The sequence below is a fragment of the Rutidosis leptorrhynchoides genome, chromosome 3 (assembly GCF_046630445.1).
Source record: "Rutidosis leptorrhynchoides isolate AG116_Rl617_1_P2 chromosome 3, CSIRO_AGI_Rlap_v1, whole genome shotgun sequence".
NCBI classification, from domain to species: domain Eukaryota; kingdom Viridiplantae; phylum Streptophyta; class Magnoliopsida; order Asterales; family Asteraceae; genus Rutidosis; species Rutidosis leptorrhynchoides.
In genome coordinates, this window is record NC_092335.1 from 24,794,317 (window position 1) to 24,866,405 (window position 72,089).

The following is a 72,089-nucleotide window of genomic DNA, read 5'->3' on the forward strand; positions in this document are numbered from 1 at the left end:
TATATATATATATATATATATTAACACATATACTCGTAATCGAATAAGTTTATATATATATTTTAGTTATTATATATTTCTATATATATACTTTTATATATATATATATATATATATATTCTATATAATAGTAATTTATTTGATAAAATAATATTAATAATGATAATGAATAAAGAGTTGTATTATTTTGTCATAATAATAATAATAATAATAATAATAATAATAATAATAATAATAATAATAATAATAATAATAATAATAATAATAATAATAATAATAATATTAGTAGTAAAAAATAATAATAATAATAGTAAGTAGTTTTTAATGAAAATGATAATAACAATAGTTCTTAATAATAAAAATACTTATTTTACAATAATATGATAATGAAATTAATAATTTTTGATAATAAAACTTGATACTAGTAATAAAAATGTTAATAATAATAATAATGATATAGTTTTAATGATAGCAAAAATGATAATTTTTGTAAAAATGATAATAACGATAGTAATAATAATAATTTCAATAAAGATGATAATTTTTGATAAAAATGATAAGATAAAATGATACTTTTAGTTATAACCGTGTTTTTAATATTAATGTTAATAATAACTTTAATATTAGTAATAATAAAATAATAATACTACTAATAATAATAATATGAGATAATACTAAAAACTTTAAATAATAATACTTGTAATAATAATGATAGTAACAATACTAATACTTAATATTAATAATAATAATTTATAGTATGATAGTAATAATAATACTTACTTAATAATAATAATAATATTCATTTTTGTAATTATAATCATAATAATAATAATAATAATAATAATAATAATAATAATAATAATAATAGTTATATTAATGATAATTGTAATCATAATATTAGTGATAACAATACTTAACATAATAATAACAATAATTAATAATCATAATAAAAATAAGATGATAATAATAATAATGAAATAATAATAATAATAATAAAAGTATACCTCACAAGAATAGGTTTTTTAAAAAAAACTGCCATGACCGAGACTCGAACCCGTGACCTCTCGTTCAAACCAAACACTCTATGCCATCCCTCTGTCTTTGTTATTCTGTAATTATACTACGTAATAAAGTACTTAACATATATCCATCTGTTTTCTTTCCCTCTTCTTCTTCTACAACTAGTCAACTAGGGATTCTTAATTCATCAAAACAACGATTTATATACCACAAAATAATAACAATCAATATAAAATGTTTGTAATATTAGAAAACAAAAAAAAAATAAAAAAAAAATTTGAAACAGGCTTGCTGCCGTCGCTGTGTGAAGAAAGAAAAAAAAAATTTATTTCAATTTTGAGCACGTATTTGACAAAGATTATAACACGAAATAAGTTTCAAATCACTCCTAGAATCTTTTGTAATCATCAATTGAACCGAAAACATCAATAGGAACTCGAATTTCACGAAGAACACTGAGTTGACTTTTTAAAAGTTAAACTTTGACCTCGAAATGCATACTTGATTTTGAGAATTAAGAACTGAAACTTTGCAGATAGTTTTCTCAAAGGATTACTAACACAACTGCATTTTTAGATTTTGAAATTGGAATCGAATTCGATTTTTGGCTAAAAAGTGGAAGAACAGCGATATATCGAGTTGTTTCTTCATTTTTCTTTTTAATTACAATACAGAAGATGTTATAATTGATAATGATGGTGATAAATCAATTGGTTTCGATTTACATAAGTGAAAGAATCGATTGAAAACAAATTTAAGGCCAGTAGGATATTAAAATAATCGGATATAAATAAATAAATAAATTGGATCATGATTTAATAAAAAATTCAAAAGCAGATATGGAAATCACAAATAAAATAAAAATTGATTTATTAATAACTGATTGGAACATATTTTTTGACTTTTAATTTATTTTTAATTAATATTAATAATAGAAATTTTACAATACTCCTAATAATAATAAAAGTAATAACAATAATGATAATAGAAATAATAATAATGATTTATAAAAATGATAATAATAATTTTATTAATAATAATAATAATAATATTAATAACAAAGGTTAATGATAATTATCAATAATAATAATAATAATAATAATAACAATATTATTAATAATAAGTTGTATTAATTTAACAATAATAATAATACTAATAATAATGATATTAGTAATGATAATACTTTCGATAATACTAATAATAATGTTAATGATATATATTATGTTAATGATATTACTAATCATATTAATCATAATAAATGATAAATAATAATAATTTTGATAATAATAATACTATTAATAATAATATGGTTTGACAATACTGATAATGATAATTGTAAATGATAATCATAATATTGTTAAATATTATATTAATAATAATAGTATTAATTAATACTAATGTATTATTATTTACAAATAATTATTCGTGAATCGTCAGAATTTGTCGAGGTTAAATGAAATTATGAACACAGTTCAAAATTTTTGAGATTCAGTTTAACTGACTTTGATTATCGTGTTAGAATCTCATAAGGATTAAGTTTAAATTTAGTCAAAAAATTTCGGGTTGTCATAGTACCTACCCGTTAAAAGAAATTTCGTCCCGAAATTTAGTTGTTGCCATCAATCGGCGTTGTTTGTAAACAGGTGATGATATTTTCATTTTATTTGGTCTTTACGTTCCCAGGTATACTCGGGGCCATGCGTGAATTCCAACATATAGAATATTGTTCTGTTTCATGCGTTTAAATCATACGAACCATAATTTCTACAGGTTCTTCTATGAAGTGCATTTTATCATTAATGCAGAGGTTATCTAAAGGATTAACAAGAGTGTCATTTGACTAGGTTATCCTCAGAAGAGGTGATGGTGCTATACAAGCATTTCAATACACATGAAATGTGTTATGAATAATAGTGAGCTTATTTAAACCTTGAGCATTTATGCCACAATATTAGGGTAGACAAAACAGAGAGGAGTTCATGAAAATCATAGTCATGAAATTTGATAGAGATCGTCCTTGTTTACAACAAGAATATTTTAATGATGAATATGAGTTGAAAAATAGAGTTTTATCACCTTAGAGTATTATGGATAAAATAATTCGATTACCCGAAGAGTATGAGTGAAGTTATCGTAAAAGATTGAAATGAGGAAATTAAATGTTCGCCTTAACTTTTGACGTTGTCACTATTGATTTCCAGAATTCAAGGAATTAAAGGAAATCTTCGTAATTTGTATAAGATTTGATTTGTCAAATTACCAGAATATTCGGAAAAGATCGAATCATCAAGAAAATATTTACTTGATATGTTTAGAGGTTAAATAGAATGTAAGAGTCGTGTAACATGGCAAATGATGATTATAAAGTCTATGAATCATCATCTTCCATTAAAAATTTAGCATGACTTACTGTAATATAATCACGTTGGCCTGACGTCATTATATTATACTAACTCATGCTTCAATTCCCAACACTTCTTAAAACATTTATAATTTAAACTAGAATTTTACAGAATATAGAAACTAAAACAGTTTCCTTTATAATGTAATAAAGATATCGCAAAGAGATAATTAATTGCGGACAAGAATCGTTATGAAGATATCTTCAGAACTATAGAGGATATTTATAACGAAGGATACGATGATATCTTAGAATTTCTAATATCGAAGGATGATAAAGAAGATTTGTTCGTAAAGGTTTAGAGTCAGGAGCAAGGTATTCGTTAATGACTTCAGCAGATACTAAATCATTTTGATTCTTTGAAGGCAGGTTTAGTCTTTGTGATTTATCCACAGCCTCCTTCATAGTTTACTCAATCCGTTTTTCAGTTCCAAATCTGAGCTTATACCATTCTTTATCATCAAACTTTTGGCCCTTAAGACCTTCTACAATTTTGTTGTTTCCTCTGCATTTAATGCAGCCATATTTGAATCATCGGTTATCAATGGTTTCAAGAAATTTTTTCTTAGATGATTAAACGCTGATTGTAATCGTCAACGGATTTAATGGTTGACGAATAGGCGTTGTTGATTTCAAAAGTAATGAATGATAATTTAGGTGGTTTGATGTAATAATTCATCATAGAATACGAAAGAATATAATTCATGAATGTAATGATCTTTAGGAAGATAACATCTTCTAAAGCTTTACTTGAATTTTGATACGTTAAAATCAGAATATGTAGTTGAATTTGTATGAAGATGTTGTTCTTTAGTGAACGGATACATATATCCTGTGGATGTATAGTTACTGACTATTGAATCAGAATTGAAGAATGTACAATGTAACATATTAATGTGAGATATAAATATTTCTCGGGTATTACCTACCCGTTAAAATATTTTCACAATTAACAGTTTATACAAAAAGGATTTTTAATTACAATCTTTATGAAGATATACGTTCATATATGTATTCTTCAGATATAATATAGATTTATTGAATTAATATAATATTAAACTCATTTGATTTACGTTTGGAACGAGAATAAATAATCTTCAAAACGTGAGAGATTACATAATCATCGCAGAATATTTCTTTAATGAAGTTATGAATCAATACTTCATCGTTCATTGTTATTGATATACCTCGGTATATGATGTTGGTGCTTGTGGAATTCACAAGACACGAATAATGTTTTTCTAAAAAGTTTCGAGTATATCGAAAATAGAAGTGTAAAATCAAACATGTATTTGAATAATACACTTAGTTTACTATGAAATGGAGTTTATTGTGTTGAAGCAGTGTTTAACGATTATTAAGTCATTAACGAAGGATGTACATCATAGCATATTAGTGATATGAATTAACCAAGTAGTACATAGTAGTTAAGATTCACACGTAATAGCTTAGTACGAAAAGATTTCTTATTGTTCCAAACCATATATATATATATATATATATATATATATATATATATATATATATATATATATATATATATATATATATATATATATATATATATATATATATATATATATATATATATATATATATATATATATAAAGTATACATATATAATTCTTCAGGAAGAATGAGTCAATACATCTTAACTCATTATTACAATATACTCATTAGTGATTGTGGTTTTGATATCTACAGTGATTGCGGAGTTGGCGGAGCATATGATGCTGCTGGTGCTTTCAGTGTTTGCGGTACTGGTGTTGTTGGCGTTACTGGTACTGGTGGTGCTTGTTATGCTGCTGGTGCTGCTGATGCTCTTAGATTTTGCACCATATTCTCCAGAGCCACTACTTGAGCGCGAAGCTCGTTGACTTCTTCCATTATTCCGGGATGATTGGCGGTTCGAACAAGTGGATGAATAAGATCTAGAATTCTAGATATTATATAATCATGACGGGATATCCTGGAAATGAGGGTGAAAATGGTGTTCCGAACTGGTTCGCCGGTAAGTGCTTCAGGTTCTTCACCAACAGGATAATTTGGTGAGTGGAAGGGATCTCCTTCTTCTCGCCTCCATTAATTAACTCGGCTACGAACCCATCCCCAATTCATCCAGAATTGATGATGACTGATTGGTTCGTTTGTTCCGGTTACGCTTCCTGTGGAGCTCGAGGAATCAAGTGAGAAATCCGTATTATGTGATCCGAATAAGGGTTTCGATATGAGATGAGTGTTGAATACTGAATGATATATTTATCTCCTCGAATATGTATATATAGCAAAAAGGTTTCCGTAATTTACGGAGGAAATTTAGGAAAAGTGTCAGACAAGGTCTATTGGGATTGATATGATAAGATATGATTTGTCAATACTCCATTTATGCAATAATTGCAGTATGACGTGTCTAGATTAAAAATGATAAGTATGTAATCAGATAAACTTTCGATTAAAGACTTTCAATTCGTAATGACCTATTCAGGTCTAGGGGCTTGAGCTATAGGATCCTTTAAATCGGTAATCCAAACCCTTCCATTCTAGAGTTTCGTAGACGCCATCCGTCAAGAAAGTTCAATGATAAAAAATAACGAGAAAACAAAAATTTTAGAAGTAACGAATATAAATAGTGATGACATTATAATGTCTTTGAGTTATCGAGAATCTTTATGAGTCAATAATGACATTTTTCGGTTCGCAAACTAATGCACAAAGGCATAAGGGCACATAGGTACGTGATATAACAAGGAGGTTATATACGTTTGAGTATGAGTAGTAACAAACATAGGAGTTTCAATAATCAGGGATGACATTTCATGTAATACATACATAATATACAAAAACCAGGATAGATGACATAGGAATGTCAAGAATTTCAGAAATCATGAGTGATATCCCTCGGTTTCACCAACCGAGGTGATCTTATAAAGATAATGCGCGTGAGTTATAGAATGTTTTGAATCACAATGGGAGTTCCTCCCGGAGTGACAGAATAAAAGATATGTATATATAATGCAAGTAATAATATTTTAAAGCTATAGGTCAGACTGTAGACTAGACTTTAATGCACCTTATAAATCTGGGTTATCTATGAGAATTTCAGCCAACATGTCCTAGATGACCCACTCATAAAAATTTGATTTTTATAAATTGGCCCGACGATTAAACGAGCGTGATCCGAGAAAAATACCGCTACGCAAATTAAATACGCGAGAAGAATAATAATTCAAGAAATAAAACATAGGAATATTTTATTAACTCATACGACATCGGAATATTGTATCAAAATAATTCGGATTTGGAAATCTCGAAACCGAGATGATTCATCGAATAAAAACATTATACGTAGGAACGTACAAACACATAGTCACACCTTTTTATTTAATAAATAATATAGGAATATTAGAATATAATTTTGTCACATAAAATGACTTCATAAAACCTTTCAAAATTTTGAGACTCATAATAACAAGTTTTCTTATCGAGTCGAAAGCATTCAATCAGATAGAGAATTGACTTAAAAATAAGTTGAAATTTTCCGGCAAGAAATGATAAGTAAAATTTAAAATACACACGTACGGTTAAAGTCCAGACTCACTAATGCATCCTAACAATTACAGGTTAGACACACTAATGCAAATTCTGGTTCCCTATGACCAATGCTCTGATACCAACTGTAACACCCCGTCAAAATCCATTAACGGCGATGTTAACTCTGATCCTAGTGCTTGGCTTGACTTCTATGTAACAGCAAATTTTTACAGCTGAAGCAAAAAGTACCTGAGAATAAACATGCTTAAAAAGTCAACACGAGGTTGAGTGAGTTCATAGTTTTGTCATAATTAATGATTTTGATAATAGTAATAGATCACAAGATTTCAGTTTCCATAAATATCCTTACACCGCAGTGTATTAAAAAGATTCTACAACCATGGGCACCTGGTAACAGCGTTAACGATAATAATATAATAATGAATACCCCTGATGTCTATAGAGCACCGAATCAAGTGCGAAAAAAATACCCTCAAAGTACTAAACATCCATTGACTGCTAGCGTGACTAGCCCGGATGGAGTTGTCAAACCCGATAGATCTATCAATAGGATTCGCGCCTATGGTAAAGAGACCAATAGATTACGTTACCAAGCTAGGGGAATATTTGTGATTCTAACCCACGTAGAATTAAGTTTAGTACTTGTATCTATTTTGTAAAACAGATATAAAATAGTGCATGTATTCTCAGCCCAAAAATATATATAAAAAGGGAGCTATGAAAACTCACGATACTGTATTTCATATTTTACGAGTATGATGGCACTGAACAAGTGCAGAGTTGTCCTCGGATTCACGAACCTATATCAAGTATATATATATTAATACATATACCCGTAATCGAATAAGTTTATATATATATTTTAGTTATTATATATTTCTATATATATACTTTTATATATATATTCTATATAATAGTAATTTATTTGATAAAATAATATTAATAACGATAATGAATAAAGAGTTGTATTATTTTGTAATAATAATAATAATAATATTAGTAGTAAAAAAATAATAATAATAGTAAGTAGTTTTTAATGAAAATGATAATAACAATAGTTCTTAATAATAAAAATACTTATTTTACAATAATATGATAATGAAATTAATAATTTTTGATAATAATATTTGATACTAGTAATAAAAATGTTAATAATAATAATAAGGATATAGTTTTAATGATAGCAAAAATGATAATTTTTGTAAAAATGATAATAACGATAGTAATAATAATAATTTCAATAAAGATGATAATTTTTGATAAAAATGATAAGATAAAATGATACTTTTAGTTATAACCGTGTTTTTAATATTAATGTTAATAATAACTTTAATATTAGTAATAATAAAATAATAATACTACTAATAATAATAATATTAGATAATACTAAAAACTTTAAATGATAATACTTGTAATAATAATGATAGTAACAATACTAATACTTAATATTAATAATAATAATTTATAGTATGATAGTAATAATAATACTTACTTAATAATAATAATAATATTCATTTTTGTAATTATAATCATAATCATAATAATAATAATAATAATAATATTAGTTATATTAATGATAATTGTAATCATAATATTAGTGATAACAATACTTAACATAATAATAACAATAATTAATAATCATATAAAAAAATAAGATGATAATAATAATAATAATGAAATAATAATAATAATAATAATAATAATAATAATAATATAATAATAATAATAATAATAATAATAATAATAATAATAATAATAATAATAATAATAATAATAATAATAATAATAAAAGTATACCTCACAAGAATAGGTTTTTAAAAAAAAAAAAACTGCCATAACCGAGACTCGAACCCGCGACCTCTCGTTCAAACCAAACACTCTATGTCATCCCTCTGTCTTTGTTATTCTGCAATTATACTACGTAATAAAGTACTTAACATATATCTATCTATTTTCTTTCCCCCTTCTTCTTCTACAACTAGTCGACTAGGGATTCTTAATTCATCAAAATAACGATTTATATACCACAAAATAATAACAATCAATATCAAATGTTTGTGATATTAGAAAACAAAAAAAAAATTTAAAAAAAATATTTGAAACAGGCTTGCTGCCGTCGCTGTGTGAAGAAAGAAAAAAAAATTTTGATTTCAATTTTGAGCATGTATTTGACAAAGATTATAACACGAAATAAGTTTCAAATCACTCCTAGAATCTTTTGTAATCATCAATTGAACCGAAAACATCAACAGGAACTCGAATTTCACGAAGAACATAGAGTTGACTTTTTAAAAGTTAAACTTTGACCTCGAAATTCATACTTGATTTTGAGAATTAAGAACTGAAACTTTGCAGATAGTTTTCTCAAAGGATTACTAACACAACTGCATTTTTAGATTTTGAAATTGGAATCGAATTTGATTTTTGGCTAAAAAGTGGAAGAACAGAGATATATCGAGTTGTTTCTTCATTTTTCTTTTTAATTACAATACAGAAGATGTTGTAATTGATAATGATGGTGAGAAATCAACTGGTTTCGATTTACATAAGTGAAAGAATCAATTGAAAACAAATTTAAGGCCAGTAGGATATTAAAATAATCAGATATAAATAAATAAATAAATAAATAAATAAATTGGATCGTGATTTAATAAAAAATTCAAAAGCAGATATGGAAATCACAAATAAAATAAAAATTTATTTATTAATAACTGATTGGAACATATTTTTTGACTTTTAATTTATTTTTAATTAATATTAATAATAGAAATTTTACAATACTATTAATAATAATAAAAGTAATAATAATAATGATAATAGAAATACTAATAATGATTTAAAAAAATGATAATAATAATTTTATTAATAATAATAATAATAATATTAATAACAAAGGTTAATGATAATTATCAATAATAATAATAATAACAATATTATTAATAATAAGTTGTATTAATTTAACAATAATAATAATACTAATAATAATGATATTAGTAATGATAATACTTTTGATAATACTAATAATAATGTTAATGATATATATTATGTTAATGATATTACTAATCATATTAATCATAATAAATGATAAATAATAATAATTTTGATAATAATAATACTATTAATAATAATATGGTTTGACAATACTGATAATGATAATTGTAAATGATAATGATAATATTATTAAATATTATATTAATAGTAATAGTATTAATTAATACTAATGTATTATTATTTACAAATAATTGTTCGTGAATCGTCGGAATTTGTCGAGGTTAAATGAAATTATGAACACAGTTCAAAATTTTTGAGATTCAGTTTAATCGACTTTGATTATCGTGTTAGAATCACATAATGATTAAGTTTAAAATTAGTTGAAAATTTTCGAGTTTTCATATAGTGTGTGTTTAATGGGACACATATATCTGTTAACTGTCTTCTGCTATATACTCAACAAAGAGATACTTATGTTATACATTCAGATTGTAACAATGGTTAGATTTTACATTTCATGTCCATAGAAAAGAAAACATGCAGTCTACAGCTACTAAGTCAGCTCATCGTAAAAGATGTCTATCCTTAATATGAAGCCAACCGTTGCAGAATATCAATTTATAATAATTTGTTTATTGATTGATTATCGGTGTATGTTGTTCTAATTTCGGGGGCTTTTCTTCTTGGTTGGAACCGTATCAAATTGTAGTCGGTGGGTCAAAAGTTTCGAGTAAAATTGATATACTTGTCATTATTAGAGAAGGTTAACATCTTTGATGCAATTGTTGTTCCCTTTATATTTGTAGTATAGATGACGGAAGTTAAGCACTTATTCTTGAAATAATGGCCAAGTACATTAAACAATCAGAAGATTAATACTATGGTACGCTTTCCTCATAATACGGTGCGCTCTCATACTCCATTTTGACTACTGCATATAAGAACTTTGTAATGTTGTTTTCTCAATCATTCAATTAGTGTAGTGTTATGTTCTAAAATCTAACCATTCTATATTTTAGGTGTTCAATATAATGTCTATTAATTAAAAAATTCTATAAGTGTTTGATGTGTCTTTGTGTGCTCAGATCAGGGAGCTCCTTCCACATCAAATAAAGTATAATGACCTCGGGAAACACTTGGTACTCTCAAATTAAATAAGCTCTCACTATTCCATAGCATGGTCGAGCAAAATGATCATCAAATGGTTCTTTATTGCAGTGCAAGAATACATATTTCACATCTTATATTCTTACATTAGAGGCGGTAAAATGAGCGGGTCTGGTTATGGAGTCAAACATTTGAACATTCTGTGTGTGGTTTCAAATGGGTTATATGTCACGTTAACTTGAATCTCTTTTTAAATCTTTATAAAACAAACAATTACTGTAAATACTTACAAAGATTTTATATTAACACGGTATTAGATATATTTTGTGACAGATTATATGGCCATATTCTACATTCTCGACAACTATCACCATTTTCTTTTAGCTAACCCTCATTACCTTTTTTTTTTAACTCTATGAAAAACCACCATTCAAATGTCAGGGTCGTGATTATTAGCATTCTCTAGATTTCAAATATACCTCACTTTTATTTTTTTTAAAGTCATTGAAACTTAGATTGATGTTTCTTAGATTGTAGTTGATTAACTCAACGAATTTAACATTCTTACTGCTCAAAATCGTTGATTATATCCAGATTGGCGATGATATAATGCATGTTTTAACCATTGCACTTCAAAAAGTTACATTATCACACCGCCTGCAATTTTATACGTTGAACCTATTAGCAAATACGGAATGTTGATTACTACTACTTTCGAATATAAGTCCATTACTTTAATTTGAACAAGTATTTTATTTATATTTTTACACATTTGAACATTTGAAATGTTATATTGTTTATTTGTTTTATCATGGTTCACTGTGTCTTAAAATATCATCATTGTTCAGTTGACTAATTAATTTTGTATAAATGAACTCTAACTATAGGTGTCTGATAGTATTTGATTTTTAGATCATTTAAAATAATTATTTGGATTGATCAACATTCTCTTATTATATGTTGTACTTATATAAATTTTATATAATGATATAAACACACTAGGTGCTTTTTTGCCAGGTGTTATTGTTCTGATATGCCCAGGTGATGCTTCACTTGTTTGATGCTAGAGGATGCTTAACATGCTTCCATCATGTCAAAGTTAGTTACTCATACGGCAAATATACAGTATATAATTATATTGAAATTGAAATGGTCAAATGTTCCTTTCATAGTTGTGCCTATATATGTAATATGTGTGTGGGTGGTGCAACTCATATTTCCAATCTTAGATCTTGGCATCAAGTATATGACTTTTGTCTTCTTAAACGTATGATAAGATGATAAACTTACGATCTAAAATGCCGAATATACTCATGAGAATTTGAAGTTTCCAACAGGTTTATAAACTCATTTTAGAGTTCTAGAATGATTTTGGGTCACTCGGGTACATTGGATAAGAATTTGAGTCGTTAACTAAATTTGGTGTCAATGTGGGTAAAATTTATAAGTATTGCATGAGTGAAATAGTTTAGTTGCATGCATAACTTGATAATTTAGCCATTAATTATAAAACCATATGTACAATATATATGTAAAATGATGTGAATTTTTTTTCTTTTATCTAATATTATATTTTTAATCATTATTCAATTACAAGTAGAATAACTTTTAAATTTAATAATTGTATGTATAAACTCACGAGTAAATTAAGAAAAGTCTCATGTATTCACGGGTCGAGTTTTACCCATGACGGGTAGTATCCACAATTCTTGAATCGATCAAATCAAATGGCATCACCAACTCTAATGGATTTATTTTACATGAATTCGTTGCTTTCTTTTATCTAGTTGTTCGTTAATTTTTTAAACTATTACAATGTGTACCGCCTAAGTAACTCTTGGTTTCATGTTCGTTCTGACTTATTAATAAATTATTTGTGTGCGATTATACTCATTTTATTCTTAAAAATCATAACTTCAAGAGTCCCGCGAATTCGCATGTCTTTAACTAGTTTTATTAAAATAAGATAAACTAATTCCACCCGAATTTATAACGGGCCCTATCTTCTCGTTCGACGCGAGTTAAATTTTTTCGAGACCACTGTTCAATTACGAAAAATCTTACGAACCCAACGAGACTAACTATACGCGAAATGGACAATTTTAAAAAAAAAACGCTAAACACAACGACAACCCGTATCTTCCCGCTCGCCACGAGTTAAATTTTTTCGACGGCAGCGTCAGACTCGAAATAATGTTATGAACAAAACGAAACTAATCACGTTCGAAACGGACACTTTTTAAAAAACGCTAAACACAACGACAGCCCGTATCTTTCTGCTCGCCGCGAGTTAAATTTTTCCGACAGTACCGTTACACTCGAAAAAATTTATTGAACAAAACAAAACTAACTACGTTCGAAATGGATACTTTTTAAAAAACGCTTAACACAACGACATCTAAAACGGCGCTTAACACATGGGCCGTGTTCCCCTCTGTAAATACACAACGCTACGTTAAATATGAATACGCATCCCGAAAGCCCTCGCCGCAACGCGCGGGCCGGTCCGAACTAGTTATAATTATATTACTCCGTATTATTATAATTATAGTTATAGTTATATCTTTTTTTTTTTTTGAACGGCAAGATTGCATCAGTCCGGACCGAAGCCTAGTCATCATTTGCACACACACACACGTTAGGGCAGGAAACCCGAACCACGATCACAGGGATCCGAACCCTTAAACCATCCCGAGGGGCAGGCGAGCCGGACCTTAGTCCCGGATCGGGTCGGTAAAACCTTCCCTTTGGGCTGACCTCAATGGAGCCTATTTCTGTCCATGTTTAATTTGGTCATTCAGAAGTCAGGTTCGAACCCTAGACCTCTTACCCGGCGAGGGTGTTAAACACCACCGCATACCACTCAGGCAAATGACTCGGTGGTGTTATAGTTATATCTTATAAGGGATAAATGATAAATAGGCCTAATTAGGGTTGTTTTTGGTACAGAATCGTACCAAAATAGTTTACTTCGGTTTATCGCGACTCTCAATTTGTAACAGAAAGTCAATTCGATTCGGTTCAGTTATTTTTGGTGTTATTTGCTGATTCGGTTTGATACGATCCAAACCAAAGAAAAAAAAAGCTGACAAAATGAGTACCGAGAAGTCGACTAAACTTGAAAATAACACCCTAGACCTAATTATTAGTTCATCATTATTAGTTCGACTCTTCATTATTGGTTCGGTTAGCATACCCTTAGATCTAATTAAATACGTTCAAACTAGATGTAAAATAAGATAATTACAAATGACAAATTCAATGTATAAGATAAGCAACACTAAAATAATCAACCAATAACCATATTTTACTTAGCTTTAGATTTACACGTTTATTAATAGGTCAATCATGATCACTCAATTGACGATTATAATATTTTATTCGATAACCTAGTAGACGTATTAACCTTTTATTGATACTTAATAACATAACATAACAATAAGAACATAACAAAAATGCTGTCATACAACATTAACATCCCAAGAAAAGCAGGTCACGAAACATTAAAAAGTCCGCACAACTTTTGTTTGAACGAACAGTATGTATATGTATATATATTGAGGCAGGTTCAAACGAGAACTACAAAAAAAAAAAAAAAAAAAAAAAAAACTGCAAGAATTTTTAATTTACATGATTTATATGTATTTATTTTCAACAATTACATATTACATATAGTTATTATTTAATGTTCATATCATTGACAAACAAATGTTCACAACTGCAAATTACATGTTCAAATGTGGATTATATGACATGTTCGCATGCTTACAAACAAATCTACACATTTGAACGAGAAATTATATAATTTATTATATAGTTAAACTATATGTTTTTTAAAACTTTTTTTTTTTGTTCAATCTTATTCTCCATCAACATTTATATGTGATTCAACCTACTCAAATGTGAAAATATTTGTAATTTATGATTCTCGCAGTTCTCGCCCCTTTTTTTATTATCGTTTAAACTTTTGACTATATATAAATTTTTAAGTGTATTTTCTCACATAACTTAAGAAAATTGTATGCGGATCATTTTCCCTTTAACATATTGTGAACCAACCTAAGAATAAAACATGGTTTATTTTTCTTCTACTTTCGTTTGATTCAGTTTAATTAATATTAATTATTAATTATGCTCTCATTTGTTAACCAACGAGACTAATCTCGTTCTAGCAAGAGGTGCAAATTATCCAACTCATACTCACATATACTCACATTTGCAAAGAGCTTATACATAGCGGGTCGACCCTTGCTTCTAAGGCAACAGATCAATTGTGCCTATGCGCATTGATAACGGACGTAAGTATTGCTAACATGTATAATCCAGATGATTTAATGTAATAAATAATATGGTGAACAAAAACAATAATATAATAATAATAATAATTAATATAATAATAATAGCAATAGCAATAATAATAATAATAACAATAATAATAATAATAATAATAATCTATAAACATATAAAAGTTGACTCCAATTATAGTTCATTTTTTATTTATAATATTTACATTATTTTAACTAATCAATTAGTTATTTTAACTAATCAATTAGTTATTGAACACCCAAATAAAAAAAAATATATATTTGAAAAAAACACCCGCACGTGTTTAAGTCAAAGATACGATGTATCTGTGAACCTATAAAACCACATCGGACCAAACAACCGGTTTCTTATTTCATCCGGCTCATCTCCACCGCTTCTTCAGAACGTCGCACATGCAACCTCCGGCATCCAATCGACGGTCGTTTAATCACACCTTCTCATCCTGCTCAGCATCAGATCTTTGAAGCGCCACCGTTGGCGTCGCACAAACTCCCATCGTTTGGAATTCATGGCCTTTCACATGCATATCGACAACCAAACGGTTAGTTTCATTAATCTGGATTTTAAAACATTAAGTTAACCTGCAATCGAATTCAATTGAGACCCAAATTATGTCAACATTTATTAATTGTGTTTAATTGTGTCTAATTGGGTAAGTCGAATGAACTGAAGGAGTTTCAACAATTTCAACAACGATTCAGTTACAATTTAAATTCAATAACATTTAATCATGTTTGTAACTCCATGAATGAATTGAATTTACAGTTTTTTAGGCCCCTATATATTGTGGGTATATGGTTTATGGTTATGCATCACTCCCCAAAAAACACCAAGTATTACAATGGCTCAAAGTTCGCAATCATCCAATGCAGTTGCAAACATGAGTTACGTGTACCTCAATCAACTTGAGGTTGGAAAGCAGGCTGTTGTCAAGGTAATGATATGCAGAATGTGGGATACCCACACACCATATGGGAAGTATTTGAGCTCAGATTTCATCACATCTAATGAAAAGGTATACCATTAGCTTTTAAAATTGATATTATTTTTCACACCTCATCATATGTTTTCAAGATTCTTTTGTGATATCATTCATGTGTGATTAAAATAGTCAATGTTGTTGGTTGTGTAGATCGTTTGACTTCTTATGTGTAACAATGCCATGTTGAACATGTTATCTAATTTATTGAATCTATGTTGAAGCTTCAGATTAGTTATATTAATCTATCTGCTCATGATGTATACTATTGTGTTTTTTGTTTGTAGATGGTTTTTAAATATTGTGCAACACACTTAATACTCTGTCATTGTTAGGGGTTTTTTCTGTTTAATCCATTGCCATTGCATTCTTATACATTCACACTCTACTATGTATAAACACATATTTATCTATATGCATACATTATATATGATGGTTATTTGTGGCTTTCCTTTAGAAGTAAATGTTTAGGTATCTGAATATTAGTAGTAGTCCCTCTGAATGTATGGTTTGCATAACAACACATCATAGACTCATGTGTTTTCAAGATTCTTTTGTCATATCATTCACGTGTCATTAAAATAGTCAATGTTGTTGTTTGTTTATATCGCTTGACTTCTTATGCGTAACAATGCCATGTTGAACATGTTATCTAATTTATTTAATTTATGTAGAAGCTTCAGATTAGTTATATTATATTCTATCTGCTCATGATGTATACTATTGTGTTTTTTGTTTGTAGATGATTTTTAAAAATTGTAGGACACACTTAATACTTTGTCATTCTTATTGGTTTTCCCTGTTTAATCCATTGCCATTGCATTCTTATACAATCACACTCTACTATGTATAAACACACATTTATGTATATGCATCCATTATATATGATGGTTATTTGTGGCTTTCCTTTTGAAGTAAATGTTTAGGTATCTGAATATTAGTAGTAGTCCCTCTGAATGTATGGTTTGCATAACAATGCCATGTTGAACATGTTATTTAGGGTATTAAATTTGCATAGGAACATTAGATTAGTTATATTATTACATCTACTGCTTATGTTTGTTACAAGCATTTTTAAGTATATGAATATTAGTAGTGATCCCTCTGAATGTGTGCTGCGCATAACAACGCCATGTTGAACATGTTATTTAAAGTATTAAATTTAAATAGAAACTATTGAATTCCTTTTGGAGTCATTTGTTAAAAATTCACACATACATCGAGTTTTCCTATTAGGTTGTTTAAGTATTTGAATACTGATAGTTTTGACTACAAATTGATGTGTATGGAAGTTAGTTATTTAATTTTACAAAATTATGGACCTCCTTTTGAGGTCCTTCATTTGACACTTGCAGATAAGTACATGTTTCGTATAACATTGTTTAAGCATCTGAATTGTAGTGTCTCACAATTTGTCATTTACCATGTACAACAGGGTAACGTGATACAACTAACCGCGAAGCATAACATCGCCCACCATTTCATCACCCGGCTGAAGGAAGGATCTGTGTACTTACTGAAGGACTTTGAAGTGGTGGCGAACCGAGACGAGTACCGTATCCTAAGGGCCAACAATGTCATCATTCAGCTGCAAGGTGCAACTTACTTTGAAAGGCAAACAATCGCTGTGACGGATGGTTATATCCGCCACCCGTTTGATTGCATAGAGATCGAAGACCTGGTCCTGACAGAGGGCAAATATTTAATTGGTATAATTTAAATTCTCCATATCCACCACTTAATCTCCGTAAACTTACTTTAACCGACACACTGACTGGTAAACGTATAATGTAGATGTGGTGGGACGAGTTACGAAAGTCGGCTCGGTCAAACCACAGCGCAACGGTTTCTCAACAATGGAGTTTGAACTTGCAAACGAAAGGTAGACTCTACAATTAACCCCATTTCTGGAATGTTTTCACCCCGCGTCTGTATATTACTTACTAATTACAGTTGTAACCGCGTTTCTTTACAGGGGCCATAAGATCCCTGTGACACTTTGGGGGGGCCTGGTTCAAGAGTTGCTCGATAAGCTACCTGCATCACATGCGTTGCGGTGCATCATTCTAACATCGGTCTCCGTCCGAAAAAACTACTTTGGTAAGCCCCGCGCTATTTGGATACCTAGGTGTTTACGTTTGCGCAGCCACTAAACAACCTGTTACTGCGTGACTTTGCAGACGTTCTTGCAGTTTCAAGCTCCTCAGCAACCATGATCATTGATGACAGCACCATACCCACCCTGCATGACTTTGTCGAGAAAATGAGGTACCACACCCCCTAATATAATACAAACACCCTTACATCATATATATCAGTTTTCTAACAGATTAAAAATGACATGAATTGCGCAGTACAATTGACCTTCCTGAAGACGGCGAACGTCGTTCCCCAGTACGCCATTTCCCCTTGCCAAAAGAAGGAACCCTGGCTGAGCTACTGGATCTGGTTCGAAAAGGGAAACACAACATTGTAACGTCCGGTTCCTTTGTTCGATTATTTATAACACTCTATATTATCAAGTAACCAACCCATCTAACCTACAACTACTCTCATTAACTCTAAAATTTGCAGCTTGATGTTTTCAAGCTCGAAGTAGAACTCGCCAGAAATCGGCTGCAAAATGGTTGGTACTACACCACGTGTAGCGTTTGCAAGTCCAAAAAGGGAACGATGAGAAAGAATCGAGGTTTTTACTGCGAGTCTTGTAAAGATAACGTACCAGAACCCATTACTCGGTATTTACTATGAAAATACCTTATTAACAATGGTTTTAGAGCCCCGCTTTACCCATGTTTCTCTACTTAACCACGGGCAGAATTGTATCTTACCCCTAAGATTATAACTTGGCAGGTTCATGATCGAGTTTGATGTCAGGGATGCAACCGGTGAGACTGTAGTGGTTGTATTTGATGAGTTGGGGGAGCAATTAATGAATACAACGGCACCAGCTCTGTTACTTGAGCTAGAAAAGGTTAGGATACGCTTCTAAATTGTGTCCACTTGCAAAGTAAGACTGCGTAACTCACCTCTTCATATATGTGACGATCGCTCCAAATCCATATGGACGAACAAGTCATTCATCGATTTCATTGCGAGGTATTTGACCTCTATATGATACGTTTTCTAAACATTGCATTCTTTTAAAAAGGCACACCATAAATGAATATTTAAATCAAAGGTTTTCGACATCTGATGATTTCTACATATAGACAATCACCGTAAATAATAGTTTACAATAGTACTTCCGTTGACAATGCAGTCAAAATAAGATACATGGTGATGATTTGGTGAATGCAACGTTTCCTTGAAAAATATGCCATGTACGACTCCATGCACATAGCTTGTCTAACATATAAGCAAACAGCGGAAGACTTCTAGGAAACCTGAGAATAAACATGCTAACAAGTGTCAACACAAAGGTTGGTGAGTTCATAGTTTTAGTGTTTCGCATAATCTGTATATAAAAGTGGATCACAAGATTTCAGTTGTTTCATCCAGAAACGTTTTTCAAAAGTTTGTCAATAGATTCTACGTAACAGAGCACCCTGGTAACTAAACTTTAACTTTTTAATAAGTACCCCTGTTTTAACATACATGCAACCAACATGTACAATACACGCAAACTAACCTCAAATAGCATACGTCTGTTTTATAGTTCAGGCTAGGGTTTCTATACCTGGAACAGACGGGGATGTCAAGCCCTATGGATCCATATACTACTACTCGCGCCCACCAGTTCTTATAACTGGCAGTTACTAGTTACCAAAGCTAAGGGATTTTCGGTTCAAACTCGGTGTAGAATTTAGTATGTACTTGTATCCATTGCGTTTAAAATAAAGTGCATGTATTCTCAGCCCAAAAATATAGATTGCAAAAGCAATTAAAAAGGGATCAATGAAACTCACCTTAGCAGCATATAAAGTTGTTCACCAAAATGTGACTGAAACTCGGATTATCAAATAATCGTGGATCTCAACCTAGAGAACATATGTTGGTCAATAAATGTCTATCAAGCTAGGTCAGGTCATAGTGTATCACAATCCTAATACTCGAGATCGACATACAAAAGTTATCCAAAGTCGTTTCAAAAAGTTAATTTTGACAATAGTTCAACAAAACGAGACGTACCTTATATAAGGATTCATTTACTCGGTTGGTAATATTCAAAAATCTAATTTATCAATCTTACAAACAAGTTGTTTAAATATTAATTGCAGATTCAAAAGCAATTTCAATTAACTTCAATCATAATTTAGTTGATCATATCTTTTAATCCGTTCATCGAAACTATTCGATATCTAAATGAAAAGTTATTGGTTTTTCGCCAGCTTTCCAAAAACATGTATATCATATACCTTTTTCCAGTAATATATGTATTTAATTCGTGATTCATTATAAACTGTTTAACGACGAAATTTAGCATACAAGCATGTATAAATATATATACTCGAGCACTAGACATGTATACACTATTAATTTATAAAAGATAAAATATAAATGCTTACATATCAATATTGTGATTCAATATTGCAGAAAAGTACGTAGACGTAACAGAGATGATAAACACTAGGTTTGACTTTACGAGCATAACCCTTGAACAATACCCATAACCTCCTTAGTAATAACCCATAATTTCCTTAGCTCTATCCCGCTCGTAAAACTCATTTTTAAAGTGACACGCTCATGACTTCGTCATAGTATTGTATGTATAATAATACTACTAATAATAATAAGATTCATAATAATAATAATCTTAATAATAATAATAATAATAATAATAATAATAATAATAATAATAATAATAATAATAATAATAATAATAATAATAATAATTTAAATATATACAGAGATGAGAGTGTGAAGAAACAAGTCGCGAATTCGATCAATTTATAGTAGTTGGCCAGCAAAATGGTGCCATGCGATCGCATGGCTTCCCTAGCCATTTTCCATGCGATCGCATGGAGTGATTTTCCAGCTCACTTATGTTTAACTTCTTCCTCGTCGACATAATAAAATATTACGTAAATCGAATATTAAAATTTTAAAAAGTCGTATTTATTAAATACTTCAGGGGTATTCTATGTAACTTATAATTAATAATTTCTATCATGTCGTTTTCATGTGAATAGTAAATGAATTAATTTAAATTCAACTATTTAAGCTACACGTTGTATGTTGTGCTTTACAAATTGTACATTATTAATTTAACTTCGTTTCTAAAAAAAATTACAAAAATTATATCATAAAAATAAAATGACTTAATACGTAAAATTTTTAATTTGAAATAGCATCGTTTAATAGTAAATTTTTAATCATTTCGTATATAAATATTATTCGCATGATTCCGTATATATCGAAATCTCTTATATTTATTAAAATATGTATATAATATATGTTATGACGTTCGTGAATCGTTGGACAAACAGGGTGGTCAACCGTTATATAAAAAAATCATTTTCAAAAGTTTTAAAACTTGTCAAAATTCATTGCTTATCATGTCGAAAATATTAAATCATATAGAGAATTGGTTTAAATAAGTCGAAATTTTTCGGGTCATCACAGTACCTCCCCGTTAAATAAATTTCGTCCCGAAATTTGAGTGAGGTCGTCATGGTTAACAATAAAAATGTTTTTATGACGAATATGAGTTGATAAACAGAATTTCTATCACCGTTGAATAATATGGATAAAACAATCCAATTACTCGAAGCGTATGAGGGAAGTTATCGTAAAAGAGTGAAATGGAGAATAGAGATGCGTCTTATCTCTTGACGGAGTAACGATTGATTTTCGGAATTTAAAGAATAGAAAATCTTCATAATCTAAATAGGATTTGATTCTTCAGAATTTACGGAAATTAAGATTTTCTTTGATTAAATGCGTAATCTGCCTCGATTGCTATGTCTGATATTTCGCTATAAATTGACCTCTTCCGTTTCATTTATTTTCACCACTCCAATAATCTTCTTCCTTATTTAATACTTCTTAATAGATTGTGAAAATGCTTAATCCAGTTCTGATTCTTGATATTTTCCTGGCTATCGTATCCTTCATTCTTCTTTTTCATCTGCCACCAGAGGAAGTTATTTTCTTCTACTATTACCTTAGGGTTATAGTGTTTTTCATTCTCCCGTGTCTTTATATTGCTATACGCATTGATATACACGGTTTGTAATTTCGGGGTTGTTATCGGGCTTTATATTCTCCATTATATTTCGGAGCTTCATGCTTTCATTTTCTCTTCCCGACCTTAAGTCAAGCGGATAATGGTCCAGAATTCGTAGGTATGAAGTTTCAGATGAACATAACTAATGTTCTAAGAAAGAAATGGTAATAGCACAATCTGACTTGTCAAATTACCAGAATACCTCGAAAAAGATCGAATCATTAAGAAAATATTTTCTTGATATTTTTAGAGATTATATAGAATGAAAGAGTTATGTAACATGGTTCACGATGAGGGTATGATCTGTGAATCTTTATCACGTTCCATTAGAAACTCAGCATGACTTACAATAATATAATTACGATGATCAAGTGTCATTATATTATACTAACTCATGCTTCAGTTCCCAACACTACTTCAAAGACATCCATTTTTTGAAATTTTCAGACTTTAGAAACTGAAACAGTTTCTTTTATGATATAACACATATAGCGCGAAGAGATGAATGATTTCAGATAAGAATAGTTATGAAAATATCTTCAGAAATATGGAGGATATTTTTAATGGAAGATACGATGATATCTTAGAATATTTAAGATAAGATGATGATAAAGAATATTATCCGTAAAGGTTTTAGAGTAAGGAGCAAGGTATTCGCTAATGATTTCAGCAGACACTGAATCATTTGGATTCTTTGAAGGTAGATTTAGTCTTTGTGATTTGTCCACAGCCTCCTTCATGGTCTGCTCAATCCTTTTTTCAGCTCCAAACCTTCTCTTTTTCTCAGCTTTACCACCATACTATTCTTTATCATCAAACTTTTGACTGTTAAGGTCGTTTACAGTTTTTGCTGCTTCATCAGCATTGTTCCAATTTCAGAGAACTATTTCATAGTTTGGGATATTTTTCAGAAACTTCACATTCGGAGTAAATAAGTCTAGGAGATAGACATTATATGTTTATATATAACTGTTGGCGTAGAATTGCTGCGAAATTCGAAATACTGATTGCTAATTCCCGGTAGTTGGTATGGAAATTATCGTTAGAAGATGTAGATGAGTACATGATAGGGTTTCAATGAGTATAAGGATTTTTCGGAAGGTCAAGGATCAATGAAGTTGTTGGTAAATTTACTGCTAATGTGGTGTAACATAAAAGGTTCCCCAGTAACAAGAATGTATATATCAAGATTACAATAAGGCTTAATCTAAAAAGTTGAAGTTGACTGGTTGGAAGTGTGGTAAAACTGGATACTTTAAAAAGGAATTGCAAGGTTATTTTTGGTAAAAACAATACCAAAGGATCTTTCACAGTTTTGAAGTCAAAGTATAGCTTTGAAAGATGTAGAGATCTAAGAATGAATTCACCGATTCAGAGTTATGACTTGGATTCTGATCCGTCAATATCAGAATATGTAATTGAATTTGTATGAAAATGATTGTATATCGTTGTGAGCATTGTTAATAATTTTTGAATCAAAGTTGAAGAATGTACAGTGTAACATATTAATTGTGAACTTATATATTTCCCGAGTATTACCTACCCGTTAAAGATTTCACAAGTAATATTTTGTACAAAAGAATTTTTATTACCATCTTTATGAAAATATATGTATGTATATTTTCTTCAGATATAACACAGATTTAATGAGTTAATATCATATTAAGCTCATTTAATTTTTGGCTGGATTAGAAATGAATAATCTCTAAAACATTAAAGATTTCATAATCTTCGTGGAGTATTTTACTAATGTAATCAATACTTCGTTATTCAGTTTTATTGATATTTTCTCAGTGAATCATGTTGGTGCTTATGGAACTCTTGAAAACTTCGCAAGGTACAAATGATATTTTCTGGAAAGTTTTGAGTATATAATGAAAATGTAAAATCAATTATGTAATTGAATAATACACTTGGTTTATTATGAAATGGAATTCATTAAGTTGAAACAGAGATTGTAGTTAACAATGGTTAAGTTGTTAAGGAAGGATGTACATCATTGCATATTAGTAATATGAACTAACCGAGTAGTACCAACCAGTTAAGATTCACACGTAATAGTTTAGTACGAAAAGATTTATTTGGATTTCAAAATTCTTATATATTAAATATACATAAAATTTCTTCAAGGAAAATGAGTTAATACTTCATCGGTTATTGTTGCTGGTATTTCTTGGTAACTATGGTGCGTATGACGTTGATGCTCGTGGAACAGATTGTGAAGTTGAGGTTTGCGATGCAGATGTTGTTGGTGGTGGTAATGGTACTGTTGGTGTTGTTGTCGGTGGTACTGTTGATGCCGGTGATGCTGCTGGTGCTTGTAACCTTTGCACCATATTCTCCAAAGCCACTACCCGAGCGCGAAGCTCGTTGACTTCTTCTACTACACCGGGATGATTGGCGGTTCGGACGAGCGGATGAATATGATCCAGAATTTGAGATAGTATATTATCGTGACGAGATATTCTGGAAATGAGAGAGAAAATGGTGTCTCGAACAGGTTCGCCGGTAAGTGCTTCAGGTTCTTCGCCAAGAGGGCAATGTGGTGGATGGAAGGGATCGCCTTCTTCTTGTCTCCAATAATTAAGTAGGCTACAAACCCATCCCCAATTCATAAAGAATAGAAGATGGCTAATTGGTTGATCCATTCCGGTTACACTGTCTTCGGAATTCAGGTGAATATCCATATCAGAATAGCTGTCAGAGTTTAAGGAATTTGAACTAGATACGGGATCCATCTTGTATAATTAGGGAGATGATTTTTGATATGAATTAGATTATAGAATTTAGTTTGGTATTCTTCAATACATAATTTACACATGTATATATAATACCAAATTCCATAAATCACGGAGAAATTTTTGGAAGATGTCAGGAAAAGTTTACAGCTAAGATATGAATTTTGTCTATACACTATTCATGCAATTAATGCAGTAAGACGTGTCTAGACTAGGAATGATAAGTAGGTAATTTCCGATAAGAAATGATAAGCAAAACTTTTAACATGCAGATACGGTCGAAGTTCATAGTTTGTATATTTCGCATAATCTGTATATAAAGATGGATCACAAGATTTCAGTTGTTTCATCCAGAAACGTTTATCAAAATATTCTACGAAATTGAGCACCCTGGTAACTAAACTTAACGCATATATAATTTGTACCCTTTGTATAATCATCTTAATAATACACGCAAACCAACGTGTACGCTTCTCAAATAGCATACGTCCGTTAAAAGGCTAGTGCTCTAGCTCGGACGAGGATATCAAGCCCTATGGATCCATATACAACTATTCGCTCCCACCAGTTCTTATAACTGGCAGTTACTAGTTACCAAAGCTAAGGGATTTTCGGTTCAAACTCAGTGTAAAATTTAGTATGTACTTGTATCCATTGTGTTTAAAATAAATTGCATGTATTCTCAGTCCAAAAATATATATTGCAAACGCAATTAAAAAGGGATCAATGAAACTCACATTAGCAGCACATAAAGTTGTTCATCGTAATGTAACCGAAACTCGGTATATCAAATAATCGTAGATCTCAACCTAGAGAACATATGTTGGTCAATAAATGTCTATCAAGCTAGGTCAGGTCATAGTGTATCACAATCATAATGCTCGAAATTGACATACAAAAGTTATTCAAAGTTGTTTCAAAAAGTCAATTTTGACAATAGTTCAACAAACGAGACGTACCTTATATAAGGATTCATTTAATTGGTTGGTAATATTCAAAAATCCATTTTATCAATCTCGTAAAAAAGTTGTTTAAGTATTAATTGCAGATTCAAAAAGCAATTCCAATTAATGTCAATTATAATTCAGTTGACCATATCTTTTGATTCGTTCCTCGAAACTATTCGATATCTAAATGAAAAGTTATTGATTTTTCGCCAGCTTTCCGAAAACATGTATATCATATACCTTTTACCCGTAATATATGTATTTAATTCGTGATTCATTATAAACTGTTTAACGACGAAATTTAGCATACAAGCATGTATAAATATATACACTCGAGCACTAGTATGTATACACTATTAATTTATAAAATATAAAATATAAATGCTTACGTATTAATATTGAGATTCAATATTGTAGAAAAGTACGTAGACGTAATGGAGATGATAAACACTAAGCTTGATTCATAATTATACCACCGAATATTACCCATAACCTCCTTGACAATAACCCATAATTTCCTTAGCTCTAGCTTGCTCGAAAACCCGTTTCGAAATCATTTGGACATCCTTCCGTCGTGATATTTTATATATATTATTATTTTTGTATCGTAAAAATAATAATACTAATACTATTAATAATAAGATTAATAATAATAATCTTAATATTAATAATAATAATAATAATAATTATTATAATAATTATAAATAATAAATTAAATAAATAACATAAGTAATACGGAGTAATATAAAGAGTGTGAGAAAACTGAACCAGAAGTCGAGCAATTTATAGCACCTTTCTTGAAAAAGCACCCCATGCGAGTGCATGGGATTTTAGTGCAAATTTCATGCACTTGCATGAGCTCATGCACTTGCATGAGTTTTATGCCTATTTCCCATGCGATCGCATGGCCGTCAGATCCAGCTCAATTATTTTTTATTCTTGTTTGTCGACATAATTAAATATAATATATATAATTTAAATAATTAATTATATATTATATTAAATTCATGTGCATAGTTGACTTGTAATTTTCGTTCCGATGACTCGTACGTTGTCACTCAACTTATGTCCCGGTTCCGGTTTCTCGAACGCATTTTCGTACGCTTAAAAAACTCGCAATTTACATTTTGTGACTCGTACCTTTGTCAAAATATAACCTTAAATTATCCATAAACTATACCACTCAAAGTTTATCTTAATCTTTCGAGTGTTTTGGTCATTTACTTCTATAAATCATTGTCTCATTATTTATTAATATAATAATATTTATCAAACGTTTCATAACCAAGTTAATATCTATTCTCAATATTTATAAACACGTTTTAAAATACATATCGCAAATTATTCATATAATTAATTCTTAACAATTAATATTCTAATTATTGTATGTGTCCAAATTACGTTATTTAAACAAACACTTTATCATTTATTCCGAATACCGTTAAAAAGGAATAATTTCTCAAATCAGTGTGGTCCTCACAACAGAGACCCGTAATAATATCATAATCCTTAAGGGACTCAATAATTATCTTTTAATTCAATCGTTTGGCATAATCTTTTAACTCTGTATCTAAATATATCAATCAGATAATCAAACCAATAAGTTTAATGCACAGTATCATATACTCAACACTTTGTTACGTTTTCAAGTTATGGTATATATATGTATCTATTTACCTATAATTGTTCGCGAATCGTTGAGAACAATCGAAAGGTAATTGAATAGTTCAAAAATTTTGAGATTCAACTTTATAGACTTTGCTTATCGTATCAGAAACGTTAAAGATTAAGTTTAAATTTGGTCAAAAATTTTCGGGTCATCACTGTACCTACCCGTTAAAGAAATTTCGTCCCGAAATTTGAGTGAGGTCGTCATGACTGACAATAAAAATGTTTTCATGACGAATATGAGTTGGTAAATAGAATTTTATCACCATTGAATAATACGGATAAAACAATCCGATTAATCGAAGCGTATGAGAGAAGTTTTCGTAATAGAGTGAAATGGAGAATAGAGATTCGTCTTATCTCTTGATGTAGTAACAATTGATTTCCGGAATTTAAGGAATAGAAAATCTTCATAATTTAAATAAGATTTGATTCTTCGGAATTTAAGGAAATTAGGATTTCCTTTGATTAAATGCGTAATCTGCCTCGATTGCTATGTCTGATATTTTGCTATAAATTAACCTCTTCTGTTTCATTTATTTTCACCACTCCTATAATTTTCTTTCTTATTTCATACTTACAAAAGATTTGTGAAAATGCTTCATCCAGTTCTGATTCTTGATATTTTCCTGGCTATCATATCATTCATTCTTCTTTTTCATCTGCCACCAGAGGAGGTTATTTACTTCTACTATTACCTTGGGGTTATATTGTTTTTTATTCTCCCGTGTCTTTATATTGCTATACGCATTGATATACTCGGTTTGTAATTTCGTGGTTATTTTCGGGCTTTATATTTTCCATTATATTTCGGAGCTTCATGCTTTTGTTTTCTCTTCCCGACTTTAAGTCAAGCGAATAATGGTCCAAAATTCGTAGGTATGGATTTTGAAATGAATATAATTAATGGTCTAAGAAAGAAATGGTAATGGCACAATCTGACTTGTCAAATTACCAGAATACCTCGAAAAAAACCGAATCATCAAGAAAAATATTTTCTTGATATGTTTAGAGGTTAAATAGAATGAAAGAGTTATGTAACATGGTTCATGATGAGGGTATGATCTGTGAACCTTTAACATGTTCCATTAGAAACTCAGCATGACTTACTGTAATATAATCACGTTGATCAAGTGTCATTATATTATACTAACTCATGCTTCAATTCCCAACACTACTTCAAAAACATCCATTTTTCAAAATTTTCAGAAATTAGAAACTAAAATAGTTTCTTTTATGATGTAACACAGATAGCGTGAAGAGATAAATGATTTCAGATAAGAATAGTTATGAAAATATCTTCAGAAATATGGAGGATATTTATAATGGAAGATACGATGATATCTTAGAATTTCTAATATCAGAGGATGATGCGAAAAATCTGTCTGTGAAGGTTTAGAATAAGAAGTAAGATTCTTACTAATGGTTTCAGCAGACACTGAATCATTTGGATTCTTTGAAGGTAGATTTCGTCCTTGTGATTTGTCTACAGCTTCCTTCATACTTTGCTCAACCCGTTTTCCAGTTTCAAACCTTCTCTTTTTCTGTGCTTTTCCAACACACTACTCTTTATCATCAAACTTTCGACTGTTAAAGTCGTTTATAGTTTTTGCTGCTTCATCAGTATTTTTCCAAAATTCGTAGAACTAGTTTCGTAGTTTGGGGTGTTTTTCAGAAACTTCACATTCGAAGTATGTAAGTCTAGAAGATAGATGTTATATATATATATATATATATATATATATATATATATATATATATATATATATATATATATATATATATAACTATTGTCGTAGAAAATGCTGCGAGATTCAAAATACTGATTGCTAATTCTCGGTGGTTGGTCTGGAAATTATTGTTACAAGGTTTGGATGAGTACATGATAGGGTTTCAATGAGTATAAGAATTTTTCAAAAGGTCAAGGATTAATAAAGTTGTTTCGTAAATTTACTGCTAATGTGGCGGAACATGAAAGGTTCCCCAGTAACAAAACGTATATATCAAGGTTACAATAAGGCTTAATCTGAAAAGTTAAAGTTGACTGGTTGGAAGTGTGATAAAACTGGATACTTTGAAAAGAAATTGCAAGATTATTTTCAGTAATAACAATGCTAAAGGATCTTTCACCTTTTTGAAGTCAAAGTATAGCTTTGAAAGATGTAGAGATCTAAGAATGATGTCACTTGTTAAATCTTGACTTGGATTCTGCTCTGTCAATATCAGAATATGTAATTGAATTTGTATGGAAACGATTGTATATCGCTGTGAGCATAGTTAATAATTTTTGAATCAAAGTTGAAGAATGTACAGTGTAACATATTAATTGCGAACTTATATATTTCCCGGGTATTACCTACCCGTTAAAGATTTCACGATTAATACTTTGTACAAAAGAATTTTTATTACCGTCTTTATGAAAATATATGTATGTATATTTTCTTCAGATGTAACACAGATTTAATGAGTTAATATCATATTAAGTTCATTTAATTTTCGGCTTGACTTAGAAATGATTAATCTCTAAAACATTAAAGATTACATAATCTTTGCGGAGTATTTCGCTAATGTAATCGATACTTCATTATTTATTCTTATTGATATTCCTCGGTGAAGGATGTTGGTGCTCGTGGAATTTTTGTGAAGCTTACAAGGCACATATGATGTTTTCTGAAAAGTTTCGAGTATATTGAAATTGAAAATGTAAAATCAATTATGTAATTGATTAATACACTTGGTTTATTATGAAATGGAATTCATGGAGTTGAAACGGAGATTGTAGTTAACAATGGTTAAGTTGTTAAGGAAGGATGTACATCATTGCATATTAGTAATATGAACTAACCGAGTAGTACCTACCAGTTAAGATTCACACGTAATAGCTTAGTACGAAAATATTTATTTTGATTTCAAAATTCATATATATTAAATATACATAAAATTTCTTCAGGGGAAATGAATTAATACTTCATCGGTTATTGTTGCTGGTATTTCTTGGTAACTACAGTGCGTATGACGTTGATGCTCGTGGAACAGATTGTGAAGTTGAGGTTTGCGATGCGGATCTTGTTGGTGGTGGTAATGGTACTGTTGGTGTTGTTGTCGGTGGTACTGTTGATGCCGGTGATGCTGCTGGTGTTTGTAACCTTTGCACCATATTCTCCAAAGCCACTACCCGAGCACGAAGCTCGTTGACTTCTTCTATTACACCGGGATGATTGGCGGTTCAGACGAGCGGATGAATAATATCCAGAATTTGAGATAGTATATTATCGTGACGAGATACTCTGGAAATGAGAGAGAAAATGGTGTCTCGAACAGGTTCGCCGGTAAGTGCTTCAGGTTCTTCGCCAAGAGGGCAATGTGGTGGATGAAAGGGATCGCCTTCTTCTTGTCTCCAATAATTAAGTAGGCTACAGACCCATCCCCAATTCATCCAGAATAGATGATGGCTAATTGGTTGATCCATTCCGGTTACACTGTCTTCGGAATTCAGGTGAATATCCATATCGGAATAGCTGTCAGAGTTTGAACTAGATACGGGATCCATCTTGTATAATTAGGGAGATGATTTTTGATATGAATTAGATTATAGAATTTAGTTTGGTATTCTTCAATACATAATTTACATATGTATATATAATACCAAATTCTATAAATCACGGAGAAATTTTCGGAAGATATCAGGAAAAGTTTACAGTAACAGATACGCTAAGATATGAATTTTTGTCTATACACTATTTATGCAATAAATGCAGGAAAACGTGTCTAGACTTAAGAATGATAAGCATGTAATTTCCGACAAGAAATGATAAGCAAAACTTTTAACATGCAGACACGGTCGAAGTCTAGACTTACTAATGCATCTTAACAACTATCAGTTAGACACATTCATGCAAGACCTGGTTCGCTAGGACCAATGCTCTGATACCAACTGTGACGATAGCTCCAAATCCATATGGACGAACACGTCATTCATTGATTTCATTGCGAGGTATTTGACCGCTATATGATACGTTTTGTAAACATTGCATTCTTTTGAAAAGGCACACCATAAATGAATATTTAAATCAAAGATTTTTGACATCTGATGATTTCTACATATAGACAATCACCGTATATAATAGTTTATAATAGTACTTCCGTTGACAATGCAGTCAAATAGATACATGGTGATGAATTGGTGAATGCAACGTTTCCTTGAAAAATATGCCATATAAGACTCCATGCACATAGCTTGTCTATCATATAAGCAAACAGCGGAAGACTTCTAGGGAACCTGAGAATAAACATGCTAACAAGTGTCAATACAAAGGTTGGTGAGTTCATAGTTTGTATGTTTCGCATAATCTGTATATAAAGATGGATCACAAGATTTCAGTTGTTTCATCCAGAAACGTTTATCAAAATATTCTACGAAATTGAGCACCCTGGCAACTAAACTTAACGTATATATAATTTGTACCCTTTGTATAATCATCTTAATAATACACGCAAACCAACGTGTACGCTTCTCAAATAGCATACGTCCGTTAAAAGGCTAGTGCTCTAGCTCGAACGGGGATATCAAGCCCTATGGATCCATATACAACTATTCGCGCCCACCAGTTCTTATAACTGGCAGTTACTAGTTACCAAAGCTAAGGGATTTTCGGTTCAAACTCAGTGTAGAATTTAGTATGTACTTGTATCCATTGTGTTTAAAATAAATTGCATGTATTCTCAGTCCAAATATATATATTGCAAAAGCAATTAAAAAGGGATCAATGAAACTCACCTTAGCAGCACATAAAGTTGTTCATCGTAATGTGATCGAAACTCGGTATATCAAATAATCGTAGATCTCAATCTAGAGAACATATGTTGGTCAATAAATGTCTATCAAGCTAGGTCAGGTCATAGTGTATCACAATCCTAATGCTCGAAATTGACATACAAAAGTTATTCAAAGTTGTTTCAAAAAGTCAATTTTGACAATAGTTCAACAAACGAGACGTACCTTATATAAGGATTCATTTACTCGGTTGGTAATATTCAAAAATCCATTTTATCAATCTCGTAAACAAGTTGTTTAAGTATTAATTGCAGATTCAAAAAGCAATTCCAATTAATGTCAATTATAATTCAGTTGACCATATCTTTTGATTCATTCCTCGAAACTATTCGATATCTAAATAAAAAGTTATTGATTTTTCGCCAGCTTTCCGAAAACATGTATATCATATACCTTTTACCCGTAATATATGTATTTAATTCGTGATTCATTATAAACTGTTTAACGACGAAATTTAGCATACAAGCATGTATAAATATATACACTCGAGCACTAGTATGTATACAATATTAATTTATAAAATATAAAATATAAATGGTTACGTATTAATATTGAGATTCAATATTGTAGAAAAGTACGTAGACATAACGGAGATGATAAACACTAAGTTTGATTCACAATTATACCCCCGAATATTACCCATAACCTCCTTGACAATAACCCATAATTTCCTTAGCTCTAGTTTGCTCGAAAACCCGTTTCAAAATCATTTGGACATCCCTCCGTCGTGATATTTTATATATATTATTATTTTTGTATCGTAAAAATAATAATAATAATACTAATACTATTAATAATAAGATTAACAATAATAATCTTAATCTTAATATTAATAATAATAATAATAATAATAATTATTATAATAATTATAAATAATAAATTAAATAAATAACATAAGTAATACGGAGTAATATAAAGAGTGTGAGAAAACTGAACCAGAAGTCGAGCAATTTATAACACCTTTCCTGAAAAAACACCCCATGCGAGTGCATGGGATTTTAGTGCAAATCTCATGCACTTGCATGAGCTCATGCACTTGCATGAGTTTTATGCCTATTTCCCATGCGATCGCATGGCCGTCAGATCCAGCTCACATATTTTTTTTTTCTTGTTTGTCGACATAATTAAATATAATATATATAATATATATAATTTAAATAATTAATTATATATTATATTAAATTCATGTGCATAGTTGACTTGTAATTTTCGTTCCGATGACTCGTACGTTGTCACTCGACTTATGTCCCGGTTCCGGTTTCTCGAACGCATTTTCGTACGCTTAGAAAACTCGCAATTTACGTTTTGTGACTCGTACCTTTGTCAAAATATAACCTTAAATTATCTATAAACTATACCACTCAAAGTTTATCTTAATCTTTCGAGTGTTTTGGTCATTTACTTCTATAAATCATTGTCTCGTTATTTATTAATATAATAATATTTATCAAACGTTTCATAACCAAGTTAATATCTATTCTCAATATTTATAAACACGTTTTAAAATACATATCGCAAATTATTCATATAATTAATTCTTAACAATTAATAATCTAATTATTGTATGTGTCCAAATTACGTTATTTAAACAAACACTTTATCATTTATTTCGAATACCGTTAAAAAGGAATAATTTCTCAAATCAGTGTGGTCCTCACAACAGAGACCCGTAATAATATCATAATCCTTAAGGGACTCAATAATTATCTTTTAATTCAATCGTTTGGCATAATATTTTAACTCTGTATCTAAATATATCAATCAGATAATCAAACCAATAAGTTTAATGCACAGTATCATATACTCAACACTTTGTTACGTTTTCAAGTTATGGTATATATATGTATCTATTTACCTATAATTGTTCGCGAATCGTTGAGAACAATCGAAAGGTAATTGATTAGTTCAAGAATTTTGAGATTCAACTTTACAGACTTTGCTTATCGTGTCAGAAACGTTAAAGATTAAGTTTAAATTTGGTCAAAAATTTCCGGGTCATCACACCAAATGTGACTATCGCTCCAAATTCATATGGACGAACACATCATTCATCGATTTCATTGCGAGGTATTTGACCTCTATATGATACGTTTTGTAAACATTGCATTCTTTTAAAAAGGCACACCATAAATGAATATTTAAATCAAAGGTTTTCGACATCTGATGATTTCTACATATAGACAATCACCGTAAATAATAGTTTACAATAGTACTTCCGTTGACAATGCAGTTAAAATAAGATACATGGTGATGATTTGGTGAATGCAACGTTTCCTTGAAAAATATGCCATGTACGACTCCATGCACATAGCTTGTCTAACATATAAGCAAACAGCGGAAGACTTCTAGGAAACCTGAGAATAAACATGCTAACAAGTGTCAACACAAAGGTTGGTGAGTTCATAGTTTTAGTGTTGCGCATAATCTGTATATAAAAGTGGATCACAAGATTTCAGTTGTTTCATCCAGAAACGTTTTTCAAAAGTTTGTCAATAGATTCTACGTAACAGAGCACCCTGGTAACTAAACTTTAACGTTTTAATAAGTACCCCTGTTTTAACATACATGCAACCAACATGTACAATACACGTAAACTAACGTGTACTAACCTCAAATAGCATACGTTTGTTTTATAGTTCAGGCTAGGATTTCTATACCTGGAACAGACGGGGATGTCAAGCCCTATGGATCCATATACTACTACTCGCGCCCACCAGTTCTTATAACTGGCAGTTACTAGTTACCAAAGCTAAGGGATTTTCGGTTCAAACTCGGTGTAGAATTTAGTATGTACTTGTATCCATTGCGTTTAAAATAAAGTGCATGTATTCTCAGCCCAAAAATATAGATTGCAAAAGCAATTAAAAAGGGATCAATGAAACTCACCTTAGCAGCATATAAAGTTGTTCACCAAAATGTGACTGAAACTCGGATTATCAAATAATCGTGGATCTCAACCTAGAGAACATATGTTGGTCAATAAATGTCAATCAAGCTAGGTCAGGTCATAGTGTATCACAATCCTAATGCTCGAGATCGACATACACAAGTTATCCAAAGTCGTTTCAAAAAGTCAATTTTGACAATAGTTCAACAAAACGAGACGTACCTTATATAAGGATTCATTTACTCGGTTGGTAATATTCAAAAATCCAATTTATCAATCTTACAAACAAGTTGTTTAAATATTAATTGTAGATTCAAAAGCAATTTCAATTAACTTCAATCATAATTCAGTTGATCATATCTTTTAATCCGTTCATCGAAACTATTCGATATCTAAATAAAAAGTTATTGGTTTTTCGCCAGCTTTCCAAAAACATGTATATCATATACCTTTTTCCAGTAATATATGTATTTAATTCGTGATTCATTATAAACTATTTAACGACGAAATTTAGCATACAAGCATGTATAAATATATATACTCGAGCACTAGACATGTATACACTATTAATTTATAAAAGATAAAATATAAATGCTTACATATCAATATTGTGATTCAATATTGCAGAAAAGTACGTAGACGTAACAGAGATGATAAACACTAGGTTTGGCTTTACGAGCATAACCCTTGAACAATACCCATAACCTCCTTAGTAATAACCCATAATTTCCTTAGCTCTATCCCGCTCGTAAAACTCATTTTTAAAGTGACACGCTCATGACTTCGTCATAGTATTTTATGTATAATAATACTACTACTAATAATAAGATTAATAATAATAATAATAATAATAATAATAATAATAATAATAATAATAATAATAATAATAATAATAATAATAATAATAATAATAATTTTATGTCATAGACGAGGTCGTTCCCGAGACTCCACCAACCACACAGGCAGACCAACCCCCTGCACCAACAATCACTGCAAAGCCCGACAAAGAAATCACCGGGTCAGGCTCCACAACAGCAGGGAAAAAGAGAAACATTACTGTTCCAACTCCGAGTAAAGATTTAGAACGCACAAACTGACGCAAGTAAGCCTTTAACTACTTTAACTTAGTATGTAAATCCCTGGCCGTTCTCAAAGTTATCCTACTTATTGCCTGCAACATTTTCAAATATTATAGGTTTATTGTAACCAGTGACTCAGAAGAGGAAAGTGAAAAAGCAGGCGAAGATGAGAGCAATGCGGCTGAGGCATCTGATCCATAGGACGTTTTCCAGGCTTAAAGATAAATAACTCAAACTATTTAATTATAGTTATGCTGAGTTATATTTGTTGCCCAATATTAGGGCTTTTGTTTTTTAATATGCATTCCCGAACAATTTGAATTTTGGTTTTCAGTTTTGGTTTTTGAAACTATCTGCAATAATATAGCCCCTGGTTTTGGGCTTATGGCTACATTTCTGTTCCAGCACATCCACTTATGTTTGAAAAATGTTTAATATTTATTGTTTTACTCATGTTGGTAATTTAATATCCAGCAAATCAGTTTCATTTTAATACTTGGTTCTTTATGTTGAAACTGTGGGTTTGGTATACACCATGTATTGTTAGTCCGTTGTAAATAATTCCTTGCAGGTAACTATCACTTTCTCTCTTTGCTAGCAAACCATTTGGCTGTCATTTGTTATCTCTCCTGCTGCTGATGTATGAATGTCTACTAATTTTGTCGGTTTATTTATATGTATTATTAGGCACCGTTACCACGTGATTTCTGCGGCATTGTTGCTCCTGTGGGGAAATTTGTGGCGTACATCCGACTGGTAGCAGGGACGCAAATTATGCAGTCCGTGGAGAATATATATTATGTCATGAGATGGAAAGGGTAAAAAACAATGAATCATTGTTAGAGTTATCATGTATGTAGCCTGCTTTTTGCTCTATTTGTATAAGTTCCATTTCTCGAGAATTTTAAAAAGTAATCAATATGTAGATGTAAATGCTGATGTTGAGCAGATTTTATTGACTGTTACTTTTTAATTTTTTTTTTAATTTTAGAGATCTTTGAATTACATCACCTAGCATAACTATATTTGTTATTCGATTTACGTTTGTCACTATCATTTTATGATTGGTATCGAATGTTTTTATCTTTTATCCCAAGTGCTCATAACACATTCAATTAATTTCTTCAGTAAAAAGATATGTTTACCCAGTTCTGTGAAATGTGATATTTCATATGTGTGTATCAGGTTCCAGAAATAAGAAGTAATAAAACAAAGGCGATAAGGAGCGAAACAAATTCATACGGTGAATTTCAGTCAGCCGAGTATATGTACATCACCCACAAGGTAGTACTAAATGTTACGCCTCCAGATTTGTCCATGATCTCTTGATTTAGTGAGCAAATAGCTTTAAAACCTTTTAACGAGTTAAAATAAACTATGGCCAACCTTTGACTATATTCCTTTTCTAACAAAAACTTTACAATCATATTGTGTAACATAAATAGGGCAATTTTAACCTACTAACCCATGTTTCAGTCAAGCTGGTCCACGTAACCCTAATTGCATATAAAGTAGAGACTAATAACACATATTTCATAGCCATCCAACGTAAAAGTTTTCCTAAACATTCCTACCTATATGTGTAACTGTTTATGTACGTATGTATATATATACATATGTATATGTATATGTATATATACATATATACATGTGTATGTATGCATATACACAGATATATGTATATGTGTGCATATATATGCGTATGTCTGTATGCATTTATACAGTTATATGTTTATATATATATATATATATATATATGTATATGATATATATATATATATATATATATATATATATATATATATATATATATATATATATATGTATGTATATGAATCAATCTATATTTGTGTATATATATATATATATATATATATATATATATATATATATATATATATATATATATATATATATATATATATTAACTATCTATATTAATTATCCAGGCCTTTGAACTTCCACTTCTGGACCCTTTGCTCTACCACCCACACAAGTTATGTGCAACTATAAATTTAGTTCAGTCAAGTTATATCTCCTCACATTGCAATGTCTACAACTGAAAAAGCCACCACTTCTACGAATATCTACCCAGGTATGACTGTCATTCTCAAGTGTTGAATATATTTACTAACATTCCACGGGTTTCACCTTTCTTTCTTTAAATTGAAAAATGTAACGACCCTGGATTTTCCAACGTTTACTTATTAATAATAATAATTATTAATACCTTTGATTAAATAATGTATGTTATTACATTTACTTGTTACCATGATTGCCCGTACTTGACTTTAAATGCCCGAAACGTCTTTGTGACACACGAAACTTTCACGAATAATATTTTTAGAATATTATTACATTCATGATTGATTTTATTAATCATTTTAATTAACTATGGTTATTAGTTAGTTACTTGGGCTTTAATTGGATTAACTTGAAAATTACTTGAACTTGGGCTTGATTAATGTTATGGACTCATGATATTGGGATTATAAGCCCACCCTACATCTTAAATGGATTAATTAGCCTACTAAGACATGTAAGTATCACTTTAGGATTAAACTAGATAGATTAACTTGAATGGAATCTTGTTACATATTACTTGCACACCTTCCCCATGTAAGCACCCATATTAACCAAACTTTTAAGCTTTACATGCTAGTGACTAGTGGTTTAATCCCTTCCCTCTTTGTTGATGCAGGCCGTCGGCCATAAGCATCCTTGGGGAGTGTTTTGCTTCATTTTTTTTCTTATTACTTACTCACTAATACCCTTCACACTTCATTCATTCCAAACACACAATTACTTGCAACTTTTTCTCTCATCTTTCCCTCTCATTTTCTCTCTAATACTTGTAAGTAACAAGAGCTTTTCTCCTTTCCTTTTCTTGTTCAAAATCGTGACCATGAACACATATATCATCATCATTTGTTGTTTGTTACTTGTACTTGGTTGTTGTTTAAGTTACTTGAACTTGTTGTTGTTACATACTAGTTACAAGAATCAAACTACCTAGTTTCATTCTTCTTTTATCTTGTATTTACAAGAACACTCAAGAACATAAACTTACTAGTTTATGTTCTGCCTTTAAAGTTTTAAAGATTGTAAGTTCATGGTTGTAAAAATCATTACTTGTAAGTCATGTTTGTAAACTTAAAGTTTACATTCTTAAAGATCAAACTTTGGTTTGAATCTTTAAAGTATGAACAACCCATGAACTAGTTACTTGTTTACTTAGCTTGTTTCTTTATATTATGCACTTTAATTTCATGTTTGTTGGTTTTAATGGTCAAGTATTACAAGTTAACTTTGATCTCATACTTTCTTGAACTAAAATTAACTTTAAAAGTTCAAGAACATGTAAGTAAGCTTTCTTTAATTATAACTTGGTACACTTATGTTAGATCTAGACTTTTGGGTCTAGGATCTTCAAGATCTAACTAAGAACTATGTTCTACAACTTAAGATCTTGATTTTATAAGTTTATTTTCAAGTTGTAACTTAATATTACTTTTACATTTCATGTATGTGTTGAATCTAAGACTTTGATGTAACTTTGGTTCATCAAAACACTTGCAACACTTAAGTGAGTTGTGCTTCATGTCTTAGACTTATACTTGGATTATGATGGTCAAACCTTGGTGAAAATGATGCAAACACATCAACGAGTTGTACACTTGAAGCTATATGCATCAAGGATGAGAACCATGATAAGCATCGAGCACCAAGAACCACCGGAACCTACTGACCTTACTGTTTTACTGTTTCTGTGTCTGACCCGTACGACCTGGTGAAAGGATCCGTCCTAATCCACCTGGACGAAGTCATCAACATTTGGTTCCATTGCGATGATCGGCTCCAAGTAATGTCCTTATATTGAGCAAATGCACAGCGGAAGAATTAATTCGTACCTGAGAATAAACATGCTTTAAAGTGTCAACCAAAAGGTTGGTGAGTTCATAGGTTTATCATAACAATCATTTCAATATGTTAATAGATCACAAGATTTCATAATCATAAACATAATACACTCGCAAGTGTATGTAAAGCATTCTAAGTGGTTGAGCACTTGGTAACCATACTTAACATTTAATCAACGTCGCATATTCCCTTTATTATGAAATCTCACTACACCGTACCAAGTGTAGTCACCAAAACGAAGTACTGTGCAACCGTTGAATACTGGTCGTCCAGTCCGGTTGGGGTTGTCAGGCCCGATAGATCTATCAACAGGATTCGCGTTTACAATACCCATGTAAATAGTAGTTACCAAGCTACAGGGAAATATGCCAGTGGTACAACTCAACGTAGAATATATTTTTAAGTACTTGTGTCTATTTTGTAAACATTTATAAAAGCAGCGCATGTATTCTCAGCCCAAAAATATATATTGCAAAAGCAATTAAAAAGGGAGCAAATGAAACTCACTTTTGCCTTGAAGGTATTTAATTCGACTTGGTCTCTGATAGATATCACGAACCTAACCATATATATAATATATCAACATATTTTCTTTTTAAGTAATCGTTACATATATATATACTTTTAATACTTTTAATATTTTCTTAGTTCGTAGTTAGCAGTCCGATGTTAGTGGTCCACAATTAGTTGCTTAAATAAAATAAATAAAGACCCCATCATATTCGTATTGATCAGAATTAATCTCGACCCATGGTACCATGTTTTCAAATGACGTGTTGCGTACACTCATGAGGTTTTATGATTAATCTTCTCGTGTTGTTTACGGGTAGTCTTGAAATATATAAAATCAAATCATAAGTAATTATATATAAAATATCATATGAATTAGAAAAGATATGATTAATTTACTTTTTCTTCAAATATTTTCGTAGCTAAACTAGCTTCGGATACCCAATCTTGTTTTAGTCGTAGTTTCTTCATTAAAACTCCGTTTTTGTTGGTTCAACTTGCCACTTCCTTGGATCGAGTCAAATTTTAAGAATGTGAACTGAAAATACCTTAGTTTGTATTCAAAATCATAGGTTATAGGTCAAACTTTGGTGAAACTTATGAAAGTGATCATTTTCCATCATAAAAACAACATTTAATGATCATTTTTCTAAAAATACTTACACTTTGAGTTAAACCATGAAATTTTTATGTGTTAACATATTCATAAGAAATATCATTTTTCCATAAATGAACTTCTAATTCAAAGTTCAAGATGGTTTTTAATTATCCAACCCAAAACAGCCCCCGGTTGCACTCCGACGACGTAGATTCAGTTTTTAAGATGTTCTTTGTAAAACCAAGTTATATCTTGTTAGGTTAGCATATCATTATGATATATTACAGGTCTTGAAGTGTTTTAAAAGACAAGTTAGAAGGATCTATTTAGTTTGCGAACAAGTTTGAAATCATTCAAACTATGTTCTTGTTGTTAAAATTTTATACCACAAAATAAGATTGCTATATGAATATGATTTGAATAATATTATGAACAAGGTTACTACCTAAAGTTACTTGGACAAAGTTACTGCAAAAGATAAGAAATAATCTTGGAATCAAAGAGTGGTGGAGTTAGATCAAAAGGTTGGAAGTAAACTTCTTCAAATGGGTGGTTATTTTGATATGTTCTTGAAAGAGTTTTCTTATGGTGTTTAAGGCTTGTAATTGAAGCTAAATGATGGGGAAAATGCTTGGAGATGATCAATTATGAAGTTAGGAGTATTTTGAGAGAGAAATGAGGGTGTAGTTATGAGAAAATGGAGTGAAGAAATGGTGTTCATTTATAAAAACGTTTTTAGTTTATAAAGAAAGAAAAGGATTCCTAATTTTGTTTTCTTACTAATAATTCATACTACTTGACAAATTCTAGTTACCTCATATCTAGGGCAGTAATAATGTTGATTAAGATGTTGATTTGATGTGTATATACTAATAGTAAATACGTATAGAAGCTGGGTATGATACGGGTACATATACCCTAGATATAAGTATAGAAATCTTGAGGAAACGGAACGAGAATTCAAATATAGCTATCTTTTGTGAATATACTTATATTTTTTTTGTGTATTTAAGTCCTTAAAAGTGATTAAATACATTATATATACGATACATGTATAAGCATTATAGATTATAAGTATATATATCAAAGAATGTTACGTATAGTTATCGTTTTGAAATCTTAAGTTAGTAGTTTCAAAATATACTTATAACTCATTGTCATTAGTACACAATGAGATGTTAAACTATCCTTAGATCATGTTAAATATATATAAATACATATATATACACAAACGTATAATTATCGCATGTTATATAGTTCGTGATATCATCGGTCATATTGGACGGTCAAACGTTGTGTAAAACTCTTTTCAAAAACACAAGTCTCAACAATTTGGATTGCTTATCATGTTGGTATGGTTTACTTTATGTAAATATTAATCTCATAAGTATAATTTGGTCGGAAAATTCCGGGTCATTACAGTACCTACCCGTTAAAGAAATTTCGTCCCCGAAATTTGATAGAGGTTGTTATGGATAACAATAAGAAGGTTTTCATGACAAATATAAGGTGATAATGGAGTTTTATCATCATTGAGTAATGTAGATAAAACGATTCGATTATGCGAAGAATATAAATGAGATTATCGTAAAAGAGTGAGATGAGTAAAATATATTCGTCTTAACCGATGACATAGTTATGATTGATTTCCGGGATTTAAGGGATTTAAAGAGAATCTTACGTAATAAGATTTGGTTCTTTGGTGATTAAGGAAATCAGGATCTTCTTTGATTATATGCAATAATCTGTTTCGATTGCTCTGTCGGATATTTCACTATAAATTCACCCCTTCGTTTTCTTATTTTCCACGACTCACACCTTCTATTCTTTCTCCCTTGATTCTTACATTAAAGCATTCATCAATATGCTCCATCCAGTCCTGATTCTTGATATACTCCTAACTTTTATATCTGTCATTCTTCTTTTTCATCTACCACCAGAAGAATCTACTTACTTCTACTATACTCTTGTGTTTATAGTGTTTCTAATTCTCCCGTGTCTCTATATTGCTATCTGTATCGATATAAACGGTTTGTAATTTTGGGGTTATTATCGAAGTTTATATTCTTCATTATTTTTCAGAGCTTCATGCTTTCGTTTTTCTCTTCCCGACTTCGAGTCAAGCGAGTAATGGTCCGGAATTCGTAGATATGAAATTCAGAATGAACATAGCTAATGATCTAAGAAGAAATTGGTAATAGAACGATTTTGATTTGTTAAATTACCAGAATACCCTGGAGAAGACCGAGTCATCCAGAAAAATATTCTCTTGATATGTTTAGAGATTAGATAGAATGTAAGAGTCGTGTAAATGGCACATGATGACGGTACTGTGAATCATCATGCTTCATTAGAAACTCAGTATGACTTACTGTAATATAATGACGTTGATCAAGTGTCATTATATTATACTAATCCATGCTTCAGTTCCCAACACTACTTCAAAACATTCATATTTTAAACTCGAAGGTTTCAGAATTTAGAAACTAACACAGTTTCTTTTATGTTGCAGATATTACGGAGAGATAAATGATCTCAGATAAGAATAGTTGTGAAAATATCGCCAGAAATATGGAGGATATTTATAATAGAACATACGAGAATATCTTAGAATTTCTAATATCAATGGATGATGAAGAAGATTTGTCTGTGAAGGTTTAGAATGAGAAATAAGTTGTTTGCTAACGATTTCAGTAGGCACAGAATCATTTGAATTCTTTGAAGGCAAACTTATTCTTTGTGATTTGTCCACGGCTTTCTTCATATTTTCACATAATCCGCTTTTCGGTACTAAATTTTCTATCGAGCGTTCCTAACACTCCTTTCTTTATCATCAAACTTTTGGCCATTAAGATCATCTACAACATGCTGCTTCATCAGCATTTTCAAAGTTAACTGATCTGGGTCATCGGTTATCAAACCGAGGTAGTTTCAGGAGAATTGTGTTTTTAGAATGATTAATCGCTGATGGTAAAATTGTGGAATATAAAAGGTTCCCCAGTAACAATAAAGAGTACGCATATATATCGCGGTTATAATAAAGTTGTTTCGGATGAAAAGTCGGAGTTGACTTGCTGGAGCTGTGACAAAATTAGCTACTTTGGAAAGGGATTGCAAAACGATCTTCGGTAATAACAATGTCAAAGGAACTAGAACAGATACGTGTCAAACGTTTACTCAGTTTCCGAGGGTTTTTCAGGTGCATAACTATATGCATCAATCTTTTCTTCCGTAGATGAAGTGCGGTTGGTTTATCCTCTCGATTGAGGTGTTTTTAAGATTCATGATAGATTTGAACGCTGATCGTAATCGTCGAGATACAATGAGGTTTAAGATGAAATCAAGTGGCAATCTTGAAGAAATGTTTAGTTTCATATGTTATAATCAATATTTTAATTCATTTTAATTGTCCAATGTCATTAGTCCACAGTCGATAGTCCACAGTAACAGTCCAATAATTCATATATAGTTTAATATATAATATACGAATTAATTCATACGTGTCGTGACCCGTATACCTCTCAGACTCGATCACAACTCAAACTATATATATTATTGTAGAATCAACCTCAACCCTGTATAGAGAACTCGATCATTACTGCATATAGAGTGTCTATGGTGATTCCAAATAATATATATAGATGCGTCGATATGATATGTCAAAACATTGTATACGTGTCCCGATATTTAAAGTGCGTAAAATAATTACAGAAATTAAATGACGATAAATAAAAGTGAGATAATTAAATTGCGATAAATAAACTGCGATAAATAAAATGTAATCAGTTAGCCAGGAATAGTTAGCTGGAACAGTTAGCGTGGATTCTTAACAAAATTTTTCATAGTTAATTTGTTTGTTTCTAACAGATTTTATTTTGTCATATGTTTTCTTCATATGCCACTTGTTGGATTCTGGGAAGTTAAAATCCAAATATGAAATTGAATGAAAATGGTTATTCTGCGGTGAACGGATACGTAAATCGGTGGTTGTAAGTAGGATAGTAAATGACTGTTGAATCAGCTTCGACGAATGTACAATGTAACTTATTAAGATGAAATCTAATTATTCCTCGGGTATTACCTACTCGTTAAAAAAATATTTTCACCATTAATATTTTGTACAAAAGAACTTTTAATTACAATCTTTATGAAAACATATATACATATATATTTTCTTCAGATGAAATCATGAATTTAATGAGTTAATATGATATTAATCTCATTTGCTTTTCGGTTTGAGATAGAATAAGAAATCTCTAAAACTTTTTGAAACCACATATTCTTCGCAGAATATCAATGAAGTTATGGATCAATACTTCATCGTTCATTATTGTTGGTACTCCTTGGTATCTATGGTGTGTATGATGTTGATGTTTGTGGGATAGATTATGATGTCGAGACGTGTGATGCGGATGTTGTTTGTTAGTGGTGATGATGGTATTGTTGATGTTATTGATGGTGGTGCTGATTATGCTGCTGGTGCTGCTGCTGGTGTTTGCAACCTTCGCACCATGTTCTCCAAAGCCGTCACGCGAGCGCGAAGTTCGTTAACTTCTGCTAGTACACCGGGATGATTGGCGGTTGGAGCGAGCGAATGAACAAGATTTGTAATATGGGATAGTATATAATCGTAACGAGACTCTAGAAATGAGAGAGAAAATGGTGTTTCGAATAGGTTCGCCGGTAAGTGCTTCAGGTTCATCGCCAAGAGGGCAATTTGGTGGATGGAATGGATCACCTTCTTCTTGTCTCCAGTGATTTAGTATATTACGAACCCATCCCCAATTCATCCAGAATAGATGATGGGAAATTGGTTGATCCATTCCGGTGACGCTACTTTCGGAGCCCGAATGGAAATCCATATCGGCATAACTGTCGGAATCTGAAGAATTCGAACTAGATGCGGAATCCATCTTGTATAATGGGGAAAATGAATTTTTGGTATGGAATAGATTATAGGAGTTAGATTTGGTATTCTTCAATACATAATTTACATATGTATATATAATACCAAAATCCCATAAATTACGGAGAATCTTTGAAAAGATATCAGTCAAAGTTCGCAATAACAGATATGCTAAGATAAGAATTCGTCTATACACTATCAATGCAGTAAATGCAGTAAAACGTGTCTAGACTTATGAATGATAAGCAGGTAATTTCCTAAGGATGATAAGCAGATGATTTCCGACTAGAAATGATAAGCAAAACTTTTGACATGTAGACACGGTCGAAGTCTAGACTCATTAATGCATCCTAACAACTACTAGTTAGACACACTAATGCAAGACCTGGTTCGCTACAACCACCGCTCTGATACCAACTGAAAGGACCCGTCCTAATCCACCTGGACGAAGTCATCAACATTTGGTCCCATTGTGATGATCGGCTCCAAGTAATGTCCTTATATTGAGCAAATGCACAGCGGAAGTCTTAATTCGTACCTGAGAATAAACATGCTTTAAAGTGTCAACCAAAAGGTTGGTGAGTTCATAGGTTTATCATAACAATCATTTCAATATGTTAATAGACCACAAGATTTCATAATCATAAACATAATACACTCGCAAGTGTATGTAAAGCATTCTAAGTGGTTGAGCACTTGGTAACCATACTTAACATTTAATCAACGTCGCATATTCCCTTTATTATGAAATCTCACTACACCGTACCAAGTGTAGTCACCAAAACGAAGTACTGTGCAACCGTTGAATACTGGTCGTCCAGTCCGGTTGGGGTTGTCAGGCCCGATAGATCTATCAACAGGATTCGCGTTTACAATACCCATGTAAATAGTAGTTACCAAGCTACAGGGAAATATGCCAGTGGTACAACTCAACGTAGAATATATTTTTAAGTACTTGTGTCTATTTTGTAAACATTTATAAAAGCAGCGCATGTATTCTTAGCCCAAAAATATATATTGCAAAAGCAATTAAAAAGGGAGCAAATGAAACTCACTTTTGCCTTGAAGGTATTTAATTCGACTTGGTCTCTGATAGATATCACGAACCTAACCATATATATAATATATCAACATATTTTCTTTTTAAGTAATCGTTACATATATATATATATATATATATATATATATATATATATATATATATATATATATATATATATATATATATATATATATATATATATATATATATATATATATATATATATATATATATATATATATATATACTTTTAATACTTTTAATATTTTCTTAGTTCGTAGTTAGCAGTCCGATGTTAGTGGTCCACAATTAGTTGCTTAAATAAAATAAATAAAGACCCCATCGTATTCGTATTGATCAGAATTAATCTCGACCCATGGTACCATGTTTTCAAATGACGTGTTGCGTACAATCATGAGGTCTTATGATTAATCTTCTCATGTTGTTTACGGGTATTCCTGAAATATATAAAATCAAATCATAAGTAATTATATATAAAATATCATATTAATTAGAAAAGATTTGATTAATTTACTTTTTCTCCAAATATTTTCGTAGCTAAACTAGCTTCGGATACCCAATATTTTTTTAGTCGTAGTTTCTTCATTAAAACTCCGTTTTTGTTGGTTCAACTTGCCACTTCCTTGGATCGAGTCAAATTTTAAGAATGTGAACTGAAAATACCTTAGTTTGTATTCGAAATCATAGGTTATAGGTCAAACTTTGGTGAAACTTATGAAAGTGATCATTTTCCATCATAAAAACAACATTTAATGATCATTTTTCTAAAAATACTTACACTTTGAGTTAAACCATGAAATTTTTATGTGTTAACATATTCATAAGAAATATCATTTTTCCATAAATGAACTTCTAATTCAAAGTTCAAGATGGTTTTTAATTATCCAACCCAAAACAGCCCCCGGTTGCACTCCGACGACGTAGATTCAGTTTTTAAGATGTTCTTTGTAAAACCAAGTTATATCTTGTTAGGTTAGCATATCATTATGATATATTACAGGTCTTGAAGTGTTTTAAAAGTCAAGTTAGAAGGATCTATTTAGTTTGCGAACAAGTTTGAAATCATTCAAACTATGTTCTTGTTGTTAAAATTTTATACCACAAAATAAGATAGCTATATGAATATGATTTGAATAAGATTATGAACAAGGTTACTACCTCAAGTTACTTGGAAAAAGTTACTGCAAAAGATAAGAAATAATCTTGGAATCAAAGAGTGGTGGAGTTAGATCAAAAGGTTGGAAGTAAACTTCTTCAAATGGGTGGTTATTTTGATATGTTCTTGAAAGAGTTTTCTTATGGTGTTTAAGGCTTGTAATTGAAGCTAAATGATGGGGAAAATGCTTAGAGATGATCAATTATGAAGTTAGGAGTATTTTGAGAGAGAAATGAGGGTGTAGTTATGAGAAAATGGAGTGAAGAAATGGTGTTCATTTATAAAAACGTTTTTAGTTTATAAAGAAAGAAAAGGATTCCTAATTTTGTTTTCTTACTAATAATTCATACTACTTGACAAATTCTAGTTACCTCATATCTAGGGCAGTAATAATGTTGATTAGGATGTTGATTTGATGTGTATATACCAATAGTAAATACGTATAGAAGCTGGGTATGATACGGGTACATATACCCTAGATATAAGTATAGAAATCTTGAAGAAACGGAACGAGAATTCAAATATAGCTATCTTTTGTGAATATACTTATATTTTTTTTATGTATTTAAGTACTTAAAAGTGATTAAATACATTATATATACGATACATGTATAAGCATTATAGATTATAAGTATATATATCAAAGAATGTTACGTATAGTTATCGTTTCAAAATCTTAAGTTAGTAGTTTTAAAATATACTTATAACTCATTGTCATTAGTACACAATGAGATGTTAAACCATCCTTAGATCATGTTAAATATATATAAATACATATATATACACAAACGTATAATTATCGTATGTTATATAGTTCGTGATATCATCGGTCATATTGGACGGTCAAACGTTGTGTAAAACTCTTTTCAAAAACACAAGTCTCAACAATTTGGATTGCTTATCATGTTGGTATGGTTTAATTTATGTAAATATTAATCTCATAAGTATAATTTGGTCGGAAAATTCCGGGTCATTACACCTGGGCTACTGTAATTATGATTTTCAGATAGCTATGTTCGAGTATATAACTTTTCATATAGGACTCATCTTAATCCGAGTTACGGTTTAGGATTTATGGCCCTCCGATCGTCACTATGTCCTTTTAACGTTGTGCTGAAAACTCTGACCTACTCGCACTTAGACCGTCGCCATGGTCAAACGAAGATGAGTTTGCTTCTGCAATTTTCACCACAACTAGAGGACTCATTTACGGATCCGTGGACACTGGTCTCACCTTATTTCAGTAGGTATAGAGGCCGTGGTGACTGACCGAACTCAGCCTTTGTTTAAAACTCTTTTCATGAATGAAACTTACTTTACACCTTTTGTTTGATGATGAATGATGATGACCCTTAAGACCTTATTTACATACTTTTAAACCTTTTGGGATGATTTACTGACTTAGTACTATTTGACTTAGGTTGAGGACTTCCTGGACCTACACACTTGCTTATTTCCCGAGTCATACTTTACCGCTACTTTATCATTGTGAGTTATAGCATTCCCTTTTTACTTTAACTATTTTGAGAACTGAGAATGCATGCACATTTTATATTTTACATACTAGGCACGAGTACTTAAACTTATATATGTGTGGGTTATACAACGGCATAAACATTCCCTTTAGCTCGGTAACGTTTAATCATTAGTTTTTGAACCGTGAACGCGAATCTTAGATATGGATCCATAGGGTTTGACATCCCCACTCGGCTAGTCGCGCTAGTATTTAACGAGTGTTTAATACTTTGTAAACATACGCACTTGCCAAGTGTACTTTTAGGGGGTATAAACGTTAAGTTAGTTACCAAGTGCCCACGGTTAACATATACTTTATCATACTGTTTTGAAACACTCGTGGTAGCACTGAAATCTCGTGGCCTACCTTACATTACTGCTATACTTAAACTATAGCTCACCAACCTTTGTGTTGACATTTTTAAGCATGTTTTTCTTAGGTGCTTAAGGTTAGCTGCTTCCGCTGTGTACTAGTCTTGCCGTAGACACCCGCTGCTCTAGTATTATCACCGCATGAACTACTTTATCTTGCATTCAAACTTAATTACATTTGGAACTATGATTTGTAACGACCTAAGGGTCACGTACTATTATCTTTGCTTCCATTCAAGGAAGCATATTTTGGTTGTAAAACATTTGACGTTCATTATGACATCACCTTTTATCATGAATGCAAACGTATTTTGAAATAGCATATAGTGTTTGACCTTGTAATGATCCTGTTGTTGATGATTCGTACACGATGGTTTTATACGGGGCATCACATTTGGTATCAGAGCATTGGTTGTAGGGAATTAGGTTGCATTAGTGAGTCTAAGACCGACCGGAGTAGGATTCACTAATAGGACTAATCTACAACTTGCTAGTTTACTTGTTTCCGCTGAACTTACTGCATGCTGCTGCTTACTTTTAATGCTATATGCCGTATGCTACTACATGATTTCACTACTGCATGATATTACTTGCTTTCAATTTGCATGCTACTTCTGTACGATTTACTGTTATTGCCATGCTATTTACCGTTATACATGATTTAAACTGTTGGCCTAATACGTGCTTGCTTTATGACTTACTGACATGGAAAAATTTATTTTTCCTTGTTCAGATGTCGGATACTCCACCTGCTATCATTTTGGGCAGTTCAGACTCGTCAGCCACCCCACCTGCTGCTGCTGCCGACACACCGATCCCGCTACCCACGAGTGACCCCAGCGCTTCATCTTTCGGGACTAGTAGCCAGGCGCCTGCCCTAGTGGTTACTTCTAGCAGAGCCCAGGACCCTTCGGAGATTCCAGCTCCATCTGCCCCCAGACCCTCAGGATCACAGCCCCGCTCCGGTGAGATTGTGATTTCCGCGGAGTTTGGGGAAGGTCCGTTCCGTAACCGGTATCGCCATTGGTGCCGACGCGCCCCTGATGGACGTCTCATTCCGATCGGAACCACTAGGTACAGATAGATGATGGCTGCTTGAGGAGAGCCAGTTCAGCCACCAGTGCAACCACCACCGCATGATTCAGATGATTCTTCATCCGATGATTCATCTACACACGGCTCTAGTGATGATGACTCCGACGAGGAGGACCCCGATACACCTGTTCATCCACCCTCCACCTCGCCGAAGAAGCGGTATCGCTTCGACGGTACCATCATTCTGGGGATCAACAGAGGACGAGCCTTCACTGACGCGTTTGGTCGACGTCGTAGGGTTACTGCCCGTAAGCGGCTTGTGCCGTATCCTGCTGACCCATTCGTGCGTAAGGCACCCCGTTACGTACTGACTATTTCTGGAGCCGGACCATCTACATCGGCACCACCTGCACCGCCAGCACCACCTGCCCCACCATCTCCCACTGTCGAGGAATTGACAAGGGAGGTGGAGATCCTTCGAGCTCGAGTTGCTGAGCTAGAGGACCAGATGGCCCATGTTATGGACATCCTTCACCCACCTTCACCGCAGGGCTTTTGTATTTAGATTTCATTATGTAATCTAGTTGTAGTTTTATGTTTCACTTATGTATTGTACGAACTTATTCAGATGTATGCAACTTATTATTATTAATGGAACTTTGCGTTATTTAATTATTGCACGACGTTCTATTTATATTACTGTACGATGATTCTGTGGTATTTGTACCTAGATGCGTTATTTAATAACATGTGATGTGTTGATTCCATGTTGGTTACCATATACTATATTATTACTATTTGCATACTGGATTTTGACTTGAGTCAAAAATTTTGTTTAGAACATCATGGCCAATGGACGATCAACACCTACCACCGCCCAAATCAAAGAGATGATTACCGAAAGGGTAGCCGCAACCATTACGGAAATGCAACCCCAAGCTCCACCGCCACCGCCACCACCACCACCACCGGTTATTCAGCCCATTCGTAATGGGTGTACATACAAATAATTCCAAAGCTGCAAACCTCATAACTTCAGTGGAACAGAGAGACCGGTTGGTCTCACTAGATGGTTCAAAAAACTTGAATCTGTGTTCCGAGTCAGTAACTGTTTGGAGGACAGCAAAACCAAATTTGCTTCTTGCACGCTGTCTGACAGTGCGCTCACGTGGTGGAACACAATGGCACAGGCACAAGGCATTAATGAGGCGTATGCTACGCCATGGGAAGAATTTAAGTGTGCCATGATTGAGGAGTATTGTCCGAGAACCGAGATACAAAAGATGGAAATGGAGTTCATGCAGTTAAAGGCCGTTGGGAATGACCTTGATGGTTACAACAGGAGATTTTTGGAATTAGCCCTGATGTGTCCGACAATGGTCACCCCGGAGTTCAAGCGAATGGAAAGGTACTTCTAGGGACTTCCTAAGAGCATTAAGGGAAACGTCACCTCGTCCAAGCCACCAAATGTCCTGGAAGCGATGCGCATGGCGCATACTTTAATGAATCAAATTACCATCGATGAACCGGAGAAGGCTAGGTCTGAAGCGGGTAGTAGCGAGAAGCGCAAATGGGATAACAACAGGGGACGGAACTAAGAACAGAACCCGGCGAAATGACATGAGGGTTTTAGAGGAAACAACAACGGTAGAAACCCCAATCCGAACACCAACTCAAACCCGAACTATAAGGGAACCTTACCACAATGCAAGCGGTGCTATAAGCACCATACTGGGTATTGCAACATTATTTGTGAAAAATGCCAACGGACTGGGCATATCGGGAAGGACTGCAAGGTCACCACTTTGAATGTGAAGGCGAACACCAATGGACCAAAAAAGTGCTACGAATGCGGACAGACGGGCCATTTCAAAAATGCGTGTCTAAGCAAGCGAAAAGATGGCAGACCACCCCGTGGTAGAGCTTTCAACGTTAATGCAAGGGACGCCCGAGAAAACCCTGACTTGGTGACAGGTATATTCACTATCAACAATCTTTTAGCTTCTGTCTTGTTTGATACTGGTGCGGATAGAAGTTATGTATGTAGACATTTTTGCGATAAGATTAATTGGTCATTAGTCCCGTTAAAAGAGAATATGCTTGTCGAGGTCGCCAATGGAGAACTTGAGAAAGTTGACCATATTAGTCGAGGAGCTATTATCAACATAGCTGGTGCAGATTTCGAAATTGATTTGATACCCATCAAATTGGGAAGTTTTGACGTGATCGTCGGTATGGATTGGTTGAGCAAGATAATGGCCGATATTATTTGTGGAGATAAAGCTCTTCGTATACCGCAAGGAGATGGTGAACCACTGATCATTTACGGAGCGAGATGTACCTCGAAGCTGAACCTCATTAGTTGCGTGAAAGCACAAAAGATCATGAAGAAGGGATGTCTTGCTGTCCTAGCGCATGTGAAAACGGTAGAAACCGAGGTGAAGAATGTGAACGACGTTCGAATTGTGATGTAATTTTCCGATGTCTTCCCTGAAGAATTTCCTGGATTATCGCCGCCGAGAGCCGTAGAGTTTCAGATCGATTTAGTGCCAGGAGAAGCACCTGTAGCTCGCGCACCTTATAGACTCGCACCTTCCGAGATGCAAGAATTACAGAGTCAACTATAAGAACTACTTGACCGTGGATTTATCCAACCAAGTTTCTCGCCTTGGGGCGCACCTGTGTTGTTTGTGAAGAAGAAGGATGGATCCTTCCGTATGTGTATCGACTACCGTGAACTCAACAAATTGACAATCAAGAATCGGTATCCTCTTCCTAGAATTGACGATCTTTTTGACCAACTACAAGGATCGAGCATTTACTCAAAGATTGATTTGCGATCCGGTTATCACCAGTTGAGGGTGAAGGAAAGTGACGTGATGAAAACTGCATTCAGAACTCGTTATGGTCATTATGAGTTTCTCGTGATGCCATTCGGATTAACCAATGCACCTGCCATGTTCATGGATCTCATGAATCGTGTCTGCAAGCCGTACTTGGATAAGTTTGTTATCGTCTTCATAGATGATATCCTCATCTACTCTAAGAGCGAAGAAGAGCATGAGCAACATCTCCGATTAGTACTTGAACTCCTGAGACAAGAACAACTTTACGCCAAATTCTCCAAGTGTGAATTTTGGTTGAAGGAAGTCCAATTTCTGGGTCATGTTGTGAGCGACCAGGGTATCAAAGTTGACCCCGCCAAGATTGAAGCTATCATCAAGTGGGAGACCCCCACTACTCCGACTCATATTCAACAATTCCTAGGTCTCGCCAGTTACTACCGAAGGTTCATTGAAGGATTTTCTCTGATTGCGCGTCCTTTGACCGCACTGACTCACAAGGGCAAGAAGTTCATTTGGGAACCCGCACACGAATCAGCATTCCAAACCTTAAAGAAGAAGTTAACCACCGCACCTATCTTATCGCTTCCTAAAGGCATTGACGACTTTGTTGTTTATTGCGACGCGTCAAAAAGTGGTTTTGGTTGTGTACTGATGCAACGCTCAAAGGTTATCGGTTATGCCTCCCAAAAATTGAAGATTTACGAGCAGAACTACACTACACACGATCTTGAACTTGGAGCCGTTGTCTTTGCGCTCAAATTGTGGAGACACTATCTTTATAGAACAAAAAACACCATCTTCACCGACCACAAGAGCCTCCAGCACATCTTCGATCAGAAGCAACTGAATATGAGACAGCGTCGGTGGATCGAGATGCTCAACGACTATGATTGTGAACTCCGTTATCACCCTAGCAAGGCCAATGTTGTAGCTGACGCTTTAAGCCGAAAGGAGAGGACGGCACCTCTTCGTGTTAGGGCTCTGAACATCACCATCCATTCGAATCTCAACAGCCAGATCAGAGTAGCCCAAGATGAGGCTCTCAAGGAGGAGAATATATCTCATGAACATTTGAACATACTCGTCTCTCGATTCGAGGTTTGGGAGTCTGGACTCTGATGTTATGCCGGAAGAATTTGGGTACCTTGTTATGGAGATCTACGGAACCTTATACTTGATGAAGCCCACAAGTCGAGATATTCAATTCATCCTGGAGTGGGCAAAATGTACCATGATCTTAAGGAACAGTATTGGTGGCCGAATCTTAAGAAAGACGTTGCAACTTATGTTGGGAAGTGTTTGACTTATTCGAAAGTTAAGGCCAAACATCAGAGACCTTCTGGATTACTTCAACAACCAGAAATCCCACAATGGAAGTGGGAACGGATAACAATGGATTTCATCACCAAGCTACCAAGGACGGTGGGCGGATACGATACTATTTGGGTTATTGTTGACCACCTTACTAAATCTGCACACTTTCTAGCGATGAAGGAAACAGATACGATGGAAAGACTTTCTCAACTATACATCAAAGAGGTTGTATCTCGTCATGGTGTACCTTTATCGATCATCTCAGATCGCGATCCCCGTTTTGCTTCTAGATTTTGGTGTTCTTTGCAAGAAGCCATGGAAACCCGTCTCGATATGAGTACTGCTTATCATCCACAGACCGACGAGCAAAGTGAACGAACGATTCAGACCTTGGAAGACATGTTGCGTGCATGTTTCATCGATTTTGAAAAGGCCTGGGAAAGGCATTTGCCAATCGCTGCATTTTCTTACAACAACAGTTATCACTCGAGCATTAATGCTGCACCTTTTGAAGCGTTGTATGGCCGCAAGTGCCGATCTCCTATTTGTTGGGCTGAAGTAGGCGAAAAGCAAATCACTGGACCCGAGGTAGTCCACGAAACGACGGAGAAGATTGCTCAGATACAAGCGAGACTTAAGACTGCCCGCGATCGCCAAAAGAGTTATGCTGATCTTAAACGTAAAGACTTTGAATTCAACGTCGGTGACCGTGTAATGCTGAAGGTTGTACCTTGGAAAGGTGTGATCCATTTTGGAAAACGTGGAAAGTTAAACCCACGATACATTGGTCCTTTTGAAATCTTAGAACGCGTTGGACCCATTGCTTACCGTTTGGATTTACCAGCACAATTGAGCTCAGTACATCCTACCTTCCACGTGTCAAACTTGAAGAAGTGTCTTGCTGCACCAGAACTTATCATACCACTGGAAGAACTTACCATTGACGACAAACTCCACTTTATGGAAGAACCAGTTGAGATTATGGACCGTGAGGTCAAAACTTTGAAATGCAACAAGATTCCGATTGTACGAGTACAATGGAATGCAAAATGAGGACCTGAGTTTACTTGGGAGCGAGAGGATCAAATGATGCAGAAGTATCCTCACCTTTTCCCGACTCCTCCATCTACCTCAGCTTAAAATTTCAGGACGAAATTTTCTTTAACAGGTGGGTAATGTAACGACCCTGGATTTTCCAACGTTTACTAATTAATAATTATTATTATTAATACCTATGATTAAACGAATGTATGTTATTACATTTACTTGTTACCATGATTGCCCGTACTTGACTTTAAATGCCCGAAACGTCTTTGTGACACACGAAACTTTCACGAATAATATTTTTAGAATATTATTTACATTCACGATTGATTTTATTAATCATTTTAATTAACTATGGTTATTAGTTAGTTACTTGGGCTTTAATTGGATTAACTTGAAAATTACTTGAACTTGGGCTTGATTAATGTTATGGACTCATGATATTGGGCTTATAAGCCCACCCTACATCTTAAATGGATTAATTAGCCTACTAAGACATGTAAGTATCACTTTAGGATGAAACTAGATAGATTAAATTGTATGGAATCTTGTTACATATTACTTGCACACCTTCCCCATGTAAGCACCCATATTAACCAAACTTTTAAGCTTTACATGCTAGTGACTAGTGGTTTAATCCCTTCCCTCTTTGTTGATGCAGGCCGTCAGCCATAAGCATCCTTGGGGAGTGTTTTGCTTCATTTTGTTTCTTATTACTTACTCACTAATACCCTTCACACTTCATTCATTCCAAACACACACTTACTTGCAACTTTTTCTCTCATCTTTCCCTCTCATTTTCTCTCTAATACTTGTAAGTAACAAAAGCTTTTCTCCTTTCCTTTTCTTGTTCAAAATCGTGACCATGAACACATATATCATCATCATTTGTTGTTTGTTACTTGTACTTGGTTGTTGTTTAAGTTACTTGAACTTGTTGTTGTTACATACTAGTTACAAGAATCAAACTACCTAGTTTCATTCTTCTTTTATCTTGTATTTACAAGAACACTCAAGAACATAAACTTACTAGTTTATGTTCTACCTTTAAAGTTTTAAAGATTGTAAGTTCATGGTTGTAAAAATCATTACTTGTAAGTCATGTTTGTAAACTTAAAGTTTACATTCTTAAAGATAAAACTTTGGTTTGAATCTTTAAAGTATGAACAACCCATGAACTAGTTACTTGTTTACTTAGCTTGTTTCTTTATATTATGCACTTTAATTTCATGTTTGTTGGTTTTAATGGTCAAGTGTTACAAGTTAACTTTGATCTCATACTTTCTTGAACTAAAATTAACTTTAAAAGTTCAAGAACATGTAAGTAAGCTTTCTTTAATTATAACTTGGTACACTTATGTTAGATCTAGACTTTTGGGTCTAGGATCTTCAAGATCTAACTAAGAACTATGTTCTACAACTTAAGATCTTGATTTTATAAGTTTATTTTCAAGTTGTAACTTAATATTACTTTTACATTTCATGTATGTGTTGAATCTAAGACTTTGATGTAACTTTGGTTCATCAAAACACTTGCAACACTTAAGTGAGTTGTGCTTCATGTCTTAGACTTACACTTGGGTTATGATGGTCAAACCTTGGTGAAAATGATGCAAACACATCAACGAGTTGTACACTTGAAGCTATATGCATCAAGGATGAGAACCATGATAAGCATCGAGCACCAAGAACCACCGGAACCTACTGACCCTACAGTTTTACTGTTTATGTGTCTGACCCATATGACCTGGGCTACTGTAATTATGATTTTTAGATAGCTCTGTTCGAGTAGATAACTTTTCATATAGGACTCATCTTAATCCGAGTTACGGTGTAGGATTTATGGCCCTCCGATTGTCATTATGTCCTTTTAACGTTGTGCTGAAAACTCTGACCTACTCGCACTTAGACCGTCGCCAAGGTCAAATGAAGACGAGTTTGCTTCTGGAATTTTTACCACAACTATAGGACTCATTTACGGAGCCGTGGCCACTGGTCTCACCTTATTTCAGTAGGTATAGAGGCCGTGGTGACTGACCGAACTCAGCCTTTGTTTAAAACTCTTTTCATGAACGAAACTTACTTTACACCTTTTGTTTGATGATGAATGATGATGACCCTTAAGACCTTATTTACATACTTTTAAACCTTTTGGGATGATTTACTGACTTAGTACTATTTGACTTAGGTTGAGGACTTCCCGGACCTACACACTTGCTTATTTCTCGAGTCATACTTTACCGCTACTTTATCATTGTGAGTTATAGCATTCCCTTTTTACTTTAACTATTTTGGGAACTGAGAATACATGCACGTTTTATGTTTTACATACTAGGCACGAGTACTTAAACTTATATATGTGTGGGTTATACAACGGCATAAACATTCCCTTTAGCTCGGTAACGTTTAATCATTGGTTTTTGAACCGTGAACGCGAATCTTAGATATGGATCCATAGGGTTTGACATCCCCACTCGGGCTAGTCGCGCTAGCATTTAATGAGTGTTTAATAATTCGTAAATATACGCACTTGCCAAGTGTACTTTCAGGGGGTATAAACGTTAAGTTAGTTACCAAGTGCCCACGGTTAACATATACTTTATCATACTGTTTTGAAACGCTCTTGGTAGCACTGAAATCTCGTGGCCTACCTTACATTACTGTTATACTTAAACTATAGCTCACCAACCTTTGTGTTGATGTTTTTAAGCATGTTTTTCTCAGGTGCTTAAGGTTAGCTGCGTCCGCTGTGTACTAGTCTTACCGTAGACACCCGCTGCTCTAGTGTTATCACCGCATGACCTACTTTATCTTGCATTCAAACTTAATTACATTTGGAACTATGATTTGTAACGACCTAAGGGTCACGTACTATTATCTTTGCTTCCGTTCATGGAAGCATACTTTGGTTGTAAAACACTTGACGTTCGTTATGACGTCACCTTTTATCTTGAATGCAAACGTATTTTGAAATAGCATATAGTGTTTGACCTTGTAATGATCCTGTTGTTGATGATTCGTACACGATGGTTTTGTACGGGGCATCACACAAAAGGTTAAAGCAGCATACGCATGTCACAATTCCTAAATGGTCCTATATCAATATACTCATCAACGACACTCACGTGTTATGGGAAACGACAAACGTACCATGGGCTCATGATAAGTGACACGTGCACCGACAGCTCAGGTTCACCTATATTCCTACCAGCATATTATTATAATTGTAGATTTAACATGCCACACATTTACTTTCGGAACACACAATTGTGCAGGAACAGCTCTGAATACAGAGATCTCCGGTTTCAGCAACATGCTAGGGCATTCAATCATGATACATTCTACAAATTCAACAAGCAATACTGCCACACACCAGTTTGTCGGCCTCAAACTCATTGGTCCAAATTCTCCAGTATCATTCGGTAACTACATACTACCAGATCAGTGTCCTACCAAATCGATCAATAACGTACCTGTACACATATTTGCCTTAACATTCGATTCAGCTAATCAACCAGACTTACAATGTATTTATCGCCATAGGTGAAACCCCTGCACATGTAAACTGTCGTCAGGCAACCGGTTCAAAAAGTAAGCAGATTATTAAATAATGTACCTTTCATGCAGACTGTCACACTGTTTTAACAAACCGTTTTAATATTACAGACACGAGACAGTCCCACTCAGATCATACCAAAAATGCCATCCAAAGGCGTGCAGCCAACTCTTCAGGTAACACCTTCCGACATCCACTGATGAATAACCGTTATTTATTTATGAATGGGATTGCAGTGACGATTTTTCATTGGCGTGTTGGCCAACATGTGAAAAAAAATTACTTTTGCTCAGAAATTATTTATGTCATATTAACGCTTGACTGTTCCGACTTGGCCAGGCATCAACGTTGAATATGATAATCAAGGACCACCGGTATTCAAGTGTCCTACTTGCAACGTAACTATGTGGTATGATGAGAGAAACAACAAACCAAAACATACCAAAAATCCAACCTTCTCTATTTGCTGCCAAAATGGAAAAATACTCCTGCCAAAACTCAAACCCCCACCTCCACTCTTGAGGGCATTACTTGATTATACTGACACATCAACATCAAGGTTTTGAGAGCAAATAAGGGTTTATAATAGCATGTTTTCATTCACATCTTTCGAAGCACGCATTGACCACAACATCAACCGGGGCCGCGCTCCATACACTTTTAGAATAAGCGGTCAAACATATCATAAGATTGGTTCACTCTTACCAGAGGATGGAGGATCACCGAGGTATGCGCAGCTCTACTTTTATGACACACAAAATGAGGCTGCAAACCGCATGTCGGCTTTTTTAGATAGTGATTCAAGAGAGACGGTAGACAAAATGTTAACTAACAACTTGATTGAAATGCTCGATAAATTTAGTGCAGTTGCACAGGCTTTTCGTATGGCACGAGATTGGGCCATTAACAATAGATCGGCCGACTGCGCACTTCGATTGATTGCAAAAATTTCAAACTCCCGCCAGTATAACGCACCAAACGTTGGTGAGGTGGCAGCTCTTATCACTAGCGACTTTGGCCACTGTAATTCAACACGTGATATTATTGTACAACAACGTAACTGCGCACCCCAGAGAATCTCTGAGCTTCATCAATTATATATGGCGTTACAGTACCCACTACTCTTCCCATACGGTGAAACCAAGTATCATGAAAACATACCCTACCATTGTAACAGTGGAAGAAGGAAAACTTTGCGGCGTTACATCAGCATGTGAGAATTTTACTGCTACAGAATTCAGCAATGGGAAAACGAAGGTACAACCCTCCTAAGGGGTGGACAGTTATTCCAACAGTATTTGGATGATGCTTATTCAGCTGTCGAAGAACAACGTCTAAAGTATCTCAGAAATCACCAAAACGAGCTGTGTGTAACATCCCGCCTTTTTCCATTTACTTTTCCGTTATACTAATTTAAACTCCGTTATATGTTTATAACATCTCCCGTTGATACGCGTATTAAATTATCTCGTTTAGGTAATTCCCGCACCCGAACGAAAGTTGAGGGACTAAACTTGACAAGGGATCAAACCCTTGACTAGGTCAAAGGGTCAAACCCCTTTCACCCATTCATTACCATCTCCCTATCTCTCTCTCTTTCTCTCTAGCAAGAACACACCCAATTTCCTTTCTCATTCATTCATCATCTAAATCCGGATTAGGGAGCTAGCAACCAAATAAATTACATATTCGTGATCCTCTCTTCATCCTCTTCATTTTGGTACCAACTTCATCTCATTTGGGTAACTTTCTAAAATCACTAGATTTTGTGTTCTTGATGTTTTTAACTTATAAAAGTGTTAATTAGTGTCTATGGCTCAAGTCTAACATGAATATATGATTTATATGCTCGATCTCGTTGTTTTAGTGTAACTAGCATGAACTTGAATTTTGGTGTGTTGTTCTTGAATTTTGGATGATCATATGTTGTTAGATGTTGAAAGTTGATGGTTTAATTGTGTTACTAGCATCACTAGCTTCAATTTGATGTGTAGGTTGCTTTAGAAAACTTCATGAACTTGATTAGTGATTTTGGTGAATTTGGGTTAGGGTTTGATGAACTTGAAATGGACTTTTGATGCATTGAATGCCATGGATTATTATTGGTAAGTGTTTAGTTGGATTGTATGCTTGATTACCTTCGAAACGGCATATCATTCATGTAAATTGGTTGCCCGAATCATTGAATTGCATTTATGAACTTGTATGCGGTTAATGTTAAGCATTAGATGCGGTTTTGGTTGTTGTAATAGGTAGATTGATTGATGAAATGTGTTTAGTTGTTTTCCTCGTCAAATTACCTTCCCAACGGTATAAGATACTTGTCTTGATTGTTTGCGGATCATAAATGGTGATTGTTTGAAGTTAGGTTCGTGCATAAAACTTAAAAACTGCCAGAATTCTCTGCACAGGTACCCGCGCGGCGCGCCATATACCCGCGCGGCGCGCCGTTTGGGTCTGTCCAACTTGGTCAATTTTCGAATAATGTTTGCTATGCTACGCACCTCCGATTCACATGTAACTTGTCCTAACATGCTCATACATGATTAAAAACCTCAGAAAAATAGTTCGGGACACGACCCGAACGTGTTGACTTTTTCGTTGACTTTGACAGACCAAAGTTTGACTTTTTGTCAAACTTAACCAAATGATTTTGCAACCTTCCTAACTTGTTTATATACTTGTATCTTGCATGAAAATTGACAATTTGATTTCACATGCTAAATAATCGAGTCGTAACGAGCCATAGGACTAATTGAACATCTTTGACCTATCGTGTTTACCGTTATTGATACGACCTATTTGTTTAGGTCAAGACTAGCATTGTTCTTTGCACACGTTTACTTGTCGAAGTACTTTACTACTCGTGCACTCAAGGTGAGATCATAGTCCCACTTTTACTCTTTTTGAACTTATATTGGGATGAGAAAACATAAACGATTCTTTTGAACTAAGTGAACACAAGAACGGGAAAACAAACATTCTACATACGAGTTTAGAACAAAAATCCTCAATTCGATTATCATTAGTTACACTTGCCGGGTGTAAGCGAGAACTTATGTTATATGGCCATATGGGTTGACAACCCTCATCTTTGACGGTTCGCTACCGTCTACGGATGAAATATATTTTCGAGAATCAGTGTTTGTTCTAGCACTAAGTGATGGGGTATACAATGGAAGGAATGTTAAGCTTTGATAATTGGGTGCTCGTGAAACAAACTTTTGGAATGTATTACTATTATTTCATTGATGCAAATCTTGTGGTTCACTTGTACTTACTTACTTAAACCTATGATTTCACCAACGTTTTCGTTGACAGATTTCTATGTTTTTCTCAGGTCCTTGAACGATACATGATACATGCTTCCGCTCATTATTTGATACTTGCATTGGATGTCGAGTATATGTGCATTTCATGGAGCGTCTTTTGACTTTACTTTAAACCGTGTCGCCTAGATTTCATTCGTATTATAACGTTGTAACTTAACTTTTGGTTGAACAATTCTTGTAAACTTTGGGAACAATCTTTATTTTGAAATGAAGGCGACATATTTTGGTCAAACTTTGTCTTAAAGACTTATGACCACGTAACGGGACCTAAGTAGACGGCGCCGTCAAACATGATTTGGTCGGGTCACTACAGATGGTATCAGAGCGTTGGTTGTAGGGATTTAGAGTTCATTGGTGTCAACCTCGAGTCATAGGGTACATTGGTGAGTCTAGACTACAACCGGCATATAGACTTGAAGTAGGAATTACTTGACTACTTGTGCATTTATACTCGAACGCTTCTACTCATATCTACTCTTAGTTCATCTTAATCTCACGTTGTTTAATTTGATTGACACGCCACCTTGACTATATGAAATGATGTCGAATGCACATATGAATCAGGGTAATATAATTTCCGGGATTATATTACGGTGACTTATATGAACGTTCCGACATTATGACATAAAGAATTTAAGGCGAGTCGAGGAAAAGCTTCTCTTTATCTTTATTCTATATCACGGTTAGTATTATTGAGAATACTAATCAATGATATTCTTGTGTCTTGAAGGAACAATGGCTCCTCGTCGTGTACGCCGCAATGAAACTCCCGAACAAGCTCTCGAACGGATGATAGCCACCGTCGTAGATGCGGCCATGGCCGGTCACTCATCCAACAACAATAATAATAACAACCACAACAACAACCAAGGAGCCGGTAACTCTAGCGAAGGGTGCTCCTATAAAGCTTTCATGGGGTGCAAACCTCACACTTTTGATGGAACCGGGGGACCGGTCGTGCTCACCCGATGGTTTGAGCAAATGGAAGCCGTCTTTAGCATAAGCGGTTGCCGGGATCAAGACAAGGTCAAATACTCCACTCACACTTTCTCCGGAATTGCTCTAACATGGTGGAACACCTATGTTCAATCGGTGGGTACCGATGAAGCTCATGCCCTCTCTTGGGCCGATCTAAAGGAAAAGATGATTGTTGAATATTTTCCGCGCGAAGAAACCCGAAAGCTTGAGGAAGAACTAAGAGCTTTGAAAGCGGTCGGAAACGATCTTAAAGCTTATAATCAACGCTTCGCCGAACTATCCTTGATGTGTCCTAATCTTGTAAACCCCGAATCTCAAAGGATTGAGCTCTACATGCTCGGTCTTCCAAAAAGCATCAAACAAGGGGTGATGTCATCCAAACCCACTACTCATCAAGCCGCTATGAACATGGCTCGCCAACTAATTGAAACGGTTGACGAAATCGTAGTTCCGGCACCTAAGGCCGAGGATAAATCGAGCGGCAACAAAAGAAAGTGGGAACCCTCCCAATCAAGCAACAACAACTTTGCTAAGAAGCCTTACACCTCCGACGGCAAGAGGGGTTATGCCGGGAACCTACCTCTTTGCAACAAATGCAACAAACATCACTTTGGTGAATGTGGCAAGTTAATTTGCCACCGGTGCCAAGGAGTTGGTCATAAGGCCAACGATTGTAAAAGTGCCACTCCCGTCGCTCGAAAGTGGCCCAATGCACCAAAGACGGGCACTTGTTACGAATGTGGCCAAACGGGTCATTATAGAAATGCATGCCCAAAGAAGAAAGATAACCCCAATACGCGCGGCCGAGCTTTCAACATAAACACCGAGGAAGCCCGGGATGACACTGAACTAGTCACGGGTACGTTTCTCCTCAACAATTCTTATGTCTCTTGCTTATTCGATTCAGGTGCCGATAAATGCTTTGTATCCAAGACTTTGACTCATTCTTTTAGCACTCCACCTCTTCCATTAGATACCACTTATACCATTGAAGTGGCTAACGGGAAACTATTAAGTGCCGACACATATTACCGGGGGTGTACGTTAAACATTTTGGGTAGGGAATTTGAAATTGACTTGATACCCATGGAATTAGGAAGCTTTGATGTAATAATCGGTATGAATTGGTTAGTCAAAACGAAATCTCACATTCTTTGTGATCTTAACGCAATCCGAATTCCTATCGAGAATGGTGAACCTTTGATTGTTTATGGCGATAAGAGTTGCACCAGACTCAACCTCGTTTCGTGCCTTAAAGTTAGAAAACTACTCCGTAAGGGTTGTTTTGCGATCCTTGCCCATGTTAAGAAAGTCGAGTCCGATGAGAAGCACATCGATGATGTGCCAATTGTTAGTGACTTTTCCGATGTATTTCCCGACGAATTGCCGGGTCTTCCACCTCATCGACCGGTTGAATTCCAAATCGATCTTATTCCGGGGGCCGCACCCATAGCACGTGCACCATATAGACTCGCCCCATCCAAAATGCAAGAATTGCAAAGTCAAATCCAAGAACTACTTGATCGTGGTTTTATCCAACCTAGCCATTCACCTTGGGGCGCTCCGATTTTGTTTGTTAAAAAGAAAGACGGATCCCTACGAATGTGCATTGATTATCGTGAACTAAATAAATTGACGGTTAAGAACCGATATCCTCTTCCTCGCATCGATGACCTCTTTGATCAACTACAAGGGTCTTGTGTATATTCGAAAATCGATCTCCGCTCGGGTTATCATCAATTAAGGGTTAAGGGGGAAGATGTCTCCAAAACCGCTTTCCGGACTCGCTATGGTAGTTATGAATTCCTTGTCATGCCATTTGGTCTCACTAACGCACCGGCGGTGTTCATGGATCTTATGAACCGCGTGTGCAAACCGTATCTCGATAAATTCGTTATTGTGTTCATCGATGATATATTGATCTATTCTAAAAATGAAGAAGAGCACGAACAACATCTCCGACTTGTGCTTGAACTTTTAAGACAAGAACAACTCTATGCCAAATTCTCCAAGTGTGAATTTTGGTTAAAGGAAGTTCAATTTCTTGGTCATGTTGTAAGTGACCAAGGTATTAAAGTCGATCCAACGAAAATCGAAGCCATTAGCAAATGGGAGACTCCTACTACTCCTACTCACATTCGTCAATTTTTGGGTCTCGCCGGGTACTATCGTAGATTCATCGAAAATTTCTCTTTGGTTGCACGTCCTCTAACCGCATTGACTCACAAGGGAAAGAAATTCATTTGGGCGACCGAACATGAATCCGCATTCCAAATCTTGAAAACGAAGCTAACCACCGCTCCTATCTTGTCACTTCCCGAAGGCAATGATGACTTTGTTGTATATTGCGATGCCTCAAAACATGGTTTTGGGTGTGTATTGATGCAACGAACGAAAGTCATTGCTTATGCTTCTCGACAACTCAAAATTCATGAACGAAACTATACGACACATGATCTCGAACTCGGAGCCGTTGTCTTTGCACTTAAAATGTGGAGACACTATCTTTATGGAACCAAGAGTACTATCTTTACCGACCACAAAAGTCTCCAACACATTTTTGATCAAAAGCAACTAAACATGAGACAACGACGGTGGATTGAAACTTTGAACGATTACGATTGCGAGCTTCGTTACCATCCCGGGAAGGCAAACGTAGTAGCCGATGCCTTAAGTCGAAAAGAAAGAGCGGTGCCTCTTCGTGTCCGAGCCTTAAACATCACCATCCACACAAACCTTAATAGCCAAATTCGGGTAGCCCAAGATGAGGCTCTCAAGGATGAAAACCTTTCACACGAGCTCTTGAACATTCTCGTCTCTCGATTTGAAATTAGGGAGACTGGACTCCGATATTACGCCGGAAGGATTTGGGTGCCTAGTTATGGGGACCTACGAAGCCTTATTTTAGATGAAGCCCATAAGTCACGATACTCGATTCACCCCGGTGCCAATAAGATGTACCACGACCTTAAACAGCTATATTGGTGGCCGAACATCAAAAGGGACGTAGCTACTTATGTTTCCAAGTGTTTGACATGTTCCAAAGTCAAAGCCGAACACCAAAGACCGTCCGGACTACTTCGACAACCCGAGATCCCGCAATGGAAGTGGGAAAGGATAACGATGGATTTTATCACCAAACTACCAAAAACGACGGGCGGTTATGATACCATTTGGGTTATTGTTGACCGTCTCACCAAATCCGCACACTTCCTGGCCATGAAAGAAACGGACAAAATGGAGAAACTTGCACAACTTTACATTAAGGAGATCGTAGCCCGACACGGTGTACCATTATCGATTATCTCCGACCGAGATGGCCGTTTCGTTTCTAGATTTTGGCGTACATTGCAAGAAGCGTTGGGAACGCGTTTAGACATGAGCACCGCATATCATCCTCAAACTGATGGACAAAGCGAACGTACAATTCAAACCTTAGAGGACATGTTACGAGCTTGCGTGGTTGATTTCGGAAAAGCTTGGGACAAGCACTTACCTCTCGCCGAGTTCTCTTACAACAATAGTTATCACGCGAGTATTAAAGCCGCACCTTTTGAAGCGCTATATGGCCGCAAATGTCGTTCACCTCTTTGTTGGGCCGAGGTAGGCGACGTGCAAATCACCGGACCCGAACTCATTCACGAAACCACCGAGAAAATCGTTCAAATCCGAGATAGGCTTGGGACGGCCCGAAGTCGTCAAAAGAGCTATACCGACAAACGACGCAACGATCTTGAATTTCAAGTCGGTGACCGAGTAATGTTAAAAGTCGCACCTTGGAAGGGTGTAATCCGTTTTGGGAAACGCGGGAAGCTAAATCCGCGGTATATTGGTCCTTTCGAAATCTTGGAGCGTATTGGAACCGTTGCTTATCGTTTAGATCTTCCGCCTCAATTGAACTCCGTTCATCCTACCTTCCATGTATCTAACTTGAAAAAGTGTCTTGCCGAACCCGATATCGTCATCCCTCTCGAGGAACTTACTATTGATGACAAACTTCATTTTGTGGAGGAACCGGTTGAAATTGTGGACACCTCCGTCAAGACATTGAAACAAAGCCGAATCCCGATTGTCAAGGTTCGTTGGGATGCCAAAAGAGGACCCGAGTTTACTTGGGAAAGACAAGATCAAATGCAAAGGAAGTATCCTCATCTATTCGTGAATTCGGAAACGCAAGATCTCGAGGAAGAAACAACGACTACTACGCCTACTTAAATTTCGGGACGAAATTTCTTTTAAGGAGTAGGTAATGTAACATCCCGCCTTTTTCCATTTACTTTTCCGTTATACTAATTTAAACTCCGTTATATGTTTATAACATCTCCCGTTGATACGCGTATTAAATTATCTCGTTTAGGTAATTCCCGCACCCGAACGAAAGTTGAGGGACTAAACTTGACAAGGGATCAAACCCTTGACTAGGTCAAAGGGTCAAACCCCTTTCACCCATTCATTACCATCTCCCTATCTCTCTCTCTTTCTCTCTAGCAAGAACACACCCAATTTCCTTTCTCATTCATTCATCATCTAAATCCGGATTAGGGAGCTAGCAACCAAATAAATTACATATTCGTGATCCTCTCTTCATCCTCTTCATTTTGGTACCAACTTCATCTCATTTGGGTAACTTTCTAAAATCACTAGATTTTGTGTTCTTGATGTTTTTAACTTATAAAAGTGTTAATTAGTGTCTATGGCTCAAGTCTAACATGAATATATGATTTATATGCTCGATCTCGTTGTTTTAGTGTAACTAGCATGAACTTGAATTTTGGTGTGTTGTTCTTGAATTTTGGATGATCATATGTTGTTAGATGTTGAAAGTTGATGTTTTAATTGTGTTACTAGCATCACTAGCTTCAATTTGATGTGTAGGTTGCTTTAGAAAACTTCATGAACTTGATTAGTGATTTTGGTGAATTTGGGTTAGGGTTTGATGAACTTGAAATGGACTTTTGATGCATTGAATGCCATGGATTATTATTGGTAAGTGTTTAGTTGGATTGTATGCTTGATTACCTTCGAAACGGCATATCATTCATGTAAATTGGTTGCCCGAATCATTGAATTGCATTTATGAACTTGTATGCGGTTAATGTTAAGCATTAGATGCGGTTTTGGTTGTTGTAATAGGTAGATTGATTGATGAAATGTGTTTAGTTGTTTTCCTCGTCAAATTACCTTCCCAACGGTATAAGATACTTGTCTTGATTGTTTGCGGATCATAAATGGTGATTGTTTGAAGTTAGGTTCGTGCATAAAACTTAAAAACTGCCAGAATTCTCTGCACAGGTACCCGCGCGGCGCGCCGTTTGGGTCTGTCCAACTTGGTCAATTTTCGAATAATGTTTGCTATGCTACGCACCTCCGATTCACATGTAACTTGTCCTAACATGCTCATACATGATTAAAAACCTCAGAAAAATAGTTCGGGACACGACCCGAACGTGTTGACTTTTTCGTTGACTTTGACCGACCAAAGTTTGACTTTTTGTCAAACTTAACCAAATGATTTTGCAACCTTCCTAACTTGTTTATATACTTGTATCTTGCATGAAAATTGACAATTTGATTTCACATGCTAAATAATCGAGTCGTAACGAGCCATAGGACTAATTGAACATCTTTGACCTATCGTGTTTACCGTTATTGATACGACCTATTTGTTTAGGTCAAGACTAGCATTGTTCTTTGCACACGTTTACTTGTCGAAGTACTTTACTACTCGTGCACTCAAGGTGAGATCATAGTCCCACTTTTACTCTTTTTGAACTTATATTGGGATGAGAAAACATAAACGATTCTTTTGAACTAAGTGAACACAAGAACGGGAAAACAAACATTCTACATACGAGTTTAGAACAAAAATCCTCAATTCGATTATCATTAGTTACACTTGCCGGGTGTAAGCGAGAACTTATGTTATATGGCCATATGGGTTGACAACCCTCATCTTTGACGGTTCGCTACCGTCTACGGATGAAATATATTTTCGAGAATCAGTGTTTGTTCTAGCACTAAGTGATGGGGTATACAATGGAAGGAATGTTAAGCTTTGATAATTGGGTGCTCGTGAAACAAACTTTTGGAATGTATTACTATTATTTCATTGATGCAAATCTTGTGGTTCACTTGTACTTACTTACTTAAACCTATGATTTCACCAACGTTTTCGTTGACAGATTTCTATGTTTTTCTCAGGTCCTTGAACGATACATGATACATGCTTCCGCTCATTATTTGATACTTGCATTGGATGTCGAGTATATGTGCATTTCATGGAGCGTCTTTTGACTTTACTTTAAACCGTGTCGCCTAGATTTCATTCGTATTATAACGTTGTAACTTAACTTTTGGTTGAACAATTCTTGTAAACTTTGGGAACAATCTTTATTTTGAAATGAAGGCGACATATTTTGGTCAAACTTTGTCTTAAAGACTTATGACCACGTAACGGGACCTAAGTAGACGGCGCCGTCAAACATGATTTGGTCGGGTCGCTACACTGTGCACCGATCTATACAACAATGTATGCGATGCTGTAACAAGGGGCGACACCAAATCCGCTTCAATTGGAAAATGAATAATTATACCATCGTCTCATACAGGCAGTCCGCGCTACATGCTTCAAAATTACCAAGATGCTATGGCTTTGTGTCGCGAATTCGATAACCCAGACTTATTCATCACCTTCACTTCTAACCCCAAATGGCCTGAAATAGAAGGTATGTTATGGTTTATCGAGGGCCAATGAGTGCCCGACCGTCCTGAAATTGTAGCCAGAATCTTCAAGCAGAAGCTGGACAACCTCATGAACGAAATAATGAAGGGCAACATCTTCGGGACATGCGAGGCAGGTATTATATACACATCATTCCCAAATTTTAGCATCAACATGTGCATAGCTGATTTACAGGTTAGTGACACCCTCCAACTTCTTTACCTATTTACCTACGGTACTGGAGCAGTTAACCGATTCTTTCTGCCGTAGATGATACATGTTATAACTACAGATGTCTAAACTTCCTGCACGATGATCTAATTTATTGTATTGTATAATATAATTTTTTGTAACGTATATGCCATTATGTTTATATATGAATATAAATAAATTAGCTAATTAAATAAGAGTACTTAATGAAGTAGCATTTAAGAAGCATATAAATTCGACTTTATGCAATTTTTGCCCTCCCAAATCACCTTTAATTTTTCAGCAGTACGCCTTCAAGAAAATGCCCGTTGAT

General features: G+C 33.8%; 2 protein-coding genes and 1 long non-coding RNA gene across 3 annotated transcripts in view; all 3 read left to right on the plus strand.

The window, feature by feature from the left end:
• Positions 1-10,635: 10,635 nt before the first annotated feature.
• Positions 10,636-11,375, plus strand: LOC139895860 (uncharacterized). Its single transcript, XR_011776055.1, has 3 exons — positions 10,636-10,677; positions 10,772-10,869; positions 11,051-11,375. It is a non-coding gene; the product is annotated as an uncharacterized lncRNA (long non-coding RNA).
• A 4,864-nt stretch (positions 11,376-16,239) lies between these two features.
• Positions 16,240-38,028, plus strand: LOC139899780 (replication protein A 70 kDa DNA-binding subunit E-like). The gene is made up of 12 exons (XM_071882616.1): positions 16,240-16,413; positions 16,665-16,667; positions 17,813-18,086; positions 18,172-18,259; positions 18,353-18,477; positions 18,558-18,645; positions 18,732-18,849; positions 18,952-19,115; positions 19,231-19,332; positions 36,816-36,885; positions 37,387-37,455; positions 37,885-38,028. Exons 1-12 carry the CDS (start codon positions 16,240-16,242, stop codon positions 38,026-38,028), a joined length of 1,419 nt encoding a protein of 472 aa, XP_071738717.1.
• A 23,097-nt stretch (positions 38,029-61,125) lies between these two features.
• The window catches only part of LOC139899781 (uncharacterized), a 12,448-nt gene continuing 1,484 nt past the window's right edge, over positions 61,126-72,089 (plus strand). The window contains exons 1-2 of the mRNA XM_071882617.1: positions 61,126-61,558; positions 61,713-61,792. Coding sequence (XP_071738718.1) covers positions 61,126-61,558; positions 61,713-61,792 — 513 coding nt within the window. The remainder of the gene's footprint in view (positions 61,559-61,712; positions 61,793-72,089) is intronic.

What these genes read in the sequence shown, in the direction of transcription:
- LOC139899780 (XM_071882616.1), top strand. Translation starts at nt 16,240, where the DNA reads ATGGCTCAAAGTTCGCAATCATCCAATGCAGTTGCAAACATGAGTTAC. An exon ending in GTACCAGAACCCATTACTCG is followed by an intron (nt 19,116 to 19,230) that starts GTATTTACTATG and finishes ATAACTTGGCAG; the next exon opens with GTTCATGATCGAGTTTGATG. An exon ending in TTGTGGCGTACATCCGACTG is followed by an intron (nt 37,456 to 37,884) that starts GTAGCAGGGACG and finishes TGTGTGTATCAG; the next exon opens with GTTCCAGAAATAAGAAGTAA.